The 72,089-nt window shown below is 37.8% G+C and overlaps 1 protein-coding gene across 1 annotated transcript; it reads right to left on the reverse strand.

Moving 5' to 3' along the window:
- Nucleotides 1-1,690: 1,690 nt before the first annotated feature.
- LOC118816887 (inactive phospholipase D5) lies at nt 1,691-51,268 on the reverse strand. The gene is made up of 10 exons (XM_036583494.1): nt 51,080-51,268; nt 23,414-23,550; nt 16,665-16,842; nt 14,422-14,539; nt 12,580-12,707; nt 10,752-10,949; nt 7,927-8,063; nt 5,657-5,825; nt 3,334-3,424; nt 1,691-2,534 (listed from the first exon to the last, which is right to left on the reverse strand). The coding sequence occupies exons 1-10, from the start codon at nt 51,083-51,085 to the stop codon at nt 2,266-2,268; spliced, it is 1,431 nt and encodes a 476-aa protein (XP_036439387.1). The 5' UTR covers nt 51,086-51,268; the 3' UTR covers nt 1,691-2,265.
- Nucleotides 51,269-72,089: the final 20,821 nt, after the last annotated feature.

Here is a 72,089-nt window from a genome sequence, read left to right on the forward strand (position 1 = left end):
ATTTCTCAGATGTCAGGCGTTGAATGTATCACCATTCTGTGAAAAAAACACTGTGCATAAACTTTTAGAGGCATTAAACTCTTCAATGTCTGGTTCTTACCACCACTGTAAACCATTCTGACTCTGCAGCTGTGTTCCAAAAGCTTGGCTGCAGCTGAAAAAGGTGAGTCCTCAGTAGGCTCCTCATTTGTATTACATATTGCAAAATGAAACAGTCTACCTAGATTTTGTCATGTCATCAGTAAATAGTTGGCACACAAGAATTAATAAAGAAACTACTATTAATGTGAATAATAAGCTAAGCAAAATGGTGATGAGAATGATGTAAGATGTGGCAGGCAAAACTATCTGTTTGTGATTAAATGCTAAAAACTATTAAACTCACTAAAAGCAGATGCATTTTAAACCCTGCGTTCAATTTACACCCTCTTAAACAGATTCACAACTGAGGAAATAAAATACTTTATTGCTTACTATATGTTCGTTTACTATATGCTTACTATATGTTTATTGGCCTTTTTTATGTGTAGAAGTTGGTTTCATCTGTCACCATTTCTCTTGAACTTCTATTGGGTAAGACGCAAGGATAATAGGTGACAAAAGATTTTGAAGGACACTCCTGTAAGATCCTTAAAAAATTTGAGTATGTGGACAGCATTTCTCAGCTGTATTCAAGGGATCATTATGACTGGAATCAACATCCTTGGATAACCCAGTGGTACAGAAATGCAGCTCACCTGGACAGCAGCTTAGCTTTTGGAACGCAGATTCCAAGTGTCTCTAGAACGAAACATGTCATATGAAACAACTTTGTCTTAAGTATTTAATTATGTAGAAATTTGAAAAAAAAAATGTGTGAAATTCCCCTTTAAATAACTATTCAGAGGTGACTTTTTCATCATAGCAAGAGCAGCAGTTTTGTCTTCATTCTGTAAATCATTTACATATAGAATTTAACTTATGTTATGAATGAATAACAATACTTGTCTCAAAGCTTTGGTATGTGCTATTCACACACTTCTTTCAGACGATCATAAAGAAAGTAGAACATAGTGCAATATAAAAATTAGAATTTCCTTCTGCAAAAAAAAAAAAAAAATTAAAATAAGTAATGATAAAGAATTTACTATAACGGCCAACAAAGTGGCTACATGAAATGCACTTCTCTGGTCAAAGAAAACAGATATAAAAATATAGTCTCTGTTCTCAACATAATCATAAAATAAGTATGTGCTCAACAGCAAGACAGAAATTATTAAATGTTAACATCTGCTTAAAATCAAAAAACAGTCACGGTGATTTCCCATCATTTAAATGGACTCATCAGCAAAGCTAGTCCAGTGCAATCAACAATGCAAGGTCAGGGGTTCAATGACTTTTTTATCTCTAAAACAATTAAAATAAAAGTGGCATCATCACTGAAATGTCTCAGATTCATGCTGCCAAAAATGAAGCACATTCTGTTTAGGAATAAAAGGATCTACTGTCTGAAATTTGCCCTAAATTAATGTTGAAATAAAGTTGCTTAGTGCTACATTCCAACAGTGAGAAGCATCTTTCCTTTGATATAATAAATCCCAGTTTGTTATAAAACACATAATATGAATGACATACAGTACACTGAAGTATAAAAATGTATACATAATGTGCAGTATAAAAACAGCCACATATTTGCAAAGGGAATGGCTTCTTAGACTTACATAATTATTAAAATGATGCTGGTAACCTTTAATGAGACTTCAAATGAATGACTAAATAAATAAACAAACAAACAAACAAATAAGCAAGGTCATAAATTACAAAGCTGAATATATGTTCTTCCTGTAATAATAAATAAGATTTTATGCCTAATACATTAGGGTATAGAGTGATCACAATAACTCACTGCTCTATATACAGTAATTGTCATCGTTCTGCCATTAAAGGATGCCTTTTCCTTTTTTATCACTACAACCTAGTCCAAAAGATTTGCTTAAAATGTGGTTTTGACAATGTAATTTTATTTGCATTTAGATGATAAAAAATGTATATAGCTGACCTCATGTTCGATTAGTGGCAATGTTGTCTATTGAGGGGGTAGATTTACCTCCAAACTGGGTAAAAACAAAAAAACTCACCGGTGTTCTCTGGACAATCAGCTATAAAGTAAAAACGGCATTACAAACTGCAGTGTTATAAAATGAATGATGTAATCTGTAAGCAATGACACAATCAACAAATTGATATGAAAAAACATTTAGACCCACCACTCCTTGCCTCAGTGTCTCATACAGAGGTGTTTGGGCCACTCCCATGCTCTATATGACCTGTTTGGCCTTTTAAAAGCGAACTAGGGAAGACAGTGATTGTGCTGCATGTAGGAATTTTGTTTGGTTGCAGAGTTTTAGTGTATGCAGAGTACCAGTCTCGATCAAAGACGGCCTTCACCTGTTCCACTAGAGTGGAGCTCTTCCCTGTGAAACCCACCGCCTTACTGATGACCAGTCCAGCTCCAGCATTGTACAAGAACTCGTTCCCCACCCAATCAAAGTTCCCTGCAGAACCAAAAACAAAGAACCACACTGAAGGGATGACTTCTTCCTCAATTACTTTTTAGAGCAGTTCTTTGATCAACATTAGGAGAGTGTTTTTACAAAACTCCTTTAGATTAGGGTTAAACTGAATGCGATGAGGGTCCAAAAGTCTGAGACCAGACTGAAAATCTGGATTTTTTTTAAACCTGGAAAAAACTAACAGTAAGTTTTAGATTTTCAAACATTAGTGTCTACATTAAGGCCTTTGTACAACAAGGTCAGATCAGATTTTTTTTTTAAGTTTGAGTTTTTATCTCTTCTTATTGACGTGTTCAGACTCTCAGGGAGATTTACTCTACTCATCGGAGTCCACGCCAGTTTGAGAGCACAGTTATTAAAACCGGGATAAACTAAATACTAAGAAATTCTGAAATTAATGTAAATATTTCAAAGATTTACATTCACTCAAATTGTTATGCAGATAACATCAACTGTAATAAAAAGGCAAGCATTTTACCCATGGTCTCAGACTTTCGGATCCCACTGTATAATGAGTACGTATGATGTGTGTGTTTATTTTGGTGCTTGTCCTTTGCCGTTTTAATCGTGTGGCTTTTTCTTTTTCCTTTGTTAAGATCCTGTTTATTTTTAAACATCAATCTGCTCAGGGACAACAAATGAATATTAACCATTTGTCAGTACATGACCGACAGTACTCTGTCGGTCATGTTTTATTTACAGAATAATTAGCAGGCAGCTAAACATGATTAATTTAAAATCTTTACAAAAGTCATTATCTGAATAAAGTGATTGCTCGCACCTATATACACAGAGTTGTCAGTCACCATGTATCTGTGATGGTTGATGCCCTGTAGAGATCCATCCTCTTGCAGCCGTGGACTAAAGAATCTCTATATGAACATTAAAAACAGACAAATATGGAAGGATTCAGAGTTATCAACAAAAAACGTCTCTTTGTTAAACACAGAACTAATGAGGTCATCTCACGTGAACTGCATTTTTAAGTATGAATTTCTTTTGACAGTTACACTGACCGGCTACCTTACTAGAAACATCTTGTACAGTTAGAACACCACATACACTACCATGTCAAGGTCTCTGCGGTGCTGAGAATTATCCACCACCCAAATAATATCTGGTCAGAAGCAGTCCTGCGGTCAGAAACTGACAAATGATTAATTAGGTAGTGGGCAGCACTGTGCAGCAACAGATGAGCTACAGTCTGTTGTACACTTATGTAGTAAGTAGATGGAATTTATAAAGAGGTCAGTGAGTGGTAGTAAGAGGTAGGTGCTTATAATAAAGTGGACAGTGACAGTAGATAACACTTGCACTAACAAGTACTGACCGGTAGGTGGCACACCATTCTTAGCTGTCCTCACTGCTGAATTACAGCCCCACTCATGCTAGTTATAGCATGCTTGGTGTAACAGAACCACAGACCATGTCTAGTTTTGATAGATCTTCTGTTAATGATTTGCCTTACAGTCCGTTTATCACAGAAGATGGCTGTTAAAATGCTTCGTGATATTAGGGTATCTTAGGTTCATTGATATTGCAGTCCATTTCTGGCTTTTTTACAGTCCAATAATGGGAGCATTGTTTAAATCTGATTAGTATTAGGTTGGAAACATTTTGTGTTCCCTTACATAAAACCGATCTGCTGTCTGTTCTTGCGCAGTGACAGCAGAACTTTTAGCCTCACCTGAAATAAGACACTGTCAAGTTTGTTAAGACGTGTCACACGTCAGTTGACAAGTAAGCCTAATCATACTATTAAATTGCTTATTTTATATTCTATTCCTGCAGTGTGTAACCCATTTGAACATTTAATTAAAGATTGTGTTGGTCCTTTGTCACCATCGAAATATGGCTGTTAATTTGCGGAAAATAATGGGCCACTCGTTATCTCGCAACGAAAATCTGTTGAGAATAATTGCAAAGAAAAAAGGTTAAAACTGTTCTCAGTTTCTTTCTATTTTTGGTATCCTCAAAATTATTCAAAGTGATAGAGGTTCAAACTTTCCTTTACCTATGTCTGCAGAAGTGCAGCAACTAGGGATGCAGCAATACTATTTTTTCAGACAGTGTACGAATATGACAATATATTTTTTTAGTACCTGTCGAAACAGATACCATTATCATAATGAGTAACTTACTTAGAATTAAGCAGCTGTTTGTATGTGTGAGTGCAACGTATCTGAACAGTTAAATCATTCAAATCTTACTAGCTATGTAACATCAGTTTTCTTAAATCAAGTAGTGTTGCAGTGGAGAAGAATGGATTTTGTTCCATGTCAGAAAAGCAGTTCTGTACTGCTCTAAGTAAAGGGTGTTTCATAGTTTTGATCCTGTGCTCCTCATATGTCTCTGTCAACAACAGTCTCTGTAGCACAGTGCGGGAATCACATTCGTGGCTAACACATCTGAGGAGCTCACATTTCTAGTGTTTTGTTTAGCTAGTTGAGCTGTATTTGAATGCACGATTTTAGAAATACTGTTGTTTGGTGACGCACTGTACGTTAGAATAGACCACAGACCATAGACAACTCTCTCTCCTGGTTAGCAGCACTATTCAACATTTAGAAACTGCTGTCGGATTGAAGTTTTGCCATTTAATGAATAGTAAAAAATAGTATAAAAAACTGCACTGAGATTTTTTTTTTAAGTGTTCTGCGTCAAACTGTGGTCATGCGGAAATGCCACTGGTACAGCTACCCTCCATGCTCAGAACCTTGCGACCCTGCAGTGGAAAAAAGGACTGCTGACTCTTTTGGGAACAGCTTTTGTTGGGAGGACAAAGTTATAACTGGTTGGTTTAGACTTTAAAGGTTGGAAACAGTTAAAGTAGCAGTAGGGTGCACAAAAGCAAAGGATGGACAAATTGAATACTTATATGTTTGATATTATACTTAGTGTTGGAGGCTTATGCGTAATCTAATCTAATGTAAATTAACCTGTCAAATACATGTTTCCTGCTTTCTTTCCTAAAAATGAATAACTTACTGGCCGTTTTGATTAGAAATTCAATAAGCAAATGAGTGGTCTCTGACTCTTGCACAGTACTGCATTTCAATCATTTAGGCATATTCTAACATGCAAAATCTAAAAATCTCACTCACCACTTCCATCGAGCAGTTAGACATTTCCATGCATAGGCTTTTCAGAGACCACGCGAAATTAAAGGTGAGAGGATGCGTCTGCTCCCTGCAGCTTATCAGCAGATGAATTTTGATGTGCTTCAGGATCAAGGCCTCTCGGAGCATCCCATCAATGCGTGACCAGTATTTGCTAGAGCACACATACCAAGCAGGCTAAATGAATATTAACTGAATATAAACAATAAAAACCAAAGTCCACAGAACTAGTCTCTCACCTAATAAATGTAATAATGGAATACCTTAAACAGGATACAAAAAAATAATCATTCTCATCATTCAAATGTCAGTTAAATTGAGGAAAACAAGAAGACCAAATGAAAAAGTGAATAACGAGATAAAAACAGCACTCGAAACATAAAGCCCTAGATACTATAAAGCAGTAGGTAAAGTAGTAGTAAAAAATAACTGAAAATATATTAAGAAAAAAAAGCAAAACTAAGAGTGAACTTAGTCAGTGTGAGCCACAATATGTTTTTCCTCAGCTCTGTCTGTGTGGGTAGACATACTTCAATATGCTGCCACCCAATAAATGTCATCCTTTAACTTTTTCTTATTTTTTTATTTCACAGTGTCAAGTGCTTCTTTAGTTTTGCACTGGAGCTATGAGGCTAATGTAGCTAACAACTAATGGGAGACTATAGCCATCGCTTTAGCACTGTGCAAACTGCATGCCTAAATTACCACACACTTGCTTCAAACCGCTTCAAGTTGCTGGGTAATCACAAACAGACTTTCTGTAGTATGACACAGATTTCATTAAAAATGGAGAAAAGTACATTGCTTAGCTATAACCAGGAGTAGTAACAAACTTCACTTCTAAATTTTGCCTGTACATCTTAAATGCAAAATATGAGTGAACTACTCAAAGAGCAAATTTATTAGAGTTATTACCAGGTTGTTAGATTAGTACAGTACAAGATATTTGTTTTGCTTTAATGAACCATTTTACCTAATTGGATCAAACTGCAGTCCCACAGGAAAAAAAAATTCAAATATTAAAATAAGATTTAAGTATTCAGATCTTAGACATTTACAAGGATTATGTTATGATTTATGTAAACCCAAGGCACTACTTGAGATAATGATAAGCTAAAGTAACAAGCAACAAGCTAAAAATAAACAAAATCATAATTTTGAGGTACTTTCTACTGGAAAGTGGCCGTGCCAAACCCTAATCCCAAAATTTCAAGATTTTTTTTAATGTTTATTTTCAATGTTTTGTCAGTATCTAAAAGGTTACTAGCAAAACATCTGGTAAAGTTTCAGTTGTGCTATGATAGTTTTGGTAGTGACAAAATGGAATGTTCAATTATTTGTTTTAATTAAATAAACATTATTAAGGCATAGGATCATTCAAAGCAAAAGGATCAAATGTTCAAAGCCCTATTCAGATGGGATTAGTTTTCCATGGAGAGGTAGGTTAATGCCAATTTACCACAGGATGTCTGTGATTTTTATGATTGATCTGCATGAGATAAGAAATCTCAGTATAAATGACAGAGATAGGAGTGGCTACTCACCTTTACTACAGAAAAGAGCATACAATATTTCATTTTGCTGTTAATTTGTTTACCCTAACCATTTACCTTGCTGTCTTAAGTGATTGCAGTGCATCATTAGCATCATCATTAGCTCAGGAATTCAAAGTCAACAGTCAACTTCAGTGCATAAAACTTTTTGCAAACCTTTTGTAAAAATGTACATTTTTTTCCAGATCTGAGTTGAGCACATAAGGCAGGACAGCAATTGTACATTCTAGCTTGATTTTAACCACAGAGAACACAAGTAAATGCTTCTTCGAGTGCCTCCATACTAAAGAAACTCAGTTTCCAGAGGATATGATTTTTAACAACATGTTAATTCACACAGGATTAATATAACCTGGGGTTTTTTAGATAAACTGCTCATTTTTATGAAAAGTAAGCGGTGCTGCAATCTTTACTGAAGCGGGGTGCGCAGATGGTAAAAATGACTGACATAGCGCATTCTGACAGGACTAAAATCACTGATAAATGCCGGTAATAATTACATTAGCCCACCTTCTGAATGGGGCTCAAGTCAGTTAAAAGTCCAAAATGTGCTTTGAACTCTGTCTTTAAACCAGCTGACAGAATGATGCTAATACTCTTGCAGATCTATAGGATTTTAAATATGAAATCAATGCAATACTTTTGAGTGTAAAAAGAACCCATGATTTGACATTTTATGTATCAAAGTGTGAATTGACTCACTTGTGTGAATTATTAATGACGAGAGGCAGATAGTCTGTTATGGAGATATAGATGAACCTCTTGGCCTCCTGAATGACACGCAAAATTGCCTCGATGTCTCGGGTTCGATCTTTGGGGCAGAAGGCATCTGGAGAACTCTAAAACATTACACAGTAATATTAACAGTAATATTATTAATAATAATAATAATATGATATTAATATTAACTGACACTGGACAGAAAGGTTTTCTTGTAGGTAGGTTTTTTCCCCTGAAGAGTTTATTTCAATGTATTTTTCACCATAATGTCAAAGCTTTATTCTCTTATAAGGTATAATATCAAGAAAAAAATACAACTTGAAAATACAAGTTGAAATAAGAGTTTAAGATAGCATGTAAACAGTTAAGTTTTGAAATATACCACTCACTTCCCCACCCATACTGCCTATATATAAAAGCACAATGTTTTTCTGATGTCACAAAACTCCTTGCATTTACACACATCAAACGATTCAAGCTACAGCAGTTTAGCCCACCCATTCATATTGAAGTTATGAGAACTGTTTCAGCCTGTACTGCTTCTTTGAATGAGGCACAATACAGGGCAGCCAATTAGAAGATAACTGTCAAAGTCTGGAATCATTTTTTTCAATTAGCATAAAATCCATTTGTTAAAGATAAGATGTATAAAAATGATTGTCCTATGATACTACTAATCTACAGCTTCATAAAATTAACATCCAGAATGCCTTATATTTGAAAAGTGAGGTAGATAACCCACCAAGAAATTACTATAAATAGACAAAAACAGTATATTATTTGAATAAAACAGCCACAATTATAATGACATATGATTCCCAATTTTTGAACAATAGAAAATATCAGTCCTAAAATGTTTAATGAACACATGTTAGGGTAGCTGACTATAGCCTAACTGCTTCACCATGTAAGGTGGGACAAGAAAATTTAAAAAGAATTTGAACAGTAGGTTGACTTCAGCCTCATTGAGAGTTGAAAGGCATCAAAAGGGATGAGGAGAAAACTGTTTCTGCTTGACAGGTGAGTAACATTAACCTTTTTTGCTATTTCACAGAACCAATAGGTCAGTATTGTTTGCATTTGCAGCAGCAAATGCAGTGACAGTTTGCTAACTCACAACCCTGCTGACGATAGTTATGCTACTTGCTGTGTTCGCTCTAACATTATATTATTGTATTTGTCTGTACATCGTATGCCATGAAGATCTAAAAAAAGATGTCTAAGGGATGTATTTGTTCTTCTGTTGAGTTCAAATATTAACAATCTGTTTCTAGAATTGTATACTGTGGCTTTAAACACTTCCAAAGCACTCCAGTCTGAATACTTCTGCAAGTGGCTGTGTATGGTCATAAAGACTACAGCCCTTGGAGACACAGATTAGTCATTCTTTCTGGGAATGGACAGAGAGATTTTCAGTATCCAGAGATATCTCTCAGAAGAGTACTCAATCATGAGGAGAGCAGCTCTGAATGCAACAGGAACTGATTGATTTCAACTCATAAGCTCTTCATAACAGTCATAATGTTCTCAACACTGTCTGTACATTTCTGAAGAAGTCATCGATCGCAGATGATCAAGGTTCATTTATAGCAGAGTCGAGCAACCTTCCTGTTTGAGGCAACGCAGCCTTTTGGCCAACCGCATGTGTGTTATCCTTTTTGTGGGATAGAGCAAATATTACCAGTGATACTTTTTGCTAAATATTCAATTTGCTCACAATTTCCCCCTTACCTCAAATGTACCAACACCCAAACCAATACTCTACATGGGTAACACCAATACCTTAATGTTGATTCTTCAATAATACATTTCTTAAGCTTTTACGTAACTCAAACAAGGTACAAAAACATACTGGCTGGGTCAAGTAATAGATCATATTCTGCACACTAGATAATTCAAATGTTCGAAAACACGAAACCATTTGATATTTTTTATTTTTTATTGAACAATACCAAATTTTTCAATAAGACAACAAAGTATAATTTGATAGTACCACAAAAGTACTGAATTTTGATACCTAGTCCTATAGATCAGCCAAGACATGTTTTGTGTCTAAAGTTTTGCACTGGAGCTACGAGAGTAATGTAGGTAATAGGTAATGGACGGTAAAAGTCACCAGTTTAGCACTGTGCAAACTACATGTGAAAATCATCACACCTTTCCTCAAACTCCACTGAGTTGTTGAGTAATCTTTAGTAAACTTGCTTTTGTGTTTTCTGTCACTGGACGACATCGTTTTCTATAAAAATGGACAAAAATAGAGTCAAAATTCAGGCCTCAGGATGGCTGTTCCTAGTATTTTCAGTTATGTTTTGTACTCTTGTTGATGTATGAGTATGTGTGAGCCATTACTTATTAGGTACATTACTTTTTAGTTACATTAGTCTAGCCTTGTAGTTCCAGCGCAAAACTAAATAAACAATGTCCTGGCATTTAACAAGTCTTAACTGACTGACTACATTTGGGGTAAGGAGACAACTGTGTACATATTTCAGCTAACCACTGCCATCGGATCAACTGTGTACATATTTCAGCTAACCACTACCATCGGATCAATTGTGTACATATTTCAGCTAACCACTCCATTGGATCATCTTCTATGGTTTACCTCGCGTGTAATTCTGCACCCTTCCAAGTATATACATTCACTATCTACAGTAAAAGCATTCTTTTTCTGCCAGACCTAAAATGTTACATCATTTCACTCAAAACAGCCGCTTCCACTTCACTGCTGTAATCTATATGCAATCTAAATTGTAGATTAATATTCTTTCATCATCACACATTTGTCATTTATCTTTGCTCACCAAGACATAGGCCGTAGTGTTGGTGCCATTCAGTTGAAGCCCAAGTGTCCTTTCTTTGTTGTAGAGTGCAGTCAGCCTCTTGGACCATATAGCTGGCACAAAGTCTCTGTACTGTAGCTGCCAGTAGAGACTGAATATTCTGTGGAGGTCCAGCACCAGGCAGCTGCAATTATATATAATGACTCCCAGCTCCTTCCTCTGTCAGGAAGTAAGGGGTTAAACAAGTTAATGCTTCATTGGCACTTAAAGTACAAATTAATTTTTATTCTGAAAAAAAAAAAAACACCAACTTTTTTCTAATTTTCAGTTTGTGTGCTTCTAAAAACAAACACTGGGCAAAAAGCAAATATAATGGACGTTTATAGGACATTTACAGGGCATAGAACTGCATCCAGTTTCAAGTTCCAAACTGTCCTAGATAAAAATAGTTGAAACTGTTTTCTATATAATGTTATTTATGTATTAACTTTATAGCTAAAATTCTGGTTGTATTTGCTTCAGTGACAGAAATGCATCACTATTCACATTATTCAAAATAACATGGAACAGTGAAGTAACGTTATAAGATCACATGTGCCATATCACATCATGCCATAATATAGTATCAACAGCAAATGTGAAATCCTGTATTTTGCATATACAGTACATGTGCAGTATCTTAAGTTTTTTTACTCTCATTCTATGCAATTAGGTCATTTTTGCACCATATTGTACTTTAGAACAACTCATTTCACAAGAAAAAGTCTAGGGTAGGTTTTGACCTGGTTTTAAGAAAAAAAATGAAAAAATTTAATTTTAGAAAACCCAGTAATATGACACATCTTTATTCTATGTAAATTTAAAATCACTGACAATAATGGATGATAGCAGTGAGGTGGTAGACTCCTTTGTTCAATGAAAAATAAACAAATGTCTATCAGAAATTTTAGCAGCTGCATGGTGTTTCACTACCATTCAATATGGACAGGGCAATGAAAAAATTCACTGTATGTTCTTGGTCATTCTAAAGGTTGAGCTGCACTACTGTGAAGATGCAAAACCGTCGCACAAGTTTGCAGATATGCAGATGTAGAAACATAATTCAGCCATAAGAATTAAATGCCACATTAAGAAGACATCTATGTATAATCCTGGAAGGGAATATTAGAATCACTTACTCACAAAGAGACACACACAAAACTGAACTTGAGTTTTGAAACTCATGTGACTGTCTGATGAAAAACAGCACATTTCTATTCTGAACAGGTATCACATCTAATTTCTGCCTATATAAGAATCAGCTAGTCACAGCCTTTGCACTGATATAACCCTCCTTTGTACAGGGAATCAGATACGGAGGGCAGGAGCTCTCCTCAGACAACTGTACTCTAATAGGAGCTTAGGAGATCAGAGGGTGTCAGGAACTCTGTGTTTTCTCTTCATGGTACGCCTGCAGCCTTATCCACCTTGTCTGTTGTCTTTTGGCACCATGCCCAGGCCAGCTGCACTCCAGGCATTTCCAATTATGATCTCCTCTAAAAGCCTATCCTTCCAACAGTCCACACATTTTCAGCCTTGATTACCATTTCAAAGAGCACATTCACATTCTCTGTGCATTCAAATGTGAGATATGGCTTGGTCTTACTTTTAGAGTTGTGTAACAGATTTATGAAAGTATTCATGAAAAAAAACTGTTGAGAACATAAAACAGAAACTGTGTAATGTCCTGCCAGAGTATGATATATGATTGCTGTTTTCTGGGCAATTATGTGGTTATGGAGCTAGAGTAAATACCAAAATAGGAACCAAACTCATACTTAGGTGCCATATATTTGGTGCTCTCCATTACCGTAGAAAGTGATCTCCAGTCCATGCCAGCACTGCCAATGTACATGTGTTTCCTGTCCACAACCCAGAAGGAGGAATGGAGTTTGCCGTGGGTGAGGGCAGTCATGTTCAGATCATGCACTTCTGCACCTGCATGAGGCAGTAAGTTAGGAGACTTACAGAACTGCCCAGGTAAGACAGTTAACACTAAACAGCACATCAAAACGTGATATTTATGAATGGACAAAAATACAATAATACATTTTTTGCTATTTCCTTTGGTTAAATTATTGATTGTGGCATGGGCAGGGTGTGTCTAACCTCTGCAAAACAAATGCTATGTATGCAGCTTCGACATGAATTATCGAAGTTTCTGACCTGCAAACAAATTATGTTTAGAGAGTTGCCTTACACTGCAAGCAATCAAATCTATGAAGTTGGACTGCAGTCGCCAGTTTACTAATTAGTTAACTAAAATAAAAAATGCATAGCCCCCTAAAAATTGCAAATTTTGTGCTGTCTGTAGCCAAACATAAAACATTGTGAATAAATAACTACATTTTTGGCACGGCTGTGCTGCTAGGCTACCATTCCTATCGTCAGAGTCTGTTTGGACATGTCTCATTGTAGCCAAGAACTGCCCACTTTGACAGAAAGGGGCCATTCGACTGACATGCAAAGTAAACAACAACAGACAGTGGTTTTCTGTTTAACATGATGATGCAGGCAAACATTCAAAACAGTGCTACAGCAAAAAACAGATTCAAAGTCCTATAAGACTTAAGATTCTTATCCTTCTCTGAATAGACTTGCATGAACAAAAGAACTTCACACAAAACCCATGACTTTCACGGAACTTCTACAAACTTTATAAAACTTTTTTTAAATCCAGTGACTATATCTTGTGCCAAAAATGTCACTGGTTTTGCTGTGTGCAGAACAGGCAACTGCATGCCATTGGTGAGAAGTTAGCTATCATTTAGTTTGATAAACAAAAGGTATTATTTTGTGATGTAGGACACTGTTCATTTTTTTGTTCATGTGTCAGACTGTTCATTTTTTTTTAATCTTTGCTTTTCATTTTCAAGTACTTGACCACCAGATTCCTCAATATGAAGGTGTTATTTTTTCAGGATCTGACTCCTTAAAGAAAATGTACCATGGGATCCTGAGCCCAAGTCTAAATGAATAAGCAGAATGAATGAGTAAAGTAAAAAAGAATATTAAGAACTTTTACTTTCATGAAACAATGCAATAATGGATGTCATTCAAAATGTAAAGGGCATTTACAAAGTATCCGTTTCAAGTTCTAGAACAAGGACATACCGAAGACCACTGCACTCAAGACATGTGCCGCAGCGTCATGTGGTAGATACAGTAAATTGTTGCTATACTACAAAGCATGTGTCACAGTGAGGGAGCCTATGTTCAAGCTCATTTTTACACAATCTTTTAAATTTAATAAAATAAAACTTTCAACATAATTTAAGGTTGGTATCAATTTGTTAGTTTTTATATTAGCTCTTTATAAACTCAATAAGCTGCAATAAATAAGGTAAAAAAGCAGTCTAGGGTAGTAGCGTTACCTGAGGTAACTTGACAATAGCTTTTCTCTGTTTATCTAAAAGACTGACTGCTTTTTACTACAAATTTCAAAAGGATGAGAGGCGTGCTCTGACGCACTGAGAAATTGAAAATGCATTGATGCTGAATGTCAGTGTGTGTATCTTAATTAAATACAAAGGTTTTGAAATTGTGTGTGGTGGCCTTTCTCTACCTAAAAGTACTACATAGAATGTGTCATTAAAAAGTGCATTAGAGCTATACTTTGCCTAACTTATTTCCAGTAAGGTATTGCACTGACCATAGTTAGTAAGAAGTTCGAGCTCTGGTTTTGAGATGTTGTTTGGCATTCCACTTGCCACCTTCAAATGAACATGCTGAGCCTTCAAGCCCATCAGCCGCTGGAGCAGGAGCTGACCCTGTGGATGATGTCGCAGTCGTAAAAGTGGAGCCACAAAGTGCAGACAAACACAATACTGGGCCTCATTCACCAACCATTCTTAAGAAGAAAATTCTTGAAACCAACTTACACAGTTTTCACAAATATTCGCCAATGTATTCTTATTTGGGATTTGTTCATAGGTAAAAACAAAATCTATGCACACTAAAGAGCATAAAGATGTAAACAATTTTGCAGTTTAAGAATACATCATGAATCTGACATCTGACTTTTTCTTGGGACCTTTTTCAAGAACAAATGTAAGCAAAAACTTTGAAAAATATTCGTAAATGAGGTCCATTGCTTTCCTCACAGTAGCCACTTTAAAGAAGAGTTCTTCATCCCTCAGAGGAAGACAGGACATCTTACTGAGCAAAACTGTTTGCTGATTGTTAATGTGTAAAATATCCTCCCAAAACGTTCTAAGTCTGCCTTAGGGCTTCAGTCACTGCATTTGAAAAAGCTAAACAAAGCCCAAAGAACATGTCAAGAACAGTAAAACATTGTTAACTGAGGTCTAGATGTTCTAGATTATGAGATGTAACCCTAATTCAGCTATGTACATGTTTGTAATGGCAGTAACCAACAGTGTATGATATTTTCATGTCACTGGGATCAACAACCAGGTAATATGTAGAGGTCAGACACCTATAAAATATTTGGAGCTCTAATATCTTGTTCAATAAAACAGAAAGTCAATCTCCATCATAATGCAAAGAACCTTGCCAGGGACTTTATGGGCAGCTTGGCAAGCCTGTAGTCTTCCAGATTTCCTTGGTTCAGTTCAAATGGGCAGTTTAAAGTATGTGTTTACTTTTTCCATTACTGCTTCATTTCAAAACTTGCTATCACAAGAGGAAAAAAAACCCTACACAGAATTTTACAAAGGGCTTCTAAAACATTTCATATGATTTCCCATCAGTGACATGAGAATGTAACCCATTAAAATTAGAATGCTCTTAGGACTACAGGAAACTGAACATGCATGGCTTTTCTTTCTTTAAGCATCTTCCTTTGGGAACAAGACTGAAAATTGTTCAAAATGGAAATGGATGTTTCTGGAACAGCTTTTAGCATGAGGCAATTAAGCTTTTTAACTCAGCATTGAAGCTACCATCTGTCTGCGGTTTCTAATGACACTGTAAAAAATGAAGAGTGGATGGGAGCTGTTTTGTATGTTTTGTACACCAAATTTGGGGTGTGAATGTGGGAGATTGCTCTGTGTGTCTGATGCATAAGCAAGTAATTTATTTTCACATCAGTAAACGCCTTGTGTGTTATTAGAGCTCACTGCAACAACTTCTTAACAGCTCCTATTGGTTCCTTGGCAATGAATTTAAAGAAGTCGTGTATATTGAAGCTATTGATAGGAAATTACAGTCAGCTGTTTTAGAACCACTCTGTTTATCTTTCCTCATGATGTCATGTTTCCAAATTGAGAAGTAAAGCAAGTGTCAAAGACAGATCTTGCATAATACCACGACTGTTATTCCACAAATCAAAGTAATATAAATAAATTTGAACAAATACTAGAATTCTACCAAAATTCTTTATGGCCTAGTCTTACACTCTTTACATTCTGTTCCAAAACTGAGATTTCATAAACAGAGGCATACAGGAAACAACTGCACCTGACTGGAGCGATTAGTTCTGCGCAACCATCAGCAGCCTAGAGAGCAATTAGCATCCTGCCAAAGTGCTACAGAGGGAGCCATTGAAGACAACTCATCTCCCTTTACTATAATGAGTAGAGCATGAAGCTACTGTCCAATGTGAAAAAGTCTCTCCCTGTTCCACAGTATGCAGTCATTTACACTGCTTTAAATATCAGCTGCTGGAGATTCAGACTGATGCCTTTGGGGATTTTTTCAAAGAGATCAAAATATCCAATTTATACAACTTTTTCCTTTACCTCAAATGTAGCTGATAAGCCAAAACATGTTTGGTGTAGGAAGTCTGCTTCTTTCGTTTTGCACTGGAGCTATAAGACTAATGTAGCTAGCAAATAATAAAATATTTTATCCACTATTTGGCATTGTGCAAAAATAAATACTATAAATAAATTAAATTAATAGTAGTTCGGTGAATTTGGATGCCACAGTTACCTGCTTGGCTCGGGCAAAGCGAGACCCGTGATCTGTAGAATTCAGAGCCCACAGAGGTGACACAATCTCCACCGATTTTTGGGCCAGGTCCAGAAGGCCATGAAGTCCCATGGTCAACGGCATCGTACCCTCATGTGAAATGGAGATGTCTTCTGGAATATTCTCCACAAGCACTACTCTGTATTTGCAAGGAAAACAGCAGCAGTGTCACATTTTGGATGATCTTTTGATTCAACAGTACTATACAATTTACTGTTACTGTGAGAAAAGTGTTTTTGAACTGTGAGGCATGACATGACATGTTAGTATTAGTAACTTACAGTCTGACTAGTGGCTCATAACTGGACATCCAGTTCGGTATAAGATTCAAAAGTGTCCCAGTTGAGAAAATGCATTTTCCTCCCTATAATGTTGTTTTTTTCTCTATGCAAATTGTTATTTTGTTCATAACATCAGGCCTCAGAGACTACAGCCAGCACAGCTAATACTGGCATATTTACTTTTATGTTGATTGATGTGCACAATAAAAATAAAAAGGCCTGCTCCCTCTGTTCAAAACAACTTGAAAAGCTTTTACTGGAGAGATTTCGAAATAGAAACACATTTGACAGATAGGTTTAAGTATGGCCACCTTCATCTCTCCGGGTCACTGAACCAGAGTGACGCTTACGTTCCTCAAACACAGGCAGAGTGTTAGTTCAGTACTGAAAAAAAGCATGAGAGATGGTAAATCATTTCCATTTGTAACAGAAGGAATGAAGCGTATAGCAAATTCAACCATCGATTCATTCCTCCTTGCCTGACTAATTCAGGAAATACTCTTCAGCATGAGTATGACAAAAGAAGGAAGCAAATGTTTACAGAGTGAAAACATGGAAAAATGACTGCCATAAGTCAGTGTAATGTACATTATTTTCCTCTCCTTTATATTACTGATTATCTGAGTCAGATGCAATGTACTTCAAAGAGGAACGAAAACAACAAACAAACTTGGCATTGCAGTTGGAATTTGTGAGACTGAAAGGTATTTTTTTTCTGAATTGTACTTTACCATTATTTCCACTGCCACACTATTCATGTCTGTCTTAACTTGTTCCCAGGTCACAGGCTTCAAAATTATTACATCATTATAGTTTGGAGGCAAGTTCATAAAAAAGTTTTACTTTTATTTGTGATTTATTTTATAAGTGATTAGATGTCAAAATGAGATGCAATAGGACAACAATGAAAGTATACAGTACAAATAAATTCAACAAATTCAAGTTCATCTGCAAATCCATGCTTACACATTAATGCAAGGCAATTAATGTCATTTAGGTGAACTGAATATCTAAATGGTTGAACTCATACTGTGCTTACTTTCCGACAACATGATTTAAATCAGATCACATTAACAAATGCAAGTACAGTCTGACCATGTAATTTGGTCACTTGATAAAATCAAAGACATTGCAATTTTTTTATTACTCTGCTGTTATAACCAGCAGCTTGTGCTGCAGGAACAATATAAGCATCTGTGAAGAGTCAGATATTAAAATGGAGAACATGTCCAGAGTACAACGATGATGAAGCAGAAAAATATGCTCTGATGATGAATTCCCTCATTTGGTGTGGCCATCACAAAAATGCACCCCCCAAACACCCTGACCCCCGGTGTTCATATATCACTGCAGCAACAGCCTTCGTACCCCTGTAGCACACCTGTAAATAGTGCTAGTAGTGAGAGTTAGCTAATGTTACATTAGAGAATAAATGGTACTTTTTAAAGTGGTACTTCTTCAAATATCCATTGACATATCATAACACTATCACAGTTTACATTCTGGGGCACTTATTTGTCAAGTACTAGTTCTTGCTGACTGTATCCTCACCTTGATCACATATAAATAGCTAAATAAGGTTGCTTAAACAGCAAAGTAGAGGAAATATTCCAGCTGAAGTCAGATGCAACTCAAATACATGCTCTTGTCTCTGTGTTATTTCCCCCATTGTAGGGTCTTTGTTATCGTAAGGCCCATGAAGTGTTGTAATAAATACGTTTCAGCTTTCTTCCATTATTTGTTAGTCTTATATTGGTAGTGTTGATAGAGTATGAGGGCAATGCTAAATGGTGCGCCACATGCTGCTTGTGTTAGCATTTCAATAACAGTAAATTGGTGGGCCTGAAGTTTTATTATACATCTTCTATAACCTAAGAGTAGCTCAGCAATTCTGCACTAAAGTCCCTATAGTTTCTGTATAATATGTCCTAGTACGTAAAAAGCCGGGATTTTAAGGGGTTACAAGACACTGACTCTAGTTCTGATCATTGAATTTGCAATTAATTCAAGAATGCAACAAACCGCTCTTGCTTTAGTCCTGAAAAAAGTGCACAGATGTTTCTGTCCATCCTTCCACTGTAAGACAACTCAACGCCACAGAAGAAAGAAATCATTACTGAGAAAAGGAAATGGAAAAAAGAAGAACGTCTCAATATCACTAAATGTACTTGGGATCACGCTGAATGTGAGAAGCAGAAAATGCAACCAACTTCTAAGACTGACCTTTGGAGCTGTGGAAAATGCAGATTTCTTTGAAAAATAGAAAGTCTCCTGAAAAGAATGAAAGGTGCAATAAAGGCAAAGAGTGGGTACTCTAAACTGTATATAGTAGTTAAAGTTCCTATGTAATTTTCTGTTAAATATATCTTAAATATGTTCTCTGCTTTTTTCCTAACGCTGAAACATGAATAACTTTTGACTGGAAATCAAATATATGGAGTATGTATGAAAACAGAGCTTTAAAAGGTTTTGTTACATCATGGTAACATTTTTCATTGGGATCTTTCCTATAAATATCCTGCTGATTTATGGCAGCAAGGGCACTTAGTGCAGGCCCTTGCACTGACCTTCATACTACATACACATGAGTATACTGTGGACGCTTTGACACAGACAGAATATTTTCTGTGGTTACATGCTGCAGCAATTTCTCCCCTAGGAATGAGGATTTAAGCTGTCTGAGCTGAACAGTTACAGAGAGATACAGTACAGAGACAGAAGGAAAACAAGTGCAAAATCATGTTCAAGTTCCATCAAACGGAATGCTGAATGAAGTCCAAATCTTGTTTGTCAAATGGTTTTTTTTCTATCAACCAATTAGTCCCCCAAAATGCCCCGAATACAATTACCCGTGTACAAGGGAAAAACTAATTTTGCCATCCTACCGATAGACCAGGCCAATATACTGTTTCAGGTTTTGCGCATGTTGAGGTAACAGTGGTAACAGAAGCTCTAAAGACCCTTTTTTCAAAGCCAAATGAGCTGGACAATGTTCAATATTTAGTTACACACTCCACCACTAAAAAGCCCTGAATCAATATTTCCCCCACCAATGATATTCAAAGCCACACAATTAAATGCAAAAATATCTTTAGTCAGAACATGTAAGGGAACTGCACTATGTCATACTGGAATACACAGACATGCGCATCAGCACAGCATTCAATTTTCACAGGGTAGTAAAATAAAAGGGGTACACATCATGGAAAAAATATTTTCTTCACTTGAAATAAAAAAGGTTTAAAGCAATTTGTAAACATTGTTACATTTCTTTTTAAACCTAACATTCACTCATGAATCATATACACCTTATATATGGAAACTAAGATGTACAAACAACCTGTTCTGAATAAATTGTTCAGTGATGCCACAAAAACAAAAGCATTTACATATATCCATCTATACAGCCTACAGCAGTACAGTAGCAGTTACAGCCCCGCCCATTCACACTCAAGTAATAAGGCACAGTCCACAATACAAGGCAGCTAATCAGAGCAGAATCTATTTACATATACACAGCCAATCGGAACATTTACATATGATCATTCTTAAAAGCAGAGTAACAAACACAGCCTTTTGCATGCTAAGGCATAAAGAGGGACTGGAAAACAGTGATTTATAAATTTATGACACAAAACCACACAAAAATCAGAAATGGACCTCAGGGAAAAATATAAGAAATGGATAATGATAACATATAGACTGTTTAATATAAATCACATCATTTAGAATGTATTCCACATACCAGTATTGTGTATAAGACACACTCCACCATTAAAAACTACAGGAACTAGTGCTTTAAATTTTAAAAGTAAGAAGGACCTTTTGTGTTTTATTGCATCAGTGCCAACCTGATTGCACTGAACCCCATCTGATTGCAATCGACACCTAACTGACAGCTGCCTGCATGCTTATTCCCCAGACTGCAGTGTACAGCAGCACTGTAAGTGCATTGCTCGTAGTCATAAGGGATTTCACAAATTGTACTTTAAAGCTATGTCCCCTCAGTATAAGCTACAAAATATATGCAAACTATAGTGACAGATCGTTAGAATCAGCAAATGATTAAGACTGAAAATAAAGATGCTGTTTATTCTTGCACTCTTTTGAGTGCAGATATTTCCTTATTGGAGCTTAGCTCTAAACAACTGTGGTTATACCTCTACATACTAGGGATGCAAATTTTGGCTAATTCTTTTGAGTGATAAATGATCCATCATTTTTCAATAATTAACCATTAACTGGCAAGCTGAAAATCACACAGCCCATCAAAATACCAATTCTAAAACACAGTTGCAGGTCTGAAACCTTACAGGCTGAGCCATGTTTGAAGCCATTGCACCCACGTCCACGGAATTTTATAGAGATATGCATATCAGTAAACAGGTTAATCCTTACCACATCCCTACCACATACCCCTTTTCTGTTCCATTATTTTAGTCTGAAACTGTCCAGACACCAAGTGAAATCGCAGTACAATGTGTACTGATTAAGAAGCAAAAACAAACCAATTTGCAGTTCTGATTCCATTCTTATATGCTAATGCAATCACAACCAACCATAATTAGCTAACAAAACATGACGTGGGCACAGTGAAGCAAAAAACAGACAGGGCTAGAATACTGCACAATGAACAATATCTTTCTTTTGATATCTACAGGCATGGATTAGGTTGTTATATGAAAACAATTCCCTGGCCTTTCAGCACACCAAGAATGCAACAATACTAGAGGTGCTTTATTATCTAAAGTCAGCAGTTCTTCATTTCAAAGTGAACTACAGATAAAGGAGCAGACTCCTGATAACTTTGACAGGTGCTGTCAAACAGTAGACTTGGAATTTAGCACTTCTTCTTGAGGCAATCCAGAGAAACATCTCCACAACTCCACTGATACAACACAAACAGACTTGCTGACCACATTCAGTAAGGAATGGAGCTTCACTTCCAAATGGCTCCAAGCTCTCAAAGCGGAATCAATTTCAACTTTGGAGTCCCAAATTGCATTTTCGACACTTATTAGGAGGAAATGGAGGGCAGATTGCTCTTGGGACTGGGGAAATGGCTGAGTCTGGAAAATGTTCTTGGTTAACAAGCTACGCATTGAGCACTGGAGGAAAGCGCGATAACAATGGAACTCAAAGGGAGGACACTGTAGCCATGTGCATTCTCATTTTAATAGCCAGTCCAGCCCTGAGATGGACAGGTCTAACTGTGCTTAGAGCCAGACTCACTGTAGCACAGACATATAGACAGACTCTAGGGCACACAGGATATGACTAGAAAAAAGTAATGAGAGGCATTGCTAATGTAATGCTATTGAGGTAATTGGATTCTAAAGGGTCATCATTAAGAGCTAATTTATATTGGGTAAATTAGCTGGGACATAAAATGGTTAAAGTATCTGTAGGGCTGTAATTTAACACAGGCATGTAATTCAATATAATGATGAGTAAGGCTAAGATATAGCTACTTTGTGCTACAAGTCTTTCAAAGGTAGATTCTAATACTGGTTTCTTCTGATAGATGACTGTTTTCAGACAGGCAGCATACCACAAATACTCTATACTGGGTGCACATTTGATGCCAGTGGAATACTTTTCAGGATAATTATAGCATCAAAGCCTTGTTCTAGTTGTTTGCACATCACTCAGCTTGCATTCAAGAGCTGTTCTTTGATATCATTTCATATTAACTGATAGGTCCTGTACATCTTTTCCATAAAGTAAACATTTAAAAACATTATTTTAGGAAAGAAATAACTTGTCAAGGACATCTCTCTTTCACTCCAGTGCTAATCTCACGGAAGACTTCCGTATGTGAATGAACCAAAGGTCCTTGGATAAGTTAAAGTATCCAAGACACCACACTCTTCCCTTCTTTAAGCCTTCAAAGCTAATGCAAAAACATGGCTACTTCTGCCGCTTTATTGTTATAATGAATTTGATTACAGTGATAATATACATTTCTGAGTATATCATAAAAGTCAGTACTTAAAAACTGAACGACTCCATGTTTCATTAAAAAGAGAGCATGGTTAGTCCAGTTCAGTTTGATTTTTTAACGTTATAGGACGTGAAACATTGAAAAAAAATCACTGTAGCCAGAGTTTTTGACAGCTGTTTTTCAATCTGGCACTAACAGTGCATTGTGTCTGTGTGGCAGGATTTTGCTATGAAAACGGTGTTAAGAATGTTGTTACTGTGTTACTAGGTCTAGATTTTACCTTTGACGCTCTCAAAGTGATCATCTTGGCTATGACTAAAAATGCAAGCTCTGCATGGCCTCTGTAACTATGACATTCAAATATACAACACATCTCGTTCTTATAGAAAAATGCACTGGGTTAGAGGTGTCATTGACCAGGTGCGTGGAGAAGTCAAAAGCACCTAGTTATGCACTTTTTTCTGTTATTTCATGAAGGTGCTTACTGGCAGTATTTGCTGCAGTTCTCCTCGTTGATGCCATCTTCATCCTCTCCCAACACGTCCACCGCTGAGAATATCAAAGCCACCAGGACAGCAAAGCAGCACACCAGAGCAAAGATCACAATGCACTTCTGCTGAGACTGCAACAAAAATGGTGAGAAAACACACACACATTGATTCATAGTTATTTTTGTGCATTGCCTGGGAGACCCACCCTTGCCTAAGCTCTATTGCACAGCTCAGTAAATCAAACTGTGGCAGTGTTTCACCGAGATATGGCAAAACACATCCTTGAGAACTACAGGCCTAAGTAAATTGGGCAAAAGGTGAATTACATGAATTGAAATACAAATCAATTTTCTCCTAGCAAACCAACTAGCCAGGCGACATGTCAAAGCAGGATTTACTGCCTACTTTGTTTATTGTGTATGTTCAACCAGACGTGTTCTATTTAACTGCAGTGTGAAATTGGAGAATTTTGTTCATCCACACAGAGGACCTTAAAACTCTCAGTCTTCTGTGTTTTATATTCAAGAAATGGCGAAAACATTACAAAAACGTAAAGAACTTCACAACAAATTGTAAATGAATTCAAAGCAAAAAAAGATGCAAAGATCTACAGATCGGGATATTCCATTAATTTGGCCAATATTATAGCTTCAGTCTGAATTTTAATTTAAATTTTTTTTTTACAATATCTTACCCACACAGCCAATACTATTATCAAAATCTGAAAAATGACGAAACATAGCGTAGAAATGGATATAAATATTTATTTTTTTACATATTTACATGACAGTTTATAGATTTACAGGTGAAAAATACATCACTCATGCTCAAAGAAGACATAAATTAAGCCTCTAAATTAAAAAAGGTCCTAATGTTAAACTGTGTATTTGTAATAGCCGAGTGCAAAAAAAATTATTATGAATTTTGTTATCCATTTACACTTAGTATGAACCTCACAAAACAAGTAAATAAGTGAGAGAGTAAGTAAACTTTATTTATCTAGCACATTTTCTTACAAACAAATGTAGTATCAATTGCAGTTTAGCATCTACTCTTTCTGCAGAATTTCTCTGCTTGCTTCAGAGACCTAAGAGCGAGAAATAATATGTAAATAAGTAAATGTAAGAACAAGGTTTTAAAATGTATGCCAGGGCTAACCTATGTGGGGCCTAAGAGCCTTTTCACAATGTAATGATATTATTTGAATTCATTCTTTGTTTTCAATGAGTTAATGTCAGTAAAAGTAAAGGAGGATGATTTACTGTTGTTCCTCTGAAAGATGTCAGCAAATCAATGAAGCACAGCAAATAAATCAGTGGCATTCCCTGCATCCTCAGCAAGAGAACACAGCAGGGCGTAGGAAGCAGACAGACTACAATGGAAATGAAGAGTAATATTCAGCTGCACCAGCACCAGGACCTGATTCTTATAAAATTAGATAAGTAATGATCAATATCTAACCCTATATTTCAACCTTTCATAGGTATTCTGCACTGGAGATTTAATGAAGGGAAGTGTAATGTGTAATTCAATTCTGACATGTAATTCCAAATAATCATTCATCATGATCGTAATAAAAATTGTAAAAGTCAAGAGTTGCAATGAAAATTTAAGAATTTAATTGCATCGTCTCTGTCGTAACAAAAACTTGTTTCTCCACATGGCAAATTCACAGGAGAAAGGAAAAATGTTCCAAACATTAATCTTTGTTTAAGTAATTCTGGACCATCTTTCATAGAACAATGTAAAGAACAGCCAGAGCTTTCAAATAGTGTAAAAAAAACAGCAGCAAACACAGCAATGACGGGGCTCCCGAGTGGCGCAACCGTCTAAGCGTTGGCCCTATCATCAGGAGATCGGGAGTTCGATCCCTGGTGATGCTACAGCCATCCGTAGCCGGGAGTCCGAGAGAGCACAATTGGCCTCGCTCTCTCTGGGTGGGTAGGATGGCCCCTCCCTCTCCCCCCATCACTCAACGCGATGCTAGTCAGCGCATGCGTCTGTTAGCTGACGTAACAGATCTGGCGGTTGGCGCTTTCCTCCGAGTGCGTTCGGCTGTCCAGTGATGTTGCATGAGCGGCAGTTCGAAAAGAAGCGGTGGTTGGTTTCACAGGTCTCGGAGGAAGCCTGTGCTAGCCTTCACCCTCCTAGCGTTGGTAGCATCGTGTGATTGGGGGAGTCCTAACTAGCGGGTGGAATTGGAAACGACAAAATTGGGGAGATAATTGGGTAAAAATAAAAAAAAAAACAAAAAAAAACACAGCAATGACACTTCAAAGTGTGTGTGTTTATTATTCAGAGGCAAGATGTGTAGGCAGGTATAATTCCTTTTGTGTAAATCATTTATTGTTTACTCCGCTGAATAGTGCCCAGGAGACAGACAACACCAAACCTGAGCAACTGCCAGCACTGTTCAGGGCACAAATCCAGAATCAATACTGCCAAAGTTACAGTCATGGCCTAATCCTCTCAGGCTGAAGAGCACAAAACGCAGCAGAGCCCACCACCATGAGTGATTATTAGACAGAGTACGCTTCCCTCTACAGGGACCAAAGCAGCCACTCGTGCAGGCAAATCAATATGAAAACACAGTCCAGAGCAGGGATTGACCACTGCAGGTGCTGGGTAACCACTGTATTTTATGCCCATGTCTGCCATTTTGCCCTGGCAGTACAGTCTCACAAACATATTTACCATTACACCCTACATGACCCTACAGCCTGCAGCCTTTTCTTAGCTGGAGAATCCTTAAACACGTTCAAGAAAGTTCAGTAAACATAGCAGTTTTGTCTGAATTCTACATACTGAAACTTTACTACAAACCCTAACCCGTGTTAGAGGCAATGCACTACAACATTTGCTATGAAAAAAGCAATAGGACCAACAGAAAGTGTCACCAGAACACAGATCAGAACCATGGACAGCAGCCGCACACATTTCAGCAACACTGTTGTGGACAGAGGCATTTATCTAACACAGCTGAAACCTTCCATATGTCCTTCCATTTGGACTAATCAGGCAACAGCAGTACATGAATTCAGAAATGCTCTTGCTGCTGAATGCAATCAAATTCTCACAGCAATGTTCCAACATCTAGTTTAAAGCCTTTCCAAGGAGTAAAGGCAGTTATTGCAGCAAAGAAGGACAAACTCTATTAATACCCTTAATTACAGAAATAAAAACAGTGGATGAAGTGTCTACAAACATTTGGACATGCAGCATGCCATATCTTTACTCACTGGTCATTTTAACAGGTACACCATATAATATTGGTCGACTTCGTAGGTGTGCAATTACCGACTGTAGCTCATCTGTTGCTGCACTGTTTGTCAGTCCTCCTCCACCATATTCATCATTGAAAAGAGACCACTGATATTATTTTAGTGGTGGACCATTCTCAGCACAGCAGTCACTGAAATGGTAGTGGCATGGCAGGATGTGTGACATTAGTATGAGTGTATCAGGCACACTGGTGTTCACAGGACACACATTTAAACATTGCAATATCACTACTGGGTTCGGAACAGTCTGACAAAAATATCCAGCCAACAGTGGTCCTGTGGTCAGCAAGTGCCTACTGATGAAGAACTAGACAATGGTTAACACAAATTGCATGGCAACAGATGAGCTATAGTATCTAACTGTACACAAGCAAGGCTAATAAAGTGACCTGTAAGTGTATGACAGGTTGCACATGAAGAGAATGTAGGCTCATCACAGCACCTCTTGATACTTGATACTTTACACCTCTTGGCACCAGACAGATTGTTCTGCATTTGCTGGATTTCAGCACTCTGAAACCTAACTGAATTTTCTACACAGTTTTAGCAATACACATTCCCCATTCACCTCAGGCAGCACTGCATTAAAAACAGACATGATTCTCTAGTGGAAATCACTGCATGGACTCAGAAACACTTCTGAAAAACACTGTCTGTGAAAACAGTTCATCACTGCATCCACAAATGCAAGTTAAAACTCTAAAGCACAAAGAATAAACCATATATAAACAGGATCCAGGAATGCTGCCATGTTCTCTGGGCCTGAGCTCATTTAAAATGGACCGAGCGAAAGTGGAAAAGTGTCCTGTGGCCCAACGAATCAACATTTAAAATTCTTTTTGGAGATCATGGACACTGTGTCCTCCAGGCTAAAGACCACTCAGCTTGTTATCAGTGCACAGTTCAAAAGCCAGTATTCATAATTGATTATTTCAGCAAGACAATGCCAAACCACAATCTGCATGTATTTCAGCAGCATTGCTTCATATTAAAAGAGTCCTGGCCTGCCTGCAGTCCAGACCTGTCACCACTGAAAACATTTGGCGCATTATGAAATGAAAAATACAAAAAAATGAGCCCCCCGAACTGTTGAGCAGGTGAAATACTATAGTAAGCAAGGATTTGAAAACATTTCACCTTTAAAACTACAGCAGTCAGTCTCCTCAGTTCCCAAACGCTTGCAGGGTGTTGTTAAAAGAAGATGTGATGAAACACAGTGGTAAACATGACCCCGTCCCAACTTTTTTGGAACATGCTGTTGGCATCAAAATGGGTGTATATTTTTCAAAAAACAATAACGATTCTCAGTTTAAACATTTGATATGTTGTCTTTGTAGTATTTTCCTTTAAAAATATGGTTTACATGATTTGCATATAATTTCTATTTGTATTTACATTCTGCACAGCATCCCAATTAGTTTGAAAATGAGGTTGTATATTGTACATTATATTTCAGATATGTTAGATATTTCAGATTATGGACAGATTATATTTTGCCATAAAACACCAAACACAGCGAGTAATAAATCATACTGCATGAAAGAAACTTCCAAACAACAGGATTACATTTACTATTTATGGGTAAGAATGAAGGGAATCTAGCCAAGTTTCTACTGCTGACAGCTGGAATGAATGACCCGGTTTCATTTTCCATGCACTTTTAAAGCTGGGTTCAAATGTGATCATGGCTGGTAAAAATGCAGCTCTTTTGCTGTTCAGTTTGCCTCCCAAAATGAACATTTGTTCTTTCCTAGTAGCAGTAAATCTTTATTATTCCTTCCTAGTCCAACTTGGCTGCAGGATAGTTAAAACACATTTAAAATGTCAAAAAACAGAGCACTTACATATACAGCTGCCCCAAAAAGTATTTGGACATTTGTGTCATACTTTAAAAATGTATTCAGTTCATTGTGTTCAGAAACAAAATGTCTAACTAAGTGGTATTTATTTTAAACAGACTATTCCAAGACAATTTCAAATGGCGGCTGTTTCAGACTGCTATTCTGATGAAACATCCACTTTAGAGAATTTTATTAACGTACAAAGGTAGTTCTAATTAATTGTAAAAATAGGCCTACTAAAGAATGAAACGTGCAGCTAAAAATTGTGTTCGGAGAACTTTTCTAGAGGACGATACCACAACTTCAACAATGTACCATTTCAAAAGCAAATATCGGCAAGTGATAAGACAACTATTTTGTCCGTGTTCTCCAAGAGAAAGTTGTGAAGCAGTCACACAAAATTATAGAAAAGGATGGCTTTCGAGAGCTATATAGGTTCCCTGAGCCCTGCTGCACAGCATTTATGTTCATTTCAATGTGAGCTATTAATGAGTGTTAAATATAACCTTAGAAGTCCAGAATACAAAACATCCAAAAGCCCATTACTGAATATTTCAGTCATTTCATCAACTTTTTAATGTATTATATGTATAATGTATAATGTATAATCATGAATATATTATTGTTGTTAGCCTCTCGGTTTAAACAAACCCTGATTGTTATGTAATGTATGTTTATCACGGTTTCGTTCCTTAACCAGGGCCAAGATCATTTACACATACCAGTCTTGAAGGCACACTAACATGAACATCCTGGTTTTAAGGGATAAAGAGAGGTTGGAAAACAGCCATGTACTTTTCTGTAACACAAAACTACACAAGTACACTACACAACTACACAAAAGGATATGTAGGATACTAAAGCCCTCAGAATAAAAGAATAAACTGAAAACTCTGGTTAGATGAAAAGGATGCTCCAATAAAGAAAAAGCCATTCTCCACAGCCATACAATTGTCAATGACTTGGCTAGGGCACTCCTGTAATCTTACAATTTCACATTAAGACTCAGCTCTTTTGCTGGTTGGGTAAATAGAGATGTAAGCAGTGAACATAGTTTCTACTTTCCTTAATTCCTGACTACTGGCAAGGCATGTAATCAGGATTCACACTGTGTTCTGTATAGAGGAAACGTTTCTCCAGAAGGAGAGCTGGTGCCTGGGGAAGCTGCCCAACCACGCATCCCGTTACAGAAAATGGCACCTCAACAGAAAACAGATGCCCTGCGTCATGTTCTAGCCCACACCACGAGCACCAGATGGCCTATAAACCTGCCCAGAATCCCACTTTCCGTAAACACACAACTTTCACCCATTAACCTCCTGCTGGAGGACTGATGAGCCAAAACCTTGGTCTTCATGCTCTAACCGCGGCACACTATCATGGTTATTTGCTGATGAATTGGGCGCAGCTCATTCACCAAGTGTCAAGCCCTGACCTCATTTTACAAGACACATTATGCTGTGCTTGTGACTCCAGGTCATCAATTTACAATACAGTTCAGGGCTTCACTACAGAGATCTTCACCTCTGCAAGCAGTGACTCTGCAAAAAGAGGCACCTTCCAAAAGCCTGGCACCCATCACTAGCTTAAAGGGGCTGTTATCATGCAAAACCAAATTTTTCTTGCTTTTGAAATGTAACACTTTGATATTCTACAGAAACACTGTTCAAGTGTCAAAATGATCCCAATCCATACATGGAAACTAAGCTGCAAAAATGGTCCATTTTGAGTTCATGAATCCATGTATCGTCCATTTAAACCATATCCATTCCGAAATCAAAAATCAGATCACAACAAAATAGTTATTTTTTAGTCTCTCAAAAGAAACACTGATTGCTTCATGTAAAACATGCATTTAAATCGTGAATTTCCAGCGTTTTTCAATTTTCCTTTTTTTATTCTTAACAATAAAATGGGAAATACAATGGAAAAAAATATAGAAAGTTTTTGTTTTTAAACTTGTTGCATCGATGCACACAAAGATCACCATCAGAGATAAGAGGATATGAACAGGGAAAGACTCCGACTCAGACTCATTAGACTCATTCGGATTCATCAGCATGTTTCTTCTTATTATTATCATTATTACTATTACTACTTTTTATTATTTATTGTTATTATTACACAACTTTTATATGGCTACATCATAGCTGTAGTAACAATGACAAAAGAATGTAAATAATAAAAGTTCAATCATTAACTTTAAAATAATTTAAAGGTTCCTGAACTTTTTCATGCCAAGATCCAACAAATATTTTATGAAGTGAAGTAAAATGTAAACCCATCAAGTCCACAAGGTTTCAGCCAACTTTTAACATACTGTTCTTTCAACCAATAAGCACAAATGTATGCCATGATAAAATAATGACACATGCATAGTAAATTTGTTCTGAGATGTCAGTTAGATTAGCATTATCTTTGTATTCTGATCACAACTGCTTTCAGTAATCGTTACCGAAAGTTCATTGGAAAATAACCAGGCGTGAGCTACAAATGAGATTTATAGAAGGTTCTAGTCAGGTGAGTCTTACACTACGCATGATGAGTTGCAGAGTGCAATTACTCAGCCTTTGTATAGAAGCTATATTTGTAACAGTCTAATAACTTTTGTTTTGTCACTGTGATAACAGCTAAGATGTGACCCTGTAAAATCCATAATAATAATAATAATAATAATAATAATAATGATAATGCTGTTATTATTATTATTCTCACAATTTTAATAGCCTGCTTGTGATGTATATGTGCTGCATGTCATATCATTAAACATTTAAAGGATGATATGACATGTTATTCTTGAGTTATTCTTCCTACATCTTTCCCTGTTCAAATGCTAATGCTTTTGGTAACTACTCCATGTGTTGATGCAGCTTTGATGCAGATTTAAAATGAAAACTTTTTATTTTATTCTGTCATATTTATACAATCCATGCATGATCCAAGACTAAAGTGAAAAAAGAAATGTTTTTTCATTGACTGTTTTTAGATATCAAAATAGATATGGATTGAACAGAACATACACAGAATACTGTGTCTGTGATGTCTCAACCATAAACACAATTAGCCTATACATAATAACCCACTCAGCCTACAGCACTTTAGCCCACCCATTCAGTTGAAGTGATGAGTATTGTGACTGCAAGTGTACCAGACTTACTGGAGGGGAAGATTCTGGAGGGGAATGGTACAAAACCCACACAAACATTATAATCATTGCATCATAAATGAACTTCAGAGGAAATAATGAAATACAAAAAAGAGCATGGACAAAATAGAATATGGCCGAACTCTACCCAAAAATAAAAAAGGCGAGGGCCTGTTGTGATGCAGAAGGTGCTAATGGACAGTGTGTCTATGCAGACATTCTGCCTTTTAGCACACAGATGTTCCTGGGACACTGTGACTCATCTACGCCTGCTCAATAACTACACATGCTCTTTTCCATATGCCGGTGAATCACAGAGTTGAAATAATCAGCCCAGTGGCTGGAAAGAACAGAGCCTTACGCAGAACTATGGAACATCTTAAATAAATTAGCAGAGAGTAGCTCGGCGTTCACAGGGAAATATGGAGAACAGTGTAGGTGTTGTAATTCTTTAGAGGAACAAAATAAGAGCTTTGATGACTGTAATTATTGCAGATTTCAGCTTATTACGCAACGACTGTCTTGTGGGTAGAAGAGAGGTAGTCATACTGCAAAGAGAGGAATGTTCATAGGTCTAACTGGGAAAGTGAAAGTGGAAATTCACAACGAATGGTCAGTGATTTTTACCATACTGCAATGACCACATGGAACTGGACCTCCATTTATATCAGTTGACAGAGCACTGTTTTTAAGAATCACTGAATTTGGAGTAACATATGTGTTATGGGACATACAAGCTTATTTCAATAGCTTCAGTAATGACTTCAGTCAGGGAGTGGTCCTTGGCCGCTTTCTGCTATGAGGAGTGGGATAAAAATATTTCAGTAAATATCTCAGGGGGTTGCATGATGCAAAGACCCAGTTATTCTTTGTATTTTTTCAGGCAGTCACAACTTACTCTTGTGGGCAATATGGCAAAAATTTTACATCATGGTCATGACAAAATGCACCAGCAAAGAGCAGAGTCACATGAGACACACGAGAAACCATGAGTACAAACTATTTTTAATTCATTTAGTTTAGAAAAATTATTTAGAATTAATAATTTTATGAGGACAAATCAAATATTTGGCAAATAAGTCCAAGTTCAAGTTTCAAGTTTATTTGTCATTTGCACAACATATCAGGACATTCATGCATTGAAATGCTTGTGGTGAGGCACAGGTAAACACTCTAAAGCAGAGCAGCATTATATACAAAAGTAAATAAAATAAGATTTTGGCATTGTTAGATGATATCTAAAACTGGCCAACTTATAATTGTTCTACCTTTTTTGGGATGTCTTGGTAAAACTGCACTTTTAGAGCCTATAAATGGCTTCTTATTAACATAATGTAACGGCTAAAGCTTATTGTGCTGAATAAGCCTACATGCTACTGTTACTGTAGTCTTCTATCATTAAGAGATTAGAATATATGAAATTTTCTCTTTTTTCTTAGTCATCTGAATGGAACTACAAGGTCAGTTACACTTTGATTATCATTTGATAGTGTTAGATGCAATCTATTTGCAATTCCCAATACTATCATCAAACAGCTCAAGCCTAATACATGCAGCTCTTTCATGCAGTGTTTTAAAAGCGCTTACGATACCCACCATATACGCAGATAAGTGCATCTTGACTTATCATGATAACAGTAACACACTGTCATATTACCACCCCCTAATATTGTATACAACATCTTCATTGGATTTGTGTTGGTGGGAGTTCATAACAAAAAATATATAAGTCCCTCCCTGGTAGCTTCACCTTGCTGGTGTACAGTTAGAGACTGTAGCCAAATTTGTGTTAGCCATCATCTAGTCCTCCCTGAGTACGATTCTGACCACAGAGCTGCTCTTGGCTGGATATGTGAATTTCCCCCGTCGTGGGACTAATAAAGGATTATTTTATCTTATATTTTTGGGTAGTGGACCACTCCCAACCATGCAGTGGCACTGATGAATACAAAACCTCAGCAATAACCGGTAATACACTCAAACCAACACCACACACACTACCATGTCAGTGTCAAAGATGTTCTGAGAACAGTCCACCACCCAACATGTTATCTGATTAATACTGCTCCTGTGGTCCGAAAGCGATGAACCACGCAGAAAAATATTGTGAGAATATTCTGCATAACAACAGACGTAACTGCACATCTGACAGTTTCCCTGTAAGGAAGGTGGACCTTATAAAGTAGTCAGGGACTGGAAGTACAAGGTAGGTAATGTTTTCTAATCAAGTGAACCATAAGTGTACATATCAGCATACACCATAAGCCTGCAATCTTTACCATGTAGCATTTGGAAAACAACAAGCAGAATTTTGCTCTCAAATGAGACCAGTGAAAGCTAAAATGTCTCCTCACTCAGAAATAGTCTGGTAATAAAATACCTCAGGGTTATGTTGCGTCTCTGAGGGCTCCTCTTTGTGCTAAATCTGCTTCCTTGCTAATATTTCAAGGCTTCAAGTTTATCCTTTAGACAAGTACAAATGACCCTCTCTAAGCGGCAGCTGTGGTGAAAAAGTACAGATTGGTTTTCCATGCACCGGTGTGACTAAGCTCTGTGCGATCAATGTTAGATACTTGCACTAATGTGACAGTTTGCTAAATTAACATCTCTGTGTCCCTAATAGATTCTCATATGCTCTGCTGTGTGACAGGTTTTCTTTATGCACTGCTTCATATTACTGTGTTCAGATATTTCTAGAGCATGTCATGTGAAAATGACATACCAAATTCTTCTAAAGCTATTTGGATCCTGTGATCTTCTATAGTGTTTAGACTCAATAAACACAGATATGCTTAACCGGTGACAAACTCACACGAGTACAAAGAGAGGAGCATCATGAAGGGGGTGCCGCATGTAAACAGAACTATAAATGGACATGTATTTTATATAGCTCTTTTAACCCTCTAAAATCCCAGACTTATTACATACTACGCCTTATTATTCAGTGAGTACAGGCAAGTCAGTGCAAACTGGCTGAGCTATTCTTAGATTATAAAAGTGTTTAATAAACCTTTGGGCCATGTCTATTTAAGGGGCTAAATGTCTTGGTCCAGCCCAGTTAATTGGACTAAGAACTTACTTGGGTTATTGTGTGCATGTAAGCATATTTAGTCATATTTGACAATTTACAGATGAAAGTCATTATCAGTCAGTGAAGTGCTGTTCAAACAAAACAGCACTTCACTGTTATACTTAAAAGTGAACATAAATTATTTCAGATGATTTCATCAGCTAACAAAAGTTTCTGCTCCTTTAAATCTGCGTCGGGCCTAAATACTGACCGCAAATCAGGGTTCCCTTTAAAGGAGTGTCAAAAGGTCCCTTGGTTTTTAATGTTAAATTCCATCTCCTGTCATGGCTCCTTCAGCAGCACCTCTGCCTTGCCCTTTCACGGCAGTCAAACTGACAGCTTAATCCCTACTGTGAGTCTCTGTGGGACTGTCAGTAGACTGAAGCAGGACACTCTGCTCCACTCGGTCTCAGCATGTTCAGCCAAGCCAGTCTCAAACCTTTCATCCCTGAATGGCCAGCTGATGCTTTGAGTCTGCTATTCGGAATAATACAGGAAGCCATTACACACTCATACACCAGCACACACACACACACACAGCCGACTCGGCCATAACTCTGCCCAATAAAACTTCCCACAGCCTTTCTTTCTCTAAAGCCACAAAGCCGGATTTGTAAAGTCATTTGTATTCATGGCCATATGTACACCTACTGCATGCGAACTCTAGGCCTTAACAGAAAAATGCAAGGGAGAGGGTTATACAAAAAAGTTTACATGAGTCTATAGCAATTATTTGGGTAAGTTAATTACGAGCACTGTGACTGTGTTACTGAGGGCCATATGCTTCACAAAGTGAAAGATGACAAATGATGTGAAATTACAGTTACATAAACAATTATACTGACCTTGACTTATGTTGCCATATTTCCTCTATGATGTTTAAGCTATGGAAATATCAGCTTAACCCTTTCCTAGCCAGCTGAGCTAATTTTTCTCCTTATTCTGAAATTCTTATTCTGAAGTTACATTGGTCATTTAATTTGTTTTTTCACTCTTTGCTTTCTTTCTTATTTATTTGTTTTTTGGATACCCCAATTCTATTTATGCATTAGGGCAGGCAGGAGTCATAATTCGAATAACACAAAAAGTTACTGAATACTGAGTCTTTAGATCAGTAACTGAACAATAATACTAGGGTTCAAGGAGGTTAACTTAAGATTTGCTTTCTACCAAAAAATTAAAAATGTCTCAGTGCCTGAATATTTGTTCCAGCACTGCTGGTATCCTGACACTGATGTATTGCTACCTTGGGGCCCATCTAAAATCGAATTCTTTAAAGCGTCCTTCAAACAAAAATGCTGCATGCTAAAAAAGCAGGCTCACTAAACAGCTTTAGAAAGCCGCCTTCCCTTTCCAACACATCCTATATGCAGAGCCAGACTAAACCATTTACGCCTTCGAAAGGGGAGATACGTTCCCAGAGGGCTTTCAATATGTTTTTATGAATGGAAAGTTCAGCCTCTAAACCTATTTACTCTGCAAACACAAGTTTGTTTTTAACTCATTACATTATTATATCATTATTAGTGAAGCTGTAGAAGTGGACAGCTTTTGCCCACTTGGCTCAATTAATGACAACAAAGTATCCAGCGGTCAAGAAACAAGGCACAGATTAGAACCTGACCTGATTAGCACTTTTTAGGATTTTCTTATGGATATGAAAGTTGGACAATAAAACGCAGGACAGCAAAAATATTGATGCCTTTGAATGTTGGTGTTTAGATGGAAGACAGCAGAGAAAACAAGCAAACTGATCACTGACCGAATCAAGCTTTAGTATTAATGATAATTCTCCAGAATTATAACCGCCCTGGAATCTCCTCTAAAAACGTATAAAGATGTTAAGTGCTCACGACACTGCTAAAGTCAAGAAAGGTAAAACATAAGCCCCACTTAATAATGGTTGGATCAGCAATGGACACAGGTCATCAGTTTGAGTGACACGCCAGCAAGGTAATCATGTTGGTTGCTATCATTGACAGTGAGCTCAATGAGCTAGTTGGACCTAGTCAGGATGAAGTTGAACTGACAAGTAACCCACAAAACTGGACACTTTCTTTAAACAGAAGAAAAAAACACCACTGTATTTATCTAAGACAATGTTATATTAGTAGAATATTAGGGGTGTAAAGATATGCAAATTTTACAGTATGTACTGATATTTTTGGATCACGATGCGATGCATTTTGAGAGAGAATTAAAGAAGAAATTCTAACATAACATTTACTTATTTATATTTGGCAATTCTGAAAACGTTATGTAATTCCCACTTTTTGTCCCAAAAAGACAACCAGGGTTTTTAGGGGATAACTAGCACAAGTCATTTCCAGGATGCCAATCACATAGAGGTGCTAACTGGAAGCTGTAAACATTCCTATGGAGCCATAGTTGTTTAGACCATTCAAATTTTGCACTTACTGGCTGTTGAATCCTGCAGGTAGAAGCAGCTGCTGTAACTCAAGTTTTCTCCTCTCTCTGGTAACTGACACCTTTGGATAATATCTTGACCACTGAGTTGGCATAGTTGAGGTATTAGTACATGTACTTGACACTCAAGTTGAGCAATGTCAGCACACTGTCAACATTCAATCTACCACTCTTTGCCCATCAAATTCAACTGGGAAACCAAAGTGCTCCCAAACAGAAGATGAATAGATGATTTTGAACAAAGTAAAAAATCTAACTGTATTTAATTCACAGTGCACATCACCTTGCAACCCAAATGTTAAAAAAAATATATATTAACAACTAGTGCTGGACGATATGACCTCAAATCAATATCAGTATTAATTTAATATGTTACCATGATTACGATCAATGAACGATTATTTTATTTTTTTTGTCCTCATAGTTCACTGACAAGGTTTGTAAATATGCTCTGCATATCTTAATGTAAATCGTCTGAACAGCCAGCTTGGAATTCATGCCGCTTTTATGTTCATCCAACTCCACATTCATCATAATTTTGCGCTGCTGAGACCTAGTAAACTTTTGGGGTGATATTTCTGTACAAAAATTAGAAGAGACTAATCCAAGCCATTCCGTGTTTGAAGAGATTTCGAAAGAAATGGCCAAAGGCGGATGGAGGAGAGCGAGGCTGCTGCATTAAAGAATTCGAGGACACAAACCAAAGAAGTGATCGCGCCCTTTTTACGGTGAGCTCGAACACATTCTGGGTGATGAGCCCAGCTGTCAGTCAGTGAAGCTTCATGATCGCTCCTGTGATGCTGGCGAAAATGCAACTGAAAGCTCTGGGAGTGATTAGCATTTGTTCATAGTCATGATTGTTTACCACTGGATGAGCCACATGAAGCAACATGATGCACTGTTCTTTTGCACATGTGGGTCAGTTTAGGAGCTGATCTGTTCACACTGATGTGGCATACAGATCACATTTCAAAGATAATGTAAACAGCCAAACAAAAGAATCAGATTTGTTGAGAAAATCAGATTTGGGCCAGTTTTACCTGCTGTGTGAACATAGCCTTAGCTTCCATGTAGCAGACTGGACGTGGTGGAGTCACGTGACTACACGCACGGTAGTAAGTTTTTAAGGAGACAATACATGAACACACAGAGTGGGGAAAGGATTAACAGAATTTTTAAAAAATCGAAATAACTGACATGGGCAAGATTACGTTGGTTCTGAATGTCAGTTTCGATTACTTTTCGACTAATTGCCCAGCCCTACTAACAACCCTATAGAATAAATGTAACTATAAAAACGGAACTAAACCACATAAAGGTGAACATGTTCTTTGTGTCTTTGGCCATCTATTTACATTATTCAGTACTGAGTTTACGTATTTTAATACAACCCCCAATTCTTCCTCTAGCATTCCAGAAAATTCAGTATCTACAGTATCCAAGTAATTTTTCTGAAATCCCTCCTTGTGGTCAAATGTTACGCAACACTCTGCTTTTCAGAGACTTCAAGGCAAAACAGACATGCTTAAGCGGTTTCTGACACTTTACGACATACTATTGCCTATAACAATGGACAAAAGTACATCACCCAGCTAAAAAAACAGCCATCTTGAAGCCTGAGTTTTGTTGGCAGTTCTGTCCATTTTCCTGGGTAACAGTCTGTTACACAGTGATTTAAGCTTATAATTTGCACAATGCTCATTACTAAGCTATAAACTACCATTACTTTTTAGTTACATTAGTTTTGTAGCCCCGGTACAAAACTAAGGAAAATCACCAAACTATCACTTTAAGAAACTTAAACAATTCTGCACACTTTATGCAAGGCAGGGTTAGTGTTATCCCTACATTAACCAAACACCCATATTTCATTCCACTCATCTGACAGTGAAATGTCAGGGATAATAAATGACTCTGCACAGCAAAGCATACACCAGCTGGTATGTTGGAGTGGCGGTTCCCAGATAATATGCCCGAAATGTCACTCACAAAGCTCAATCAGTCAGCATTCCACTACTCACCTGTCTCCAGCTTCAGCAAATATATGGGACTGGAGATCAAGGACCAGATCAAAATGAATTTGCTTGACACTTTGCCACTAGTCTGTCACAGATCTCAAACTGTGGAAGCAAGAGAACTTCTGTGCTAATCCAGTGTGTATTTAGCTGAAATTCTCTGAATTCTTACACCAAATGATCACATGCATAGCTTTCAGGGATGTAACTCTGACCTCACAAAGAGTCCATGTGACAACGATTCATTAGAAGACAAATCAGTGCTCCATGAACCTCATTTCACTCTGATTCAAGCTGATTATTATGATACTGGAGAAACTATTTAAACGGTAAGTGTAATACAGACAATACAAAGAAAGCATTAACCTTTTTGTTGAATTTTTACGATTGAAAACAGGCCAAGAATTTTATGCTGACCAAAAAATTAGTCTGTTTTTGTGCATATTGCCTGTTTTTATAATTTATTACAATTGATAATAACATTCCAAAATCAATGCAACTGAATCGCCAGCTTCAACTCAGTTTATCACAATACATAAAAGTATTTTTACATGTCTAAAGGCTTTTATGGAGAAATTCAGCTTGGGTACAAGGCATATTAAAAAAATTACCAACCTTTTAACAATTATTCACAGTTGACAGTGGGTTCTATTCAGTAGAGGTTAAAAAAAATTATAGAATGAACTATTTTCTGGTTTGTTAAAATGCGTTTTCATTGTCTGCAGCAGCAAATGCACCTGTCATCACTAATTTAACACAGAAGCTCTGTTTGATTCTAATCAGCCGGGAAGAATGACAAATCATCAAATTAAAGCATTCATCAATTTCTGTTCAGGGACTATGGGATTCTATGAAATCCAATAACCCATAGGCCTCTGGTCAAAGGTTAACACTTATTGTTTTGGGCAATTCATCACTCCACCCAAATCCAGGATGTCATGTTTTCACAGAGGGTTGGGGCTTCAGTTTACATTGAGAGATTGTGATTTACAATATCAATACCACCAAGAAATACTGTCTGCTTTACCCGTAAGATTAGAGTTCAATTTATGGCTTAGGAGTACACAGGCATGAAGTAGCCAAGGCTGACTCTAACGACCTAAGGGCCAATGGGAGATGCCGGCTGTGTGAGATTTCTCTGCAGACAGGTAGAGCATGTTCCGAGAAGAAACGTGATCCGAAGCGAGTCCTTGCAGGGCGATATGGCTGTCTGCTAGAAACTGCCTTTAAGGCCTTTATCAATTTCAACTGCTACATGCTCTGGTACTTCAATCAGGATTTTCTGTTAGAGGATTATCCTAGGGTTTATACGTTTCAGCTTCTTTGACAAAGAATTATGTTGGACTGTTAAAAATCAATGCCATTCTTTCTGAAGCTTTCCAAGTGCTGTGCCAGCAGGGCAAAATTAGAGGCTCTGACTTCACAACAATTTGATTCCATTACAATTATCTAGGAAATTAATTTGCTTGAATTACATCTGATTATTTTTATTCAAAATAATTTTACATTTTCTCTGAATTCACAAATCGACTCAAAGAGTGTCTGTCAGAAATGTTACATAATCAGTTCAGCTGACCAGACCACAACCATTTTCAACGATCCTTACTGTGAAAAAGTTCACAATCATATTTTCATCCAAACAAACAGAACACGAAATAATAAAAGAAAGCAGAAAACAAATTTCATGTGTTTCATGAAAAAACTTGAGAAAGCTTGAGAAAGTAGATTATTTGTTTATTGGAGGTCAAGCGGTTTCTGTCTTCAGGTTAAAGTTCTCTTCTCTCTTTGGTAGCACTTGCAGCTAAAGAAAACAGACAATTTAGCTAGTACTTTACTCCTTCAGGTGAGGATAATCTCACCAAGCACTGTTACATAACCAAAGCGCACCATAACGTAAACTAGAATGATACCAATCTCTGTTATTTTTTAAATTGTATGCTTCATGAAAAGATTACTAAGGTGACATTAGCTAGTTAAGCAGCAAACCCTAACGTTATTAGCACTTAAGCTAACGTTTTTCAAGTGTTTTTGCTCATATTTTCACACTCTAGAGAGAAAACTTGCTTGTCTCTACACATGAGTAATTGTGTGTGTGTGTTTGTGCAAAACAACGCAGAATATCATTAACGTCAGTACAAGTACGTTTAGCTAACGAGCAAGCAAAATAGCTTATCGGCCAGTTCAGACACTTTAGATTTGTACTACTTTTGCAAATTTACAAAATATATATATATATAATCTGTAGGGTTGCCCCAGTAGCATATCGGTATTGACGCTGATACAAGCCTTTAAAAGCAGTATCAGTGTCAGAAATGGGATACCAATACAAAGCACTTGCACAACTACTGAGTGATACCTGTGTTAACCAGCAGCAGTAAAAAATCTGTAATGCCAGTTATCATGTATTATATATTAGTTGGAATTTTTCTTAAGGTATTAGTTTCACTGGTAAGCCACAAATAAGCCTGACAACACAATGTACAAACAGTAGCCCATACCTAAATGGCTGAGTTGGGCTGAGACGGGAAACAACATTCAGCACTATTTTTGCTGAGCCAGAGAAACTGCTGTGTGCTTCAGTGTACGCATCACAGGTTTATCTATATATTGTTCAATTCTGTTTTTAACTACTTTGCACAATAAACATATTTTACATTTACTTAAATTGTAAAATATGAATTATATTACGAATTATATAATAGTAAATACTAATTATATTAATAATATAATAATTACGAAAATAGGGTTTCTTAAGTATGCATAATGTTTTTAATAAATGTTTTTTATAAAATCTACAATAATTTTTCAGCCCATGTCAATGTCAAACATTACTGCTTTGAAAATGCAAAAACAACCAACATAACAGTCCCATCAAGAAAACTAAAAATAGAAATATTTGATTATGTTCCTGCAGTAGCAAATGAAGTCACCACTGCTCATCTTATTCAGCCTCTCTGTGTTGGAAGTAAGCCATTAGCAGACAAGGGTTCTGACTTTACTTTGATGGAGACCTTACTCTTGGCCTTACACACAATTACACAACTTCTAAACAGAAGGTCATATTAACTGAAATTTGAATCAGGAGATGTCGAGATGTTCAGAAAAGGTAAAAATGACAAAAAAGGAATTATTCTCTGTTGAAAGGAGCGCCACTTCAAAGCCTTTATCTGCACAGAGGTTCATCTCAGATGTGTGACTGATTTCACATAGAGCAGGCTGTATATAGAACCATATCAAAGAGGAAAGTAAGGATGGACAGTACTGTCAGTAACTAGAACCAAGAGAAAGCAGACACTATGAAAAAAGAACATTTATTCAAGGCCAACTTACCTCCTTCACACACAAGTTAGCATTCCTCTCTTTGTGGGGTATTTCAGTTGCATTCTATGTGACTGTTGTTAAATGTGACTGTTGCTGGGCTTCACCTAACCCAGTCCTAATTCTAAAGCAACAGCTCAGCCACCCTTACCATAAATGTAGTCGATCATCCTAAACATTGTCCAAATGTTGCATTGTTTTTGGTTTCTGACACTGCATGACATGATGTTATTTATAAAAACTGGAAAAATACCGATGAGGTTTAGGCCTCAAGATGGGTGCTGCTACTGTTTTTAGTTATGTGACATACTTTTGTCCACATTTTAGATAACAATATGTCATATAGTGTCAAAAACCACATAAGCAAGTACTCAATATGGTTTATTATGGTGCTGATAAGCTTCCAAAACTAAACGAGCAAAATTCAGACACCAAACAAGTCTTGGTTAATGGACTATGTCTGCAATAAGAGGGTAACAAAAGCCATAGATATTAAAAATAGGCATTTTTTTCCTGGGGAGCAGTCAAATGGCCCCACAGTGTCAAATCCTGGGGATACGTTTCTTCTCCATCATCCAAAAAGTTAAACACGCACATACACACACATGCACACATATCAGCTAAAGGCATCACTGAAGTTGTGAAGTAATGTTGCTGAGGGTAAGGAGCCCCTGTCTGTCTCAAAGCACGTTAATCGATTGCAGGCTGCACGCTTCTGATCAATAAGTCAATTAGAGCGCCATTAGAGTGGCATGAAAGCCAGGGCTCCAGACAAATTCCCTTGTGTGAAAGAAGTAAGAACAGGAATTCCCTCTCTGGGTCCCTCAAATGAACCTTAGCCCAATATACACTACCGTTCAAAAGTTAGAATTGCTTGTCATATTCTTATTTTTTGTTATTTTATGTACAATAATAACACCAGTTTTTCCAATATGTTAAAGGGAAATCAAATCAAGTGTTGTGCACAGACACACATACCGAGTCTATTTCTTGCTCACTCACAATATGTAGTAACGTACACAAATTTATTTTAATAACCTGATTTCTTGCTTCCTGAAGTCTTTTCTCTCTTGCTTTTGCTTTTTGTTGGCTTATCTGCAAAACAGACGGATTTTGCTCACCGCTAGAATCTGACGGCATGTTTGTTCCAGAAAGCCTGTTTTTCACGTTCCAATCAAATACTGAAGAGTAAAATCAGGTCCCGTCCACAATTATTTACCACCTGCATAACGTGTTTCACTTGGAACTACATCACACTAAGGAAGAAAAATGCATTCTGTTGTTTAATACATGCTGACTGTCGTTGACTACGTCATACATATTATCATACACACTATATGCACTATCCCATCACAAAATATGCAGTTTATTTCCTGTAGAGGATGTGAACTTGCTTTTGCTTCAAAAATCAACAAAACATGACATTTAGCCCTATGACTAAGTCCAACCCCTGATGGTGTCACAGTCATCAGTGGCCAGGAGTCCAAGAGAGCATAACTCGCCTCATTCTCTCTGCATAGGTAGTATGGCCCCCATCAATCAGTGCGATGCTAGCCGATGCAAGCGTCTGTTAGCTAATATAACAGAATCTAAGAGTGTTGAGCTGTCCAATGACATTGCATTAACGGCAGCTCGAAAAGATGTGGAGACACTTCAAATGCCTCAAAGGAAGCATGTGCTGGCCTTCACTTTTCCATAGCAGCAGGACCTAGCTACTGTGTGGAATTGGCAATGACTAAACTGGGGAGTAATAAAAGTATTCTGACCTGGGATGTTCAAACATTTGCATATGACTGTACTTGCTATGAGATTTAATTAGTACTTTTAGGAGGCACTCTGGATATTGATTTTTGAATTCTGTGCAGCTTTCTGTTGTTTTAGAGCAATCAACAGCTCTGTTCATGTTTCTCAGAATTTCTTTAAGACAACTTCTGATCTTACAACCAATTATTGGAATCCTGACTTCGCTGGTATGTAAGCATATTCTAATAATTTTATTCTGCTACTAAGTCGGGTTTTACATTATTGATTGAAAGCAGTGATTTTAAACCTCTGAACAGCAGCATACAGTTCCACTATGACACAGAAGGCCAAACAGCACAAAAAATCTGAATGGAAGAGACAAACTGCTCCAATTCACAGAGGCTGACGGAAGGAGACTGCTTAAGTGCTATGTATTTTTTATTTGAGTCACTCAGACGCACTGCCTAAAAGAAGTGTTGTCCTGCGCTAAAGGGACAGACATCAGTGTCACTAGTGGACACCAAACAGAGCAGAGTGCTGAGGCTTGCAATTCCACAAAACCTCATCCTCTTCCTGTCTTTGCCCTCTCCATACGATCACTGTAGTATCATATTCCCATTGTCATGTCACTTTCCACCACAAACCAGATTTCAGTTTCTTTGCTATTACATAACTAGAAACAGAATCCGTGTTTCATTCTGGGCAAATCTGGTCCTCTTACTGCAGCTACATTCATAAATCACTGTGTACAGGCCTAATATTTTTCAGTAGATAACACAGAAAAAATCACAGTAAAAGGTGTTTTTTCTCTTTTTTAACTGAAATTATCAGGCTTTATGGCTCCAGTCAGCAGATTTTAAACCCTGCAGGAGCAGGTAAATTACAATGGAATTGATTGTTGCCTCCTTGCTCAGTCCACATTCTATCAATAAACCAGTGATTGAAAGCTAAAACCAGGGAACAAGTACAGCTTCTGGATAAAACAGATCATTTTTCTGAGCAAGCAAATAAAAGTAGCATTACTTCAGCTACAATCTACTATGAGAAGTTAAAAAAGGTAATTCGCAGCTTAAAACGCAGCTTTCAGCTTAATATAATATTCTTAGTGGTGCTTTAAAGCTCTAAAACATCAAGTGAGACAAGTTCTCAAAAACATGTAAAGGTACACTGGTACACTGCAAGTGAAAGCATCTCAAATGAAGGCAATATATCTAGTATTTATCAAGTGGTCAGAATTGTATGAGATTCTTTAATCTATTCCTGCCAATTTCTACATAAATATAGTGGCCTTATGAAGTGAGCTTATTTTAGTGCACTGGCAGATTGCTTTCATCAAGTATTTTTTTTATTGTTTTATAGTATTCAGTACAGAAAGATAATATCAGTTGCTAAAGGGCTTAAAAGAAGCAAAAATGTCTTTAAAAAACATTAAAAAAATCAATGTCTTTCTAATGCTTCACTTGTACAGAAAGTGCAGATTACAGACTGACAGGCTAGAGATCCAAAACGTCTGCATCTGGTTAAGGAATGATGGGAGCTGCATGAAACTAAGATTATTAGCCAAAAGTGGCCTCATGTCAAGGCCAGGATACACAGTGCAAGTTTTGGCCTTATGCAGAGATTTGACAATGGTCTGGAAAGACATGTGTCTCATGAATCTCTATGCAAAGATGCTAGAAAGTTGATGAGAAGTCATACATTATAAACAAATACTTCCTTTTTCAAGATCAAAGCTTAATTAGTATATGTGTAGCAGACAGTTTCACAAGGATGAAATTCTGCCCAACAGTCAACCCCAGCCCCATCCTTGGCATCATTAACACCGTCCCTACTCCATTCTCTTAACACAGTCACTTGTACAAATTTACTTCAATTTGAATAGTGATCTAAAAGTAGCTATATAATTCTCATAATGTTTTATAACTTTTCTTTTTGGACCCCATTGTATCTTTCATATTTAGTAAACCTAAGAATAGCTGTGATTACACTCTGTTATAATACTTGCAGTAACTAGAGCTTTTCATACGAAAGACATGATGCACAAAATAACATTTAAGGTTACCATGTTCACCTTAAAGATCAAAATGCTCACTTACATTAACAAATCTAAATACAGCATTTTAAAATTCTTCCATGTTACATAATGTGTCCAGCAATAACAGCTTGTTACCATGAAAGTGTAATACTTCAAATACATGGAACTATGCATCTAGAACAATCTAAAATGATTATCCATAAGAGCCTCCTATGCAATATAATTACAAAGAGGAACAAATAACCAAAACTCAATTTAAAACCATGACATTCTAAAGACTAATGAAGTATGTGTATGCTCTGAAGACTAAGCTTGTGAGTAATAAAGCTTGCGTGCTGCGCTAGGGAGGCTTATACACATTAAAGCTTTGCCGTATAATTAATGTGTTTATAAACAGGGGGCCGGGTCATTTCAGAGATTTCATTATCGAGCCTGTTGTTTGCTTGGGCCTGGATCTGGGGGTGGGAGTGATAAATGAGCCGATTGGTCATTCAGCAGAACTAGAGTTATCTAGAGATATCACGCCACCTCAGACAGGAAGTGTTCCCAGCATGCACTGGTCTTGAGTAACTTCAAGCCATGTTTCACTGCCGTTTTTAACATGCATATTAACCAACAGTCAAACCCTGATCCCATTGGGGAATTTTTGCCATCCTGAGTCTGTTTTCTTTCAGGATAAATCCAATTTGATTGTCCCCTTAAAGCACCAATATTATCCCTAAAGGGCCGGTGTGGCTGCAAGTTTTTCATTCCAGTCAAGCAGGAACATATCTGATTACACTTTTTTAATCAGATCAACTGATAAGTTAGTATGTATTGTTCTACTACTCGGCTGGAAAGAAAATCTGCTGCCAGGTTTCCATGTTAAAGACAGAACTTGCCTCAATGGCCTAATGAAATCAGACAATTTCCTTTCCAAAAAAATAAAAAATAATAATTTTGTTTTTTACAACAATATACTGTGCTATACGTCCAGTAGTGAGGCATTAAGGATTCAGTATTCAGCCTATTAAACTATCCATGGAGTATTTCAGTCGATTATCATTTTAGCCAATGCTCTATAAAAATAATCCATAAAGAATTAACTACATATTTTTGTTTGTAGTTTGTAGTTTGAGTTCACAGAGCTAGAGAGGAAAACTGGAAGCCTTCAACTCTAAATACTACTGGTATAGTATAGATTTGAGGAGTGAAGTTTTAGGCAGTTATGGGCAAATTCTCTCACCTTTAAATGACTTTTTTGGGCTCCTGCCCAGAACACAGACAGGGACTGATGGGGTGCTCACAGCAGTCTGGATTTTTGCCATGTGGTAACATGTGAACAGAAAGGAATCCTATCTTCCTACCAGTCAAAGGTCATTACAGCTTTGGCAAATTCAGGAAATTGGGTCACATACTAACATGGGAATGCTAGATTTTAATTTTAGATCAATGCACAATAAATGACTATTAATGTTGAAGAAGTAAAAAAAAGGAGTAAAATCCCCCCTCTCTTAAATGGGTATTAGCACACCAATATTTTTAAAATGTTGTACAAGAGTTACACTGGCCCACAGTGTTACACTGTTTTGAGTTCATTCTCACTACAGAGTTACTAACAACAAGAGGTGTAAGCTCTATATTTCTCATATCCTGATGTTTATTAGAAAGGAAACAAATTACTACCTGACAATACCTAATTATTTCTAAAATACAATGTGAAACGATTATTCTTAGTAGTTCACTTCCAACAAATTTCACATTTCAATTCACAATTTCCAACAAAATCACTCTGACAGTAAATACTTACTAAGTTCAGACTGAAAAAACTCTAAGGTGTTCATCTATCAACTATGACCACAGAACAATAGGGGGGCTTTATTTGTCAACGTGCTTAAAAGAGAAAAAGAGGCCCATAAGTAAAGAGCATCTGACATAGTATGTCACAATTATATAGTTTCATCATACAGACCAGCAAAATCACACACAATTCTAAAAAACAATGAGAATTTTAGAAGTTTTTTTTTAAAGAGATTTTTTTTAAAGAGTCTGTCGACTCATTTCATTGATCTGCTTTTCAGACCGCTACTGACTGCTAAATGAATAACAATATTTTTTGCACATTCTACTGTTAAACTTACTGTAACATACTCCTTTTTTCAGATCAAGTTTGAGTACATATTTTACTCACCAATACCGAGTTCAATACCATACTGAGTAACCTACTTAGAATTAAGTAGTTGTTAGTCTAAACAAGCACAATGTACCTTAACAGTTAAATCATTAAAACCTAGCTGACTTTAAATGAAGTGCATTAGCTATGTTAGTTATGTGCTAGCTAATGCTACATTAGCCACCTTGGATTGAGAAGTGCTGCAGTGGAAAAGAGTGGATTTTGTTCCACATGAGAAAAGTACTTTTGTACAGCAATAAGTACGTTTCACAGTTTTGATGCTCCTCATCAGTCTCTTTCAACAACAGACTCTGCTGCACAATGACAGCAGGAATCACATCCGAGGCTAATCCGAGGAGCTCACTTGTAGAGTTTGTGTTTTTGGAGTCCTCTGCTTGGCTGGTTGAGTTGTAGCTGTATATCTTCTTAAGCCAGACATCCGCTGTGCGATTTTAGAAACATTGTCTTTGTATTTCTGTCTGTTTGAATAGACTATTGTGTATAGACAAAGCCTTCATATGCTTACACCATACAAAAGAGCTCAGTTTAATCAACATGCTATGTGAAACGCAGCCCTTACACACAGCTCATTCAAAACAACTGTGCACCGAGTACTGAGCAAACACACTAAAAAACTAAGCCTACACTGCACTGAAGATGAAAGCAGGCATGGATGTACAGGGCAGGACCATATGGTCCGTCTACCAAAAAAGTAGAAAGCACCAAATTAACATTTATACCTTGCAGTTCTTTTCAAACAGATTAAAGTTGTCACATATAGATGGTAACTGGGAATGAGTGGAATATAAGAACAATTGCCTTTCTTTGTAATATTTAAGCATCTCTATTCTTAAAATATTTTTCTCTTTTATGTTTTTATTATTCTCTACTATCTTTTATTTATGCCTTTGTAACTATCTTTGTAACGTTTCTGAGGTGTTATAAAATGTTATAAGCTGTATCATTTTTCTGCGTTTGTGTAAAGCACTCTAAATTTCCACTGATATGAGAGGTGCTGTACAAATAAACTTGCCTTGCTTTGCCTTGCCTTCTTGTCAATGAATGTCTGATGCTAGGAAGACTATGAAAGCAAAGTAAACTTCTTTTTAGCATGGCTTGTTGGCTAGTCTAACTTTTCCAACAAACTTTTATGTTGCTTGAACGAACTGTCACCTAGCATAGCCACCTTATCACAACACTACAGCAAATGCTAACAGTCTTCTAATCATTGGCTGAATTTCTACTTGTGTTAGTCACTAACACTTACTCCGACATTACCACAGTCACTTCCTTTTTTAAACGTAAGGGTTGTTTAAGTCGCCATGGCATTTCCACAGTCCTGATCAGGTAGAGTTCAGCTGTCTAGCTTTTCACTCCATCTGTTTTTTTAATATCTGATTTAATTGGCTCACACTCATCAAGTCACACATCTTTAGGTTCACTGAGCAAACAGAACAGATTTCAGTCTAGACTGTCTGCATTAGACATTCACCATGCTTTCCACACAACCATGGTCAAAAATAAATGGACAAAGAAAGATGGATTCTGCTGGACGAACAGGGCAGTCAGAAAATTGGAAAGCTGCCTGGCTTGTTCTTGTGCTTATTTGCTGTGGCTGTCAGCATGAGCAGGTCTATACTGTACGTTAGCTTGCCTGTGCAGGCAATACTGTCACTGCAGAGCCATGAATCAGTGTGAGTGCCGGTGTGTGCCAGCCTCCAGTGGCACTTTCTAGCCCTGAGACTCACACTGACAGGATAGAAGTGCTGCACTTTGCACTTTTTCCTTTTGCTAAGTGGGACATCCATACGCAGCAAATGACATGTAACTACCTATCAGCCAGTCTGAAGCAGCAACCACTGGACATAAACCAGGGATACTGTCATATATGGCAAACATTACTGTGAAAAAGCTCATTAACTACCACAACTAATATGATCACTCTATATTTCTCCAGAGAAGACACTAATAGAGATGCCTTTATGCAAAATAGTAATATATAATATAGAGACGGCACAACACCTTTTTTTCCAGTGCATTCCTTAAACCTACAGTACTATTCAACACAAACAATAATATGATATTCTTTTAACTAATAATTTTTAAAATGTACCATGCTCAAACCGTTCAGTTAACTCTCTACTGGCCAACAGAAAGACATACATAGCAAACAACATAGCAAATCTGATCTACATTTTCTGCTACACTGCTGGGTTTTGGACCAGTGCTATCTTTACAATGTACCATCAAATTATCTTATAATGGCAAAACTATACTGTATATTGCTGATATCATAAGCTGCCTTCACACATTAACTTGGTCTGGTTTTCTCAGTCTAAATGTCTAGTACAGTGAAAAAAAACACATAAGTTTAGTCAATTACACAATCTAAATCATAAATTACATTATAAATAAATTACCTGCTCCAGAAGCCAAATGACAATCTGGAGCTGATAATTAAGGTAAGTAAGGTAAAGATCCATGTCTGAGCTTAATTAAACTATTCTAAAGCCTTAAAGCAGAAACCAACCTTGGCAACAGATAATCTATGTAAACTGTGCAGGCAAGACTGATACATCTAAAAAAAGGCATGCTGACTCCTCTATAGTAGCACTTCTGAGTCTCATGCTTACCTTCATGATGTTTTTTCAGGGCAGCCTGCTCCAGTGTAAATTCACTCACTCTTTCTCTGTCTGCTGCCTTTTACGTGCTGATAGGTTTCCAAGTGAAAAGCAGAGCGCACAGTTTTGCAGCAGGGAGCACTACACCCTGGCATGATGTTATCAGTCTCTCTCTTTTTCTGTCTCCCCACTCTCTCCACCTCTGAAAGAACAGAGTGAGTGAGACACAAAGACTGAGACTACACTTCCTTATTCATAAGACACACCCACTAGTCCATGCTGCCCAATGTTGAGATTCTCTGAATTTAGCCCCTCCCTCAGGGAATCACTACTACACACATGCACACACAAACATCCACCCCAAGCCTAAGATACTAGTATGTCACCATACAAGTCTGTCTCTGTCTCTCTCTCTCTCTCTCTCGTTCTCTCTCACTCTCTCTCTCACTCTCTCTCACTCTCTCTCTCACTCTCTCTCACACACACACACACATACCTCTAGCTCCACTGGTACATCACAGTACAAGAAAAAGCTCTCTCTATCTCGCTCTCTCTTTCTCTCACACACACCTTATGCCATGGACTTTACGAATCAAAGAACAAGTAGCAAGGTAATACAACAGTATATTAGTAAAGTATAACGACAAATAAGCAGAATGTGTCTAACAAATTGGTCAAAGATTTTGGGTATTGGTCACACACTTTATGTAAAGTGGCAGTAACATTCAGAGTTAGACTTCACATTTGAATATTTGCTTAAGGATTAACTGTAATATGTTGGTGGTTTCCCAGAGTGCCGAATATAGTCCGAGGAAAATTCTCAGCATGTTCTGTTCCGCTTAAGTGTTGCAACAGTTCAATGGGTTGTCACATTATGATAATATAATGCTTCATGCATCAATATCAGAATTCTAGAGTGCCTCTATAATAACTAATAACAGTGGAGTTTATTAGCAGGCATTTAACTGGATATAAAAAGCATACAAAATATATACTAAAACTAGGATATTCTCAATTTTTAAAAAGAAAATGTCATGCATTTTTCAATATCACCAAGGCCACTAAACACTGTGAACAATATTCAATGTGTGACACAAAGAACAAGATCAACTTAAAATGTAGTTAGATTAGATGGGGAAACACGCCTTGAATGCTGTGCAGAATTAGAAGCTACGTTCAAATTAATCTAATCGAACACTACTTGTTAATGACCAATACAAAAGAAAATCATAATGTAGACAATAGAAATAAAAAACGTAGATGCACTGAAATCATCAAGATACATCAAGGATCATTTTATAATCACATCTTGGCACCCTGAATCAGAACTGAAATTCAATCTAAATTATATCACAAGGTGCCTAGAGATTTCCATCCCTACTGTCTAATTTAACATATCACAAGTAAACATACTGTGTATCCGTACGATGAGAAAGAAAGCACACAGATGTCTAATCTCTACCCTACTAATCAAGGCAGAAGGGTGTGTCTGAAATAAGTTGTCACATTTTTTTTTTTACTAGGTGAGGTTCATACACTCAACTGTAATGCTGCAGCATGTATGTGTGTGTTTGCGCAGTCAGGAGAGACGGGTAGCATCTGTTTGCCTGACTGGCCAGTGGAGCCACTGAATTTCAATGCAGAGCTTTCCACACTTACCAACAAATGAGGCAGACACGTGACAACACGAACAGAGACAGAGAGAGAGAGAGACAGTGAGAGAGAAAAAGAGAGAGACAGAGCAAGTCAGAAGAGACAGAGAAAAAAAAATCAGACCGAGGGAACAAGAGCGAGCGAACACAAGTGGGAGAAAGAAAGAGAGAGCTGAGAGGGACAGAGAACTAGGGTGAAAGACATATAGAGAGGGAAGCAGGGATAAACAGAGAGAGAGAGACAGAGCAAAAAAGAGAGGGGGAAGGGGAGGGAGAGGGAAACTAAGGGAGAGACACTGAGAGAGAGAGAGGAAGGGAGGGAGACCGAGAATAAAAAGGGAAGGCAAACAGTCAGTGGCAGTGAGAAGAAAAAGTATCAGACTGGAAGAGGGACAGAGAGACAAAAAGAGACAACAAGAAAAAGAGATGAGAATAAGAGAAAACGAGAGAGAGCGAGTGAGAGGAAAAAAATTGAGAAAGAAAATGAGAGTGAGCAAGTGCAAGAGAGAGAGAGAGCTTAAAAAGCTGCCTGTAGTCATGCTCTTTGTTTGGCTCTCTTTAATAATGCACTGTATGTAAGGCGTGTCTTCTTCGGCCTTGACTGAGGAGAACCATTCCAGTTCTTTTAATATTTTATGGATATATATTTTTTTTCGGACTCACTCATCACACCCTCTTCCAGGTTCATTCCACAGTATGTCAAATTCAGACCAGTCCAGTCTTCATAATCATGCCAATTCCATTATCCTTTGCTCAGGACTGTGGATAAAGTGTCCTCCGCTATGCTCACGGGTGCAGGCCATGAGCAACAGAAGCTGAGCTATGGTGTCAATAAACGCAAAGCACAAAGATGATGTGCCTACATAACACTCATCACTTTTACACTGTCCAGTGCATCATCATCATCAGACAGCCCAGCAGGAAAAGATCTTTTTTGTGCAGTAGCCCAGCAGCACCTCAACGTACTTGCTCTTCCGGTGTACAATAAACATGCCATCAAATATCAGTTTAAAATATCAGTCAAATCTAAACATCTGTCTGACACCAATTTTTTAAGCAATTATCTGCTGATACCAATGTGATTCCTACGTCATAAAACTTGGACTTCGACAAAATTGGTGTTTTTTAGGTGTCCACCCAAAAACATAAAATGAGCTGAAGGCTGAAATGAGCCACCCACCCCACGACGCATCAGTTTTAAATGCAACTGGGCGAACTAACATTTCCATACATTAAACTGTAATTGTTAATACTTGGCCACAAATCCTATGCGGTCAATGACTGCTTGAAATCTGGAACCCACAGACATCTCCAGACGCTGGGTTTCCATCCTTGTGAGCATACCGCAAAACCAAGACTTTTTTAAGGCAAAGAAATGGAATGTTTGGCAATGGTCAAGTCAACTCCAATATACTGTGGCAGATAGCTAAAATAACAATTAGCTGGTGAACATCCAAATATTTACGGACCTTAACTGGGTGGAAGTACAAGGTTGGGGTTTCTAATAACATGAATGGGGAGTGTTATTTACACAAAAATATCCTTTAGTTTATGTGTATGAACTGTACCTTTGTGCTCTTTTTCCTAATGAAAGGGGTTGCAAATTCATATCCTTGGTCCCATTAGAGGACTGCTGCGTCCTTATACAAAAATGAAAAAATTTACAATGACTTGTATTAATAATTGTTGCCTCTTTATATACAATATTTTAAACAATGTAAAGTTTTATCCTGGTGATTATTATTTAATAGTTCTTGTCTCGACATATCTTAAATGGAAATTGCTTTTATTACAGCTTACTAGTTTTCAAGTAATCTATTGAGAATCATTATGTAACAAATGATTTTATAGATGTAAATTATAGATCTTTCACCAAAATGGTTTTAATTTTAAAAAATAGTGAACAAATGTTTGGACAATAGCATACCTGTAAGCTCTGTTTCTCCATAGAGAGACACCCATTTGCTTTCTTTACTCTATGGTGATGACAGTATCTAAGAACCGTTCTTTGGCAGCCTTTTTGGAAGGACTTGTCCCTGAACAGAATTAACTGTTTTTATGTGGGGAATAGGGAGACACATGGCTGACCCTGCAGCTGCTGGGGGCTGAAGAAAACAAACACAACAGGGTGTTTGGGCCAGCCGCCAAAACATTTAGAGCAGAGATTAGCAGATATGAGAGGCGGCATGAAGACAATACAGCTGAGATGAGAGAAGCAGGGTGAGCGAGAGAGCCACAGAGCACTAGCTTGAGTAAAACGGGTGCTACATCAAACAGATGCATCTTAGCAATTGACTGTGAGCTGAATACTGAACTACTGCAACTTCCAGGTTTTCTCAGCAAAACAAATGCTTTTACTACTCACAAACGAAATGGAAGCACCTTGGAGCAACAACAGCTCAGTTTCGAAGTGGCAGACACTGAGTGGGGCTACTAAGTGCTGAAGTGTGTAGCGTTTAAAAATCACCTGTCCTCCATTTCATTGGTCACAGCAGAATTCCAAACTGCCCCTGGGAGTGAAATCACAAGAACGTTACATAAGGAGTCTCATCAACTAGATTGCCATGGACAAGCAGCTGCACACAGGCCTAAGATCACTATGGGCAATGCCTCATGTAGGCTGAAGTGATGGAAAGCACGCCACCACTGGACTCTGGCGCAGTGGGAACGTGTTCTCTGGAGTGATGGATCACGCTTCACTTCCTGTCAGTCTAATGGATGAATCTGGGTTTGGAGGAGGCTAAGAGAACACAACTTCTTGGAATGCATATCTGGATTAGGGGGGTAATGGTTTGGGCTGATTTCAGGGTTTGGGCTTGACCCCTTAGTTTCAGTATAGGGTAACGTTAATGCTATTAAACACCTCCAATTTGTAGCAGCAATTTGAGGAAGGCCCTTTCCTGTTCCTGCATGACTGTGCCCCTGTGCACAAAGTGAGGTCCATAAAGACATGGATTTATGAATTTGGTGTGGAGGAACTCCAGTGGCCTGCACAGAGCCCTGACCTCAACCCCACTGAACACCTTAGAGATGTAGTGTAATGTCACTTGCGAGCCAGGCCTTCTCGCCCAACATCAGTGCCTGACCTTACAAATGCTCCTTTGATTGAATGGCCACAAATGCTACAAAGACTGTTACGGCAGGGGGCCAAATTCCATACTAATGTCCATGGTTTTGGAATGGGATGTTCAACAACGTAATTTAGGTGTAATTGTCAGGCATCTACATACTTTTAGTTATACAGCGCAGCATTTTGCATCAAAGATAACTGATTTTAACAAAGGATTTGTGCTGAACCAATTTTCTAGGTAGAGCAGACTAAAATTACTCAAAGATAAAATGTTGTTACTTCAATAAAATAACGACTCAAGTTGAAGTAAAAGTAGTTGATAGTAACTTCTGATGGTACTGTAATGGAACATCTTAGCAAATCCAGCATCCATCAGCACAGAAAATAGGGCTACACGATAATACTCACATATTTTTTTATGTTAATTACATATAACATAATTAGATTAGCTAACAACAGGAGCTCACAAATACCTCACAACAACAGAAGTTATTGTGAATACTTCTGGCTGGTAAGTGCACTGTATAATGCATTAGAGCATTTACACAGTACAAAGGTCACCAAATTTGTTACATGTATGTTAAATTCACATGCATTCAGTGCAAAATTTCAAGTTTTGCAAGTCAAACTTGATTGAAATGTATACATTTCCTATCTGTTGATTTTGGGTCAATGGTCTTGAAAAATTTAAATGAGTGCAGTAAAATGTCCCAGTTCTATTCAATGTTCAGTGTACTGCCACACTGCCAACCAAACACTGACTAATAAATCAAGCGAAACACCCAGGTGTTCAGACCTCATGGCCCAAACTCTAGTCTCTTCCATTTTAAAATGATCTCATTAGTAAGCAGTGCCCAGAGTACTCAGTAAAGTTCTCCAGGCAGCCAAATAAAGTCTACGCCATCCCGCTTTCCAGACTACTAGGTCATATAAATGCTTTACTGTGGGTAAGAATCATCGGTCATGAACCTCTGTCCTTTGGTGGGGCTGTTTCAGCTGTCTGGGCTGAGGATGAATGTTCAGGACTGCATTAAAGCTTTCAGTTTGCAGTGCTAGGTGTGCACTGCTTCAGCCTTATTATTATTTTGCTCCATATCTTGTTAGCTGGGGGGCATAGGCAGCATGACTGGCTGTTAAAATGCTAATTGATAGAAAGAAAGAGGCTCAATTAAGTAATAACATCAGTGATAATCTTCTTACACAGTTTCCTGGTTTGAAAACAGTGTTGAGGAATATAGCTTTGGAAAGTAACTTGCTCCATTACTAGATCACAGATATTAAAAGTAACTTGGCACAGTGTTACCTAAAGCATTGTATCAGAGTTTCAATACTAAAAACAAAAACCCCAAATGAATGTTGGAAAAGTAGAGGCATTGACATTGTTTTTCTTGGTCACCAAAATGTATGCTGTTAAGGCTATTTTTCTCTGACACACCGTTATTAGCTGAACTAGCCAACATGTGCACAACTTTACATCAGATGTATATCCTGTGAGAAACAATTCGTAAACTTTGTTTCAGTTTTAACATGAAGCTTTACTGTCCAAGAACCAAAATGACCAGGGATACAGCAGCAAAAGAATCGCTTGCTTATTTGTAACTAAATAACTGCTTACATGAGTTGGAAAAAAGTACTACATTACTAGTTAAGACAGAAAGGTAATCTGAGTACTCTTAACACTGCAAAAATATTACTTAAGCTAATATTGCTTGCTATGCTATATCAGAAATCTATAACTGGCTGTTAAAGGTTCAAGAATCTCTGCTTACGTGATCCATATCAATATATAAACAACTACAGCAAAGCCAGGTAGTTAAATCAAGGGCATCAGACTTTGTATGTGGATGACCACAGCACTATAAAGTACTAATGCTCATTTAACACACCTCATGAAACTGATCGAGGCCTTCAAGATCTGAGTTGCTTGTATTAGAGCACGGCATAAATGCTGAACTCTGCAGTGCTGTAGCCCTAGAAGTTACCTCTGTTCGAATTAGCCCAAAGGCCCAATTCGAACAGAGGTCATTTTTTTGTATATACATTTATGTATACTACTTCTGTTCGAATTGGCCCTTTGTTGTACTTTGTTTAAAAGCAGTGGACTGAAATTGTCAGGATGTCAGAAAAAACAAACTTCAGCCACTTTTTTTCACATATGCAGATTATTTGAAAGGCTCCAATGATTTGCTCCCTGACAGCCTGGAACAACAAAACATTTCACCGTTTTCCCCACATATATAGTCCAGTATAGCAGTATAGTATAGCAACACACTACCACTTCAGTGTGTGAATGGGTGGGCTAAACAGCTGAGATCACAAGCAGGAATTGACATTTCGGCCACCAAAACATTTCGACCAAAAAACAAAAGATTAAATAAGACTACAACAAAGTGTCACATTCTAACACTTCCATTAAATTCAGTCAATTCAATGATAATGAAAACAAGAAACAACGATTTGCTCTTTTGCACGGGTCAGCGCAGGCACTTTGACACAGACAGACACAGTTTGAGCTGCAGCAAAATAACAGTGGGGAAGAAGTTGAAACAAAGAGTCATTTCACTGTTTCTATAAGGATCATTACTTTCATTACTTTCCATGCTGAGAGAAGGTACAATGCTCAAGAACATCTCCACTACAGGATTGATACCACTTGAAAACATGACATCCTGCTCGATAATGAGAATACAGCAAAACAACAGAAACAGAACGTTCTTTCTTGCACAGCAACAATCTGTAGCTACAGGTCTTAAAATGACAAAAAATCACAAATGACACAAAGAATAGCAAAAAATAATAAAATTCATTGCCTTGAATCACCAACTATTCTCTGCTGTCGTGGACGCTGGATTTTGCACGCTCATTCTGTAGCCAACATACAGTAGGTTTAGTAAGTTATTTATTATATATGTTATGGTTTGTGCTGTTGAAAGCAGCTGTTGTCAATAATAAAAGGATATTATCTTTAGTTAATTTAGTAGATCTCTTCAAACACATAAATAAAATGGCAAGTTAAAAAAAAACTTCCGCTTTTGGTGTTTAGCTAGGCTTGTCTTGAATTTCAATTATGGTAATAGAAATTTTTAATGTATCACTAATCACAACCTTGATGCATTCAAAACAAGACAAGCACATATAGACTGTATAGACTGACAAGAATTGCAATATTATGTATATAATATATACACCAATCAGGCATAAAATTATGACCACCTCCCTGTTTCTACACTCATTGTCCATTTTATCAGCTCCGCTCACTGTATAGGTGCACTTTGTAGTTCTACAATTACAGACTGCAGTCCATCTGATTCTCTGTATACTTTGTCAGCCCCCCTTGTACCCTGTTCTTCAGTGGTCAGGACCCCCATGGACCCTCACAGAGCAGGTACTATTTGGGTGGTGGATCATTCTCAGCACTGCAGTAACACTGATGTGGTGGTGGTGTGTTAGTGTGTGTTGCGCTGGTCTGAGTGGATCAGACACAGCAGTGCTGTAGTGCTGCAGTTTTTAAACACCTCAGTGTCACTGCTGGACTGAGAATAGTCCACCAATCAAAAATATCCAGCCAACAACATCCTGTGGGCAGTGTCCTGTGACCACTGATGAAGGACTAGAGGATGACCAACACAAACTGTGCAGCAGCAGATGAGCTATCATCTCTGACTTTACACCTACAAGGTGGACTGACAAGGTAGAAGTGTCTAATAGAGTGGACAGTGAGTGGACACAGGGTAAAAGGGGGCTAACAAAATATGCAGAGAAACAGATGGATTACCGTCTGTAATCTGAGCTGATAAAATGGACAATGAGCGTAGAAACAAGGAGGTGGTCATAATGTTATGCCTGATTGGTGTACATTATATATACTTTTGTTAAAAAAAAGGTAAAAAAAATTGGGGCAACACTTCCTATGAATACTATGTCCATAACAATCAATGAACACACTCATAACACATGATAATGCATTCATATTACATCATAAATATGGCTATAAATATTTAGAAAAAAGGCACAGTACTTTATAGCCATGTTTATTATTCATTATGAACTGGCAACATAATGCATTTCAAGTAGTGCTCTTACTGTCCTTGCCTTCTCTACACAGTAACTTCATGCTCAGTGTTGATGTCAGAGGGGGTTCCACAGGAGGAGTCAGATGGGAACTAGGGTTGCTAAGATAAGATAGTGGACAAATAAACAAAATAAACAAAGTGGCAGTGCAATATGAGATATGATACACTAAATAAACAAAGTGGCAGTGCAATATGAGTGGCACAGTGTACAGTAATGGCCCGGCACAATGTTTCTTGCTACAGCGTTGTTGGATGAGTCTATTGCTGAAGGTGCTCCACTGTCTGACAGTAGTGAGTTTATTAGATGACCTCCTTTCAACCACCACCAAAAAACCATCCAGTGAGCATCCCAAGACAGAACCAGCCTTCTTGATAAGTTTGTTAAGCCTTTTTGCGTTTGCTCCTCTGATGCTGCCTGCCCAGCAGACTGCTGCAAAGAAGACAGCACCCGCAACAACAGACTGGTAGAGGATCGTCAACATCTTCGTACACACATTAAAGGACCTGAGCCTTCTCAAAAAGTAGACTGCTCACCCCCTTCCTGTACACAGCCTCTGGGTTGGCCCTCCAGTCCAGATGCTGTCAAGCAGGACACCCAGATATTTCTAGGTGTCTACCAGCTCAACATTCTGACCCATGATGGTAAGAGAACTGATCGGGGTCTTCTTCCTCCTGAAGTCCACCACCATATCCTTGGTCTTGGTCACATCAGGATCAGGTGGTTCCTCGGACATCACTCAAGAAAGCTTTCCACAAGGTTCCTATACTCTCCTTCCTGTCCATCCCTAATGCACCCAACCACCACAGAGTCATCAGAAAATTTTTGAAGGTGGCAGTGGTCCCATCTGTATTGGGAGTCTGTTGTGTACAGGGTGAAGAGGAAGGGTGAGAGCACAGCTCCCTTACATGCTCCAATGCTGCTGAGCAGATGGTCTGACAGGCAGGTTCCCAACCGCAAATACTGAGGCCTTCCAGACAGGTAGTCCAAGACCCATGTCCACCTGCATTTTCTCCGTCTTCTCACCCAGCATGAGAGGCTGGATGGTGTTGAATGCACTTGAGAATTCAAAGAAAGTGATTCTCACTTTCTCTGATTCTCAATCTCTCATGATGTTGTTCTGGTCCAAATGGGAATTTAAGAGGCTGGACAACTTGATCAGGCTGGCAACAAAATATTCAGGACTTAAGCCCCAAAAGCCCAGCCATACAAATGTCTATGGTGAGACATAAAATATTGGAAATGCCATACAACTTACAAGCTCTTATAATGGGGTTATAATATCACATTTATCAATAACAATCTATACCCATAATGACAAGTATATAAATTCTGTGGGCAAGCTGGGACTGACTTGGCGCTGACAATATGAACACTACTTATAATAAATTCATACATTCAATATATTCATAACATATAATAAACATTGCTAATAAGTGTATTCATTTTTAAAAACATGTATAGTCATGTTTATAATGCCCTGTGAATACATTACAACATATTATAAATGCGGTTAATGATGCTCATAGACATGGCATTCATAGAAATAGTTTTTTTCTGTGAGCCCTTTAAGTATACTGTCCCTGTACAAAAAAATGTATCTCAATTTTTTTCAATTTTTAGTTCAGTATGATAATTTGAGTTCAGCAGCTGTCCTTTATATTGTGTAAATATTTCATAAAGATAGAACCAATATAAATGCTCCAAAATGGCTTTGAATAAAATCTCTTTACATTAACTTACATTGAAAGTAAGGAACATTTTTGCCTCCTCCTGTGATGCTTTTTTCTTATACAGCATCTATATAAGCCTTAAGTGTATAAGCCTTATTAAGCATACAAGCCACTAGACTCTAGGCTCTAAAATGTTAACTCTGGACTTTAGTTAATGCTCCTTTAAGGATCACATAACAAGGAATCGACTGGCAATGTGTGCTAAGGCATAGACTAAGCAGTATTAGGGGACACACATGCCAGGAGAACAAAGATGCTCACACACTCTATTAATTCTAACATTAAAGATATGCAGAGAATCCAAAGTACACCATAAATTCAAATGTCAATAAATCAATAGTGTTTCCTTCAGCTTGGCAAAAAGCATACAACACTATGATGGACCTTTAATCAAAGTCACTTGAGAACGTTCGCAGCTGTGCACTATTATCTTGGCGCATTGGTATACTAAGTGCAGGCTCTCTCCGGAACTATTCAAATACTGTTTGGTGAAAAAGGATCATACCCTACATTATGAATCGAGTCACTGCTCAGTGCTATAATAGGTCTCAATCAATGCAATGCAAAAATTACATACAAAAAAAAACCAACAACTACGGGAGAACATGCAGAGTGTCTGAGCAGCAGAGGACAGCCTCTGGGAATTACTGACCAGCCCACTGATGGTGTAAAATCATTCTGTCTAGGTGACTGTTCGTGATGTTTATAGGGCTTGACAGCTGTCTGCTCAGGCATAGCACTCTGCTGCAGTATCTGTCAGGGAGCAATATTGACTTTTCTTGTTCTCGCCAAAGATCGATTCTGAGCTTCAGAGAAGCAGACAGCAGTGCCCTCTGCTGTCCAAAGCACTACCAGAGCCTCTAATGCCTAAACAAAAGGTATCACATACTAACTAAACAGACAATTAGTCATTCTAGCTTTTTCAACATCACACTGTTAGGATTTATACTGTAAAAAGCCAAAGGAAAAAAGGAGAAAAAAAAAAAAATTTAAACAGTCACAATGATAAGTCATGCCAGTTCAATTTGCTGGGAACAAATCCTGGTGTACATTTCTGTACTAGCACGTCTGAGATTTTTAATTATGTGGTTCACAGATTTGATGTCATGCACATCTGCTTCACAAGCTCTAGCAAACTCAGCAAAGTCTGAGATTTACACAGAGAAGGATTCAGCATCATTTAAAATTACTTAACTTTTACACACTGTTTTTATGCTGAGCAGTGAGCTGTCACAGTGCATTCAGATGAGCATGTCACCCCAAAAACTGACATCCTCAGTCAGTCAACACTGTCAAACATCTGACATATTTCTAAGCTATTTTTCCTTGTATCCTTTCTTTCTCTTCTTTTTAAATAACTTTATTGTGCGGTTAATTATGTCGTTAGCAATACATAAATTAAACTAACAACATTAATACATACGTTAATACAAATATGAGACTCTATAACATACATAGTAACTAAAATACAAGTATATGGCTACTTCAGTACACAGACATAGCTTTGTTTGGGGAAACCTGTTGCATAAACAGTTCACTGTGTGTTTGTTGGATTAACTGAACAACCGTAAACTGTAAGCACCCCATGTTCACTCCTGAAGCAGTGGGTTGCCGATCCTACACAATCAATGTGTGATCTTATGTGTACATTAGCATTAGCTGACAAAGGTCATCTGCAACCCATTTGGATGTCGTGAAATTAAGAAAAAAAACAGTTTGGTGTTTCAGTGTCATTGGTTTTATATGAGATTCCATTGCAAAAATAATATTGATCAACAAAATACTATAACATGTTCAAGAACTGCTTTTGCATGTTGGTTTTGGGGTATTTGTTCTTCAGCATTTGCAACACTGCTAAGGACTGTTATTCTGGAGGGGGGCTAGGTCAATGTTTACGAATACTTCGTCATACGTAGCCTTTTTCTGTTAACGAGTTAACTATACTTCACATCATCTAGGTTAGCAACGTTGTACTACTTAAAATATAATCCAAGTCAAGATAAAGAAATACAAAAGCATCGAAATCCCTGTTTGGCTTATGTTATTAGGATCCACCCTGAAGTGGAACTACCGTTAACTTAATTTACAGAACAGTCCAACGTAACGTTACATCGGTAGTTAGGTAAAATAGATGTTAGCAAGCGAAAATATTTAGGTTACCAACAGACTTACCTAACTATCATGGTCTGAGAATTGCTCGCAATCATGCCACTCCGCCTCAAACGAGGAGATAACAGGCCAGAGTTAGCTAACTTGGCCTAACTTAACTGACAGGGCGACGTGGTGAAGTTACTAGGCCACCATCAGTCAATGTAAGCTGAAGCATGTCAGCATTTCTTACTGTGGACACGTTATTAAAAATATTATTATTATTTTATAATAACATAATTTTATTATAATATTATAAAACAGTTATAATATTCTTCGATGAAAACTGTAGCTAGTTAACTGCTTTCCTCACCCGTAGCTATTCAAACAACCGCTGAACTAATCCGTTGAGTTTCCGTTAAATTTGAAATTTGAAATGAGCGCGTGATCAAGCGCGCGCTGTTCTGCAGCCCTGCCGCTACTAGTAATGCTGGATCGACTGCCAGTTCAACCGCGTTAACTCACCCTAAAGGGGTACTCCACCTATTTTTCAAATTTTCTGCATAATTCGATCACTGAGTTGTAAGCAAAATCATCTGATGTGAAATGATGCACTGTGGAAAACCTTAGGTCTACCATCTCTGCAGTGGTGGTGATAAGAACCTGGGGTTGTGATACATGCAACCGTAGTTCTATTTGCTATCCAAAATGACCAGTGAATCTATGAGATCATGGTAAATGTGTTAAATATGAATCCTCTTTGGGTGCTATTTTTCTTCTTGTCCTCCCTGCTGAAAAAAGACCTGTAGAACCATTGGGATTAAAACCTGATGGTTTTGCTTTCTAAAGGAAATTGGCTTAATGGTTACCATTGGACACCACTTGTTTTCTACAGGACACTTTTAGATTCCATTAGGAAACAATCAGATGCATCTGAAATCAGTTCTGGAACATGTTACACCAATAGAATCCTTTACATTGTGATATCAACCCATCAAAACACATTACTGACTACTGGATACCGTCATGAACCAGCTTCCTGTGAGGTGGCTTGTAGAGACATTAAACACTTTGGACGTCAGGCTCCTATCACCCCTGCTGCAACATTTTTGTTCATAGTTCATTTCAGGTCAAACCATTCTTAATGACTTTGTTAACATCGAAAGCAAATTCTGAACTATGCAGAAAAATCTGTAGAATTCCTGTTTTAACCAGAATTAGGATGTGCAAACTGCAAGGATGATGTGGGCTTACTTCATAGTCTGGCCAGTAGCATCAAGGGGGATCTTGTTATTGGCTGTACACGGTTTTTAGACCACAGTTTTTTGCTATTTTAAAGAAGAATCTATGCATTCATGGGTTTAAGAAGGGACAAAATGGGGTATCTCATAAAAGAAAGTGGTAAGGACATGTCCCTAGTGTCCCCACCGTAAATGATGCCTGTGTCTGAGTCATTTTTGATTAGGCTAACTAAGACCAGGCCAAGGCCCACATTTCGAATGTGGCAGGCTGCCGGACTGCAATCATTATCTTTTACTCCTTCTACAAAACTGGCCAAATTGCCACTGGAGCGGAGATTAAAGCTGTTAATTAGGCAGAGATGAGACGGTGGTGAGAGACTGGCAGCTGACGGCTGTTTGGCTGACACTTCTTCATTCTCATTCACAGCCACACACACTTCATTCCCGCAACTCAGAAAGCCTCCATCCGCTGTGGTGTAAAAGAAATTAGATGTGAAACACATTCAAGTCTCTCTCTCTCTCTGTGCGTCTCTGTTTGGCTCTTCAGCTCATTTCCATGGCAACAAGGCATTTCAGGTTTGGAGCAGATCCACTGCAAACTAATAGCCAGTCAGCATTTCCGTGCAAAGCAGAAAGGCAGTCAATGAGTCAAAATAGCGTCAGCAATAAATAATGCAAAAAAACAACTATTCACAATATGGCATGTAGATACAATTCATCAAGCCTATGACTGACCGCTTAGCATTATATTTCCTAGCATTGTGATCGTGTTAAGCACAAAGTGGTGTTAAAAAGTTTTACGTGGTTCAGACCTTTATAGAAACATAATTACTGATAAATGATCTGAAGTGATAAATGATCTAAATTCACCAAGATCATGATTCACATTTACCTCCCAGTGTGAAGTTCATAAAACTTTAAAGTGACAGTGTAGGCCTACTGAGACAGAAATGAATCACTACGGTATTAGCACTATGTATTGGTTTAACATTCTGCCATGATGAGGGCAGTTATTTCAAACAGTCTGACTTTCTAGGGTCAGAAATAGATAAAAAAAACAATATCAAGGCTAAGATTGCTGCTACTGTTCTCAGCTACGCGATGCACTTTGTCCACTTCTAAAAATAACAGTATGTCATATAATGTCAGAAAACACACAAGCCAGTGCATTGAACAATTAACAATTTGACATGGTTTAAAGCAAGTGTGTGAAGTTTGTACAGACCTACTAGCTCCATTACTTGTTAGCTACATAGCCTCAGTGCAAAACAAAACGTCTTAGCTCATTGACTACATTACTAAAAATGGACAATAAAGCTATATACGACCTATGACAGTATTTTACTGAATATGTCAGGTTTATCTCAAACCAGGTCTGAGTATGGAAATGGGTATGATAGGAATATGAAAAATCAGTATGATTTTGCAGTAAACTTTACTATTACCAAACTGAACACAGCTAGCTTTTAAAAATGTTAATACAGTCACATACAGTTAAAGTTGACAACAAATATATGCTGTTCAATTGTATCTGCTCAAATATGTAAAGTTTAGCTTAAAAAAGGTGGGATTCCACCTTTAGACACTCAAGACACTCTGGTGTAAGCTTCCATTACTTGTTAGCTACATTACCCTGCTATTAAAACCAGCATAGACAAGCATGCCTAGTCCCCAGCAAAGCCAGCATATCGCTGCTGGCAGAACAAAATGTTGTATCTCCATTTTTGTCAGTGACTTGAAAAATGCCTGTGGCCCTTTATGTTGTGTATACATTTTATGAATAATGGACCAAAAGAAATGGCCCAAAATTACTTGGAAAAACATCCAGTTACATTGACTTGCATTAGAAGTAGGAAGTAGTAGAAAGTAGGTTTGCTCCTTCTCCTGTAAAGTTACCATTTTAGAGATATGAGGATTTGCTCAGACAGCAGCGATAAGTTGTGTTTTGGAAACTGGTATGGTCTGTGACCATGCTGGGTGCCAGCTAAACCGGCACAACCAGCAAAGACCATCTAACTGCACAAACCAGCATAGACCAGCTTGGGTCAGCATGGAATACATACTGGTCTATGCTGTTTTTTAGCAGGATGGCCTTATAAAGTGAACTAAAGAAGCATCTGACACTGGATGTATCTTAGCTCATCAGCTACATTTGGGATTAGGTAAAAAGTGCTAATCTGACTTGTCACTAAACTGTTCATGAAGTCTATGAGTAGACTGTGTGGTCCTTCTCTCTACACAAGTGTATGTCGAATAAACTCAACTATCATCAAATATTTAAGACCATGTTAATCTCAGAGTCATCAAGGCTTCTGGTATGAAGCATAAGCATTTTTGAAAGAGGTTGAATGCTCCAGCAAGTTCTACTCATTTCTTATTTCTACTGCATAGCACAATATGCTGCATCCAGATGACAAACGGCTATATATAATAATCTGTCAAACACCATGCAGAAAGTATACAGCAGTGCCCGTGGCATGTACATAATCATAAAAACACAGAGAGTTCAGTATCACTACAGGACAGGAGAACAAGCCAATTTAGTCTCGCTAGCAGGGGCTATCAAAAAAAAAAAGGTGTACCTTGATGCACGTACAGGCACACTTCTCATGATATTCTGTTTAAATGTGTGGAATTTGTTTAGAACTGGGTTTAAATGAATGTTCAGGACACCACTCGAGTACACTTTATTTAGTTTAAGCAGCGTGAAAAGGCGAGATACAAGCATTGAGCCATGAAATGAGTTTGCAGAGAGGGGTTTGCTGAGTACACAGTGTGACAGTGAGAGGCTAGCAGGCAATCTGAGGTCTAACAGGAGCTGCAGAGTCAGACAGCATCCTCATGCTGCAGGTAGACACCATGTAGGGGAAAGCACCAGACTGGATCTAGACTGTAAACAAAGCTATAATCACAACACAGATAGGTATAAACAGAGCTTTTTATGAGAAAATGCTTGTAAAGCTGCATTAAATAAAATTTGACAATGAAGCTTTTTAGGCCATGTAACATTAGCTAACTGGTTTATCTTAAACCAGGTGGGATCAGTATGAATTTGTCATTGTTTTGCACTGTCAGTATGAATTATTCACTGTAGTAAACATTCCCATTACCAACGTGAACACAGCTAGCAGTCATTGAACAGTATCTTATTCAATATAGAAAAAGACACTCAGTCTGAACATCTTTGTTTTCAAAATTAAAACAGCTAGAAATTTGACAATGAGGCTTTACAGGATTTGGCCATTTTTGATTAAATATGCAAGGTTTGACTCATTGCAGTACACATCTCTATAATCAAAACAAACTCAGCTAGGTATCAGAAAATGCAAATAAACTTAAATGAAAATTGTCAGTATAGGAAAAGCAATAGCAGCAACTTGAATGTGCAAGGTTTATATTAAAAGGGTGGAATCCCACCCTTAGACTCTTCATTGCAGAATGTTAGATACCAGAAAGTGCTATATACGATGACAAATGAGGTTATGTAGAATGTTCATCATTTACAGACTGAATATTTAAGACTTATCTGTCTCCCTCTCCTTATTTTTTCTTTCTTTCTCACCTGTAACACTTAAAACAAGTTAAAAACATCTTGAGGCTGTACTTTGTCACTTTACCTCATTAATTAGACCACAAATGACATTAAATCATCACCTTGTAGTGCATTAAGACACTGAGGGTGGACATGATAAATAAAAAAGCTCCACCATATAGGATGTTCAGTAGTATCTAAATGAACATGCAAGGCTTATACTGAAAAGGTAGGTTCACTTGCAACAGGCAGGGCAGCACCTGCAAGTTACACAGTCGTCCAGACACCACAGTGACTGCTTCTGTGATGCTTCACATCAAGGCATTAAACTACAAAGAGAGGGATTACATGATTAACCCTTTCAAGGTGGTGGGTCAGTCCCTCAGTCTCATAATGAAATAACTTACAGATTACTTTAAGAATAGTGACGACTGCAATTCATAGCAGCAAACAAGAGAGGGGAACCCAGGTGTAAATAGGCAAAGAGAGAGAGAGAGAGAGAGAGAGAGAGAGAGAGAGAGAGTAACAAATACTTGCAACATGCAACACCATCTATCTATCTATACATACATGAGTATATATATATATATATATATATATATATATATATAACATATATATATATAAACACATACACAACTGCCTATTGCCCATATTTACCCACATACAGTGAGTATATGTGCATATATATATATATATATATATTATACATATATTTAGTATATACCTGTATATACTAAATATATATATGTATATATACTCATATATGCATAGTATATGTATATATAAAAGTTTATATGCATATACTATGTATATGCATATATACAGCATAGTATATATACAGAGAGAGAGAGAGAGAGAGAGAGAGAGAGAGAGGGAGGGAGGCAATCTTAGCTTACATGTTCCAGCTTCTCTTTCTTGCTGAGCCACACGCTGGCCAGGTAGTCCTGTTGCTGGACGGTGCTGTAGATAGAGGCAGCTGGTCGGGCCGCGGTGGGGGCCAGGTCAGGACGCCCCTTCAGCTGCTCAAAGCCCACCGGGGCCAGCCGGCCGTGCCTCACCTCCATGCTCCGCCTGACCTGTCCTGTACAGCTGTGCTGCTGTCCAGCCTTAGTCTAACACTGCCCACACGCAGGCATGAGGGTGTATGTGTGTGTGTGAGTGCTGCAGATCCACAGCTCTCCTGCCCACCCCCCCCGGGCTGCCCTGGGGCTGCCCGAGCGACCAAGAGACACACACACACACTCACATACGCTCATACACACGCTGGTACAGTCAGCAGTGTGGGCAGAGCCAGCTGGAACTGCACCCAGCCCTCTCTCTCTCACACTCTGTCAAACCTCACTTCACTCTAACTTACCTCACCCTCTCACCATTACCCTAAGAACCTCCTTCTCACCACGCCTTACTTTCTATTCTTTCAAATTTTCTCTCTCTCTCTCTCTCTCTCTCTCTCTCTCTCCTTGCTACCTTTCTTATTCTCTCTCTCTCTCTCTTTCCCTATCCTCCAGACAGTGTATGTGTGTTCAGAGGGGATCTCCCTGACGTGGGAGGGGCCCTTCTAGACACACACTATGCAGAGAATGATGCAGTGGAGAGAATGCTGCAGTTTCTCCCACTCACTCTTTAACACACAAACACCCACCCACCCACCCACCCACCCACACACACATAAACCTTGAGATGCTAATCACTCACAGCATGCCCTTAACCAGCAGTCCATTCAATAATACTCAATTCTGTTATGCAATAGTGCACATCTGCACATGGCAACAGATGAGCTGTAGTCTCAGTGTGATTTTCCACTGCACAAAGTACTGAAACCTTTGGCAACAGAAAACTGTAACTGCCTTTTCTTTGGCTATCAGTCCAGTACTTAAGGTTCCAGTTTTATGGTTTTGGTAGGTGCTCAAGATTGGTACCAACAGGACCCTAATAGTACCCCATTGAGTTCTCCTTTGTCTTTCCTAACAGTTGCAGCTGAAAATAACACTAATTTAGCCAATTCTTTTTACACTTTTAAGTGAGGATAATGTCACCAAACACACCTGAATGTCATTCAGAAAGGTGGGGTAATGTGTTAGTTCACTAGCTAACATAAGCTAGTTAGGAAGCTAATAGTAATGCTATTAACGTTTATGCTAGACTCCATAGAACAAGCGTCAGTTCATACCCTAAAGAGAAAAACAGCAGCTCTGCTCGATTATACAGAAGTCAGTGCAAATGCAGACGTTTGTTAGTGTGCGTGTGCAGAGCGAATCTTCCCAGCCAATAAGTTAAGCTACCTATAACTTGCAAGCAAGGTAATTAGCAATGTTCGATGCTTTAGAGTACCAGTAAATGAACAAAATGAGTTAAATCAGTCACAGTTATTATTCTGGTTTCAGCTTTCTCAAGCAGATGGAAAGTGAACTAGAACAGTAATTTCTGTTGGTTAACGTGTTGGGCAGTTCTTATTTTTTGACATGCAGTGGAAAAACGGCCTTAACACTAGCAAGGTGTTTCTAATAAAGTGGCTGGTAAGTGCACACAATGCATAAAAAAAAAAAAAAACACCACTCTGCCATATACACTTGTTCCACCCTGCTGGTCAGTAGTGGTTGAATGATGGACACTGATGGCCAGGATAAGGGGGCAGGTGTAAAAAAAGTTGGCTGGTGTGTGTGGAGACAAGTGTGTAAATACAGGTGTAAATACAAAATGTGGAAGCCAAACAGTTATAGATTACTCAAAAGAAGCTAACAGAATTTATATGAGCAAAAAGAAACGAGCTCAAATCCCCAGTGCTGAAATAACACTATAATGTGATAATATCTGGTGGTCATTTTTTCCAGTAAAAGTGTATAAATCATGTATGAAAAGCTAAAACCGCTGACTCATGCTTCTTAGCTCATCGCTCGAAGCGGCTCAATTAAATTCACATCACATTCTCCGCAGGGGAAGACTACCAAGAGAATAGACTGTGCACACATCACACAGTGTTCCAGTGTAGTTGTTTAAATGAAACCACTCTACATCTAACCCCCAGGCCATACTCCATTAGAGACCATCAACACAATTATTATAGTATTGTTCTAAAACTAAAAAAAAAAGATTCCATCACTTCACATCATAACCGTACAATTATTCAGCGTCTGATTTCTTCATTACATGCATTTCCACTCACTGGTCACTTCATAAGCCCATCCTACCTTCTAGGTCCACTAAACAGGTGTACAGACTGTAGCCCATCTGCACAATTTATCAGCCCCCCTCTACCCCATTCATCACTGGTTAGTTTCTGAGCACAGGACCGCTGTTGATTGGATAATTATTATTATTCTGACATGGTAGGGACAAGATAAAGAGGGATGTTGCTGGAGTTTTTACACCTCAGTGTCACTGATAGGTTGAAAGTGGGCCAACACCCAAAAATATGCAGCCAAGAGCGGCTCTGTGGTCAGAAACTGAACACGGGCAAAGGCCTAGAGGATGGCTAACACAAAATGTGCATCAAGAGATGAGCTACAGTCTCTAACTGTACACCAAACATGTAGGTGAGTAAAATTTAGCTTCCATTTCTCAGAAATATACTTAGGCAGAAGTAGAATTATTATCTTTTGAAGATACACATCCATCAGTATTTCACTTAAGTG

Source organism: Colossoma macropomum, unplaced genomic scaffold, assembly GCF_904425465.1.
Source record: "Colossoma macropomum unplaced genomic scaffold, Colossoma_macropomum, whole genome shotgun sequence".
Classification (NCBI taxonomy): Eukaryota; Metazoa; Chordata; class Actinopteri; order Characiformes; family Serrasalmidae; genus Colossoma; species Colossoma macropomum.

Coding starts and splice junctions, on each gene's coding strand:
- LOC118816887 (XM_036583494.1), bottom strand. Junction 8,064..10,751: donor ACACTACGGCCTATGTCTTG/GTGAGCAAAGAT, acceptor GTAATGTTTTAG/AGTTCTCCAGATGCCTTCTG. Junction 2,535..3,333: donor TGACAACTCTGTGTATATAG/GTGCGAGCAATC, acceptor TTGGTTCTGCAG/GGAACTTTGATTGGGTGGGG.